The following is a 72,089-nucleotide window of genomic DNA, read 5'->3' as shown; positions in this document are numbered from 1 at the left end:
TTCGTGCATAAGTGACATGGCCTTTGCTTCTCTGCATCATAAAATTTAATTTAACACACAAATCTACTGGGTGTCAACCAGAATTTCTTTGGAGCTACATTGTTTGTTCACGGAATGCGTTCCACCTGAGCTGTTGTATCAACTCGGTGATTCGGTATTCGGGTATGGTTCATTGCTGAACATGAGAGATAATATCATTATAACCACAAAATGAAACCAATTATATGTCAGTTGTATATGGGGTTTCGTGAATACAACCTACATTTTTTCTAAAGGTTATATACCTCAGGTTTACAAAACAAATGCACTCCCATGCTGGAGTTGGTGATTAAGAAATGATGAGGGAACAGACCCAGGATTCAGTTCACGTAAGTTCCCACTTGGTATGAATTGAGCATATAATAACTGTGCATGAAATATGCCAAAAACCAAGCCAGGCATCAACGTCAAAATTTTACCAGCCACAAAAGGATTCAACTAGATCAGATCTGGTGAATTTACCCACATGAATGGAACATCTAAACCTTTACCAGACCACCGTCCGTCAGAAACCTAGCTCGTCTCAGTCGGTAGGGATAACCAGGGATAGTTCACATCAGTCTCCTATCCATGGTTAGTGCTTTTTGCAAATCGACCGCTAGTGTAAGCACGCTCTGACAGGCTGTCTCTTCTCCGTATGGAATAGCGAGGACGCGGTATTGGTCATGTAGCAATCTGTTCTGGGCCAAGTGGAGAGTAGAAAGGTTAAGGGTTCTGGCCAGTCAAGACGATTGTATGGACGGTATGTTGCTATTTGTAAAACCACAGCCGGGTGAGCACATGCTGCAACCACATTTGGCGTCGTTAAGACACAGCTGATTTTAAAATGACGGATGATCTGGTCTGGGGACATAAACACATCTCATCCCCATACTCACGGTGAAAAGAAAAGCCGACTTGTCACCTCAGACTCTCACATTGGTTTCTCGGAAGCGATGAATATACTAAGCTGTATACACATTTATTACTGAGGCTCGGGACAGTGTCATGAGGGGAATCTCATTTACATTTTCCTTCTCGGTAAAGGGGAGGCCTTGGTGGGTTTTCTTCAATAACCCAGTTCCACATGTTGCTGTGACGTTTTGGTGAGGGTATGTGTGAGGCTTGGGGTTAACTTTTTTAGAGTTGCTGTTTAACATACAACGCACTGTATAACAGCTGGGAAGGATAATATATCTAAGGTGCACAAACCTGACCATGGCTGAGCTGAAACTGCAATACACAGGAAAACCATGTCTAAACAGGGACAACGTTAACTATTCTGAACAGTTCAGATAATCATCTTTGTAATATATAGTCAACGGCTTATGGTTGGCAATATATAATGGTATATGCTGGTACGTCTTCACAAACATATGAGGCTTCTATCAGTATGGCGTTCAGTGATAGGGTGCCACGAACCTTACGCACGCCAGAGACACAACGATGTCTATTTATTTTTTTCTGATAGAAACAAGATTTTAGGACTTTAAAGCATCTCCTGTTTGAACAGATCTAAAGATTAATATAGACTGGCTGTATTCCCTTCCAGGTAAGCGAGTGGGTATGGACTTATGATATAACGGCACTGGTGATAGTAGTTGGTCCACGTGGTCAGCTGGGGACAGCAGACTGTCTCTCGTGACTTACCTTGTCTTGGAAGCGAGATCTCCAGGCAGTCATATTTTGTCACGTTGAGGAATAGGTCACTGCTGTCAGTACTCGACTTCTAATGGTCACCTGTCCTCGCTGAGACACATCTTTCTCTGATTACCTGACCGAACTAATTTCAGTATTTGATTAAAATTTCAATAGACCCTCTGTTCTTTTCTTCTCTATGGTATGCTGAACGTCATAAAAGTAACAGAAAACCTCTCTAGCGCTGGAACATCTACCGTCAGCATAACCCGTGGTGCTGAGACTGACTCAACACCTGAACACAGGTGGTATGTGCTGCCCTCGTGGATACAACAACCTGACTGACGTAATTGGCTACTGATAGTTTCATGTAGTGTCCTTTCCCTGCATGGGAGGATCAGTGATGCTCACTAGATGTAACCCTATCAGATGACGCTCTTGACTGACGACTGTGGAAGGATCGGCACCGGAGCGTTGCATAAAATAACAAGAAAGAAGTGTGAGTGAAGTCGTGGTCGTCATGCCAAAAGCTACTGAAGCCTGAGAAAATTAAAACTGAAATATGCAAACAATCAAAGAAACAATATCACCTAAAGTGTAAATCCCTTACGTGTCTTGATTCATGGAAACCTGGGTTGAAATACTATTCGTGACAGAGATATTCAGACAAATATATGTTATCATGTAATTTACTTCCGACTCTTATTGTTCCTTTTACTACATGGTATCCCGGCTTGGCCCAGCTTTTCTTGGCTCGTGTTCACGCTGGTCTGGTAAAAGTTTAGATGTTCCATTCATCTGGGTAAGTTCACCTGAAATGAGGTTTTTATCCGCCAGTCCAACTGTCACGCTCTGTAAAATGCTAATGTAAAACTGTTTGCGTGGACGTGTAGTATGCATCGTTTCACATCATGAATGTTACACAGAGGTTAAAAGACATATTTTTGGATGACTAGCATCGCAGCCTATGCTTGTCGAATAAATGTTTCTATTACAAACATCTCAAATCCAACATCAAAACTGAAACGTATCGTAAGGTTAGAAATGGGAATAAATTTAGGACAGCATTTGCAAGAATGAGATGTTGAATGTCTCATGATCTCTTTGTAGAAACATGAAGGTACACGCATATCTCTAGAGAAAATCGATATTGTAAACTTTGTAATATGAATAACATAGAAGACAAACAGCCTGTACTTCTTATATGTCAATTTTATTCCACAATAAGAGAAAACTGTCTGTCTGTTGTTATAGACACACAAACACTCACAAATGTATTGATGAACTGATCTACAGCTACTAAGGATTATCTAATTCTACGAAATGTATCAGCATTCAATACATTTATATTCAAACTATAGAAATATTGCCATGTTTTAATCGTGTTATATAATATCCACGTCAATGTTTGCTTATATTCTACCGTACGCATATTGTAAATGTACTACAGACGTGTGCAGCGTTCCAAATAGCCGTCGGAGACCCAGCACTGGTTGTTATTGTATCGAGCCGGCAGGTTCAGATATGTACCTGTCCCTATCACCTACAGTAAATTATATGTCAATTATTTCTCAACTGGGATGTATCCCATCTTTTTCTTTAGTAACTTTCGGATCATCTAGTTTACAGTTTCAACAAACAATCCCCCCCTCCCCTCCCCCCACTGTGTGCAATAGGCTTTGCTTGAGTCTGCAGAACCAGTGTGATACTGTGTACAATGTAGTCTGCTTTGTTGTATCGGTTTGACTTTAACCAAATGAACCTGCAGATTGCATCCAAGGCCTGTAGATTTTAAAGCCTGTGTGTCGCAGCAGGCCCTGATGGCCAGACCAGATCAGCTGGTGAGTATTGCAAACACTGGACAAGTGGCCTTCTTAGGGCTGAATACACCGATTAATTTCACTTGCCCTCAAACCATGTGAAATGTTAAACAACCTATGAGCACATACTGTCGTCATGTTGCTTATGAATAACTATAGGAGTTTCAGCGCATGACTTCTTACCTGCCCCACTCAGTGTAGGGCTGATTCCACCTGTCTTGCTCCCTGTATCGTTTAACACAATGACAACACATTCCGTAATCACATTTACCCCACATATCTACTGAACTACAAGCAGAGTGCCCTTGACGCTACATCATCTGTGTTGTGAATACGTTGTGCATGAGTTGCTGTAGAACTTGCTGCACCACGAAACTAGGAGTCACTCCTTTCAGTAATGTCAACCGTGTGCAGTGTCCTATATCCATATCATGGCCGATTATAATCATATCGTTATAATCAGTCATGTGGAATCCAGTAATCGACACAGAACGGCTCATTCAGCTGGTAGAAGAAAATCCCACTTTGTATGAAATAAATAGAAAGCAGCCAGTTGGCATATATTTTGGTACAAATCGTAGGCGTTGGGAAAGCGATTTCGCATGTAGTGTGAATTAACAATCGCCGTTCATAACTCAAAGCAACGCAATACAACGCGACACATGAAAAAAAACGGTCGTAGTGTAAACCCAGCCTAAGACATGGCGATTAAGAAACAGTTGGGAAACAGGCCCAAACTTCAGGGCCCGTAAGGCTACATGAAGGTAAATATGAGGTAGTGTAGCACAACACTTGGAGTGGTCAAATTCCCAACTGCACTCTAGATTCCGTATTGAAACCCTGCTTCAACCAAAGATTGACTCTTTCAGAAGTAGGATGAGAGGGTATGTAATAAACGTCATACTACGAAGAATCCGTAGGAGCAGAGAAACAACTCTCGTTCTTCCAACTCGTTTATCTGCTCGACATTTCTTCGTTCAATACACAACATCCAAATGCTCTAGTATGGCTTTCTATGTATTGTATTGTGTTGTATGTTATTGTATTACGTTGCGCTGAGTTGCGTTGCGCTGCGTTGCGTTGCGTTGCGTTGCGTTGCGTTGCGTTGCATTTTATTGGATTGCGTAGATGTTTGGAAACATCAGTAATTCAGGTTCAGCAGTCTTGGCATTCTAGGGTGAATGCTGATAGAATGTGAATGTTCTCCAAGGTTGTATCCACAGATACGAGAGGTCCCCTATGACTGTGATATGTTAAAACTATCTACAAGTCATCAATCGGATATAAGTAGGTTGATAATACCCCATAATTTGCGAACGCTTTTTTATAATTGTATCAGCAATTCAAATGTTAATGTTCATTATAGGAATAAAAGTCATCCATTGCCGCATGGAAACGCGTAGAAGCATATCACAAGTGTATAAGTATATCAGAAAAATGTCCTGAATGTAAACATGAACAAATTAGGCATGAAATTTCATCCTTAAAAAATGACGGGAAGATGGGAAACAATGAGGGACAGTTGCATTACAAACCTGACAAAAAGCCAGACTTTTGTTTCCCTTGTTGTTCAGTATGATTAGAAATCATTTAACAAATCTAATGCCTCTAACAAGGCAATAATTAAATGTGCAGTGATATTGTTAAAAAGGTCCTTCATACTTCGTGATTTAAAATATGTATCCCTTGTGATGGAATATTTAACACAATGAGGCAGGACATGCTTGACCGCCACTTTTTCATCACAAGGGATACAAAACGGAGGATCGCCGCCTTTCAATAAATATTCCTGAGTATATCTAATATGGCCAATACGACATCGTCGTATCATGACCATGATCTGGACTGACAATCGAAATAGGTATAAACCAATGCAGGTTTTATTGCATGTAATTTACCGGTGCCTACTTCCGTGTCCCACTTCTTCTGCATCAGGTCTCGGATGTAAGCTCTAATGCTCGCTTTGTAATCAATGGGATAAGAAGTGGCGTCACAGATCTGCTCAGTGCTGCATCAGCAGCATGGTCGTCCATTGTATTGTATTGTATTCCCATTGTATTGTAATGCCAACCTGGCTGGGTAACCAACAGAGGATGATGTCGTATTGGCCAGTACCAAGATCAATATACCGTTTAGTACTATTAATTAAGAATTGACACTTATCGGAAAAATGCAATAGCCCAAAGGCATGAAAGAGGATCAGAAATGATTATGCATTGTTTATATTTACGGTGTTTATTAGTATATTTAGGAGTCCTACCTCAGTATTCCCCATAAAGGAAATGCAGTTAAGACAGATGAAACAGGGGAGTACTTTGGTGATTACCAGGACGAACTCTGATTGACACTATATTGGCTTTTGAGTAGTATCGATGGTAAGTTTTGCTGAGAATCACCACTTGCTATTTGAACATGACTTACTAATCAAACCGATCTGATACGTGTTCCACGATGATGACCTGACATGTGCAACAAGGAGAAGACTTGATGGGTGCTACACGAAGAGAACCTGATAGATACTACAAGATACTACTTGATACATGTTGAACGTTGAACGACGAAGACCTGTTCGCAGCTACATGACTCACAAACTCAAACCTGGGACGGTACGTAAGTCCCAGTACATTCAATGTAGTTAAGGTACTGTAAGCCCCCATGATCCCTTGTACGGCCATCTACCTTCATTTGCTGGTGATCTATTCCCCGCTGTTGTATTGTATTGTCCTATATAGTACATGATTTTATGTTCAATGTTAGTTTTAGATCCATATTTGTGATATCGTGCTTGTCCTTTGACAACACATTTTATAGTAAAGCATTATAAATATTTATGAATGAACGGTTTTAGTCAAATATTGATTTTCTCATGTATCGCGTATCAGGTAGTCGCTGTGCAGCACGTATCAAGTAGTTACAGTGGTTCACGTATCAGGTAGTCATAGTGCAGCACGTATCAGACAGTCAGTGTGCAGCACGTATCAAGTAGTTACAGTGGTTCACGTATCAGGTAGTTACTGTGCAGCATGTATGAAGTAGTCGTCTGGCACCGCGTATCCAGTAGCTGTCTTGCAGCACATACCAGATAGTAATCTTACAGTACGTATCAGGTAGTTACTGTGCAGCACGTATGAGGTATAGTTAGTGTGCAGCACGTATGAGGTATAGTTAGTGTGCAGCACGTATGAGGTATAGTTAGTGTGCAGCGAGTATCAGGTAGTTACTGTGCAGCATGTATCAGGTAGTCATCGTACAGTAGCCGTCGTGCAGCACGTATCACGTAGTTCCAGCATGTATCAGGCTGTTTAAATTGCATCAAGCATCACCTATTAGGTTCACTTCGTGCAGCACATATCAAGTCTTCCCCTTGCATCACACGTCAGGTCATCTTCGTTGAACACGTATCAGCTCCTTTTCAGACAGTACGACATGTTCACTTGGCAATAATATCATTATTATGTCGTCTTCGTGCAGAACATATAGGGACATTTTCAATAAATGTGCATTGGGCCCTGTTCGTGCAGAAGATATAGGGGCATTTTCAATAAGTGTGCATTGGACCCTCTTTGTGCAGAACATATAGGGACATTTTCAATAAGTGTGCTTTGGGTCCTCTTTGTGCAGTGCAGAACATATAGGGGCATTTTCAATAAGTGTGCATTGGGCCCTCTTTGTGCAGAACATATAGGGACATTTTCAATAAGTGTGCATTGGGCCCTCTTTGTGCAGAACATATAGGGACATTTTCAATAAGTGTGCTTTGGGTCCTCTTTGTGCAGTGCAGAACATATAGCGGCATTTTCAATAAGTGTGCTTTGGGTCCTCTTTGTGCAGAACATATAGGGACATTTTCAAAAAGTGTGCATTGGGTCCTCTTCGTGCAGAACATACAGGGACATTTTCAATAAGTGTGCATTGGGTCCTCTTCGTGCAGAACATATAGGGACATTTTCAATAAGTGTGCTTTGGGTCCTCTTTGTGCAGTGCAGAACATATAGCGGCATTTTCAATAAGTGTGCTTTGGGTCCTCTTTGTGCAGAACATATAGGGACATTTTCAAAAAGTGTGCATTGGGTCCTCTTCGTGCAGAACATATAGGGACATTTTCAATAAGTGTGCTTTGGGTCCTCTTTGTGCAGTGCAGAACATATAGGGGCATTTTCAATAAGTGTGCATTGGGCCCTCTTTGTGCAGAACATATAGGGACATTTTCAATAAGTGTGCTTTGGGTCCTCTTTGTGCAGTGCAGAACATATAGCGGCATTTTCAATAAGTGTGCTTTGGGTCCTCTTTGTGCAGAACATATAGGGACATTTTCAAAAAGTGTGCATTGGGTCCTCTTCGTGCAGAACATACAGGGACATTTTCAATAAGTGTGCATTGGGTCCTCTTCGTGCAGAACATATAGGGACATTTTCAATAAGTGTGCATTGGGTCCTCTTTGTGCAGAACATATAGAAACATTTTCAATAATTGTGCATTGGGTCATCTTCGTGCAGAACATATAGGGACAGTTTAAATGAGTATGCATTGGGCCCTCTTCGTGAAGAAATGTCGCGAAGACTTCTGCCCGTGTCCCCTGTAAATTTTAACGATGGGGAAACAATTCTTTGGGTTGCAGTTTTAAAATTTTGATATGTCTTTCAATATGTTCAGATACAATTGCAGAAACATGTTAAAACTCATCCTTATGAGATGGGGAATATATATTTAATTGGCGTGGTTGGAAAGAAATGTAAGAGTGCATACGGGCGGATGTGTTTCCGAAATATCATGGCATCATAGTGTAGAAAATGTCATATGATTGCAATACATTCCCCAATGACAAGGAGGTGGATCTGTAAATGGTATCTGCGTAGATGACACTCATGATACAGCAGTTGTGGCAGGTGTCGACTGAGTCACAGTTACATCTGGAGGTGGTGCTGTGAAATACATCTGCGTAGATGACACCGATGATGCAAGAGTTGCGGCAGGTGTCGACTAAGCAGTAGTTACATCTGGAGGTGGTGCTGTAAATGGTATCAGACTAGATGACACTCATGATACAGCAGTTGTGGCAGGTGTCGACTGAGTCACAGTTACATCTGGAGGTGGTGCTGTAAATGGTATCTGACTAGATGACACTCATGATACAGCAGTTGTGGCAGGTGTCGACTGAGTCACAGTTACATCTGGAGGTGGTGCTGTAAATGGTATCTGACTAGATGACACTCATGATACAGCAGTTGTGGCACGTGTCGACTGAGTCACAGTTACATCTGGAGGTGGTGCTGTAAATGGTATCTGACTAGATGACACTCATGATACAGCAGTTGTGGCAGGTGTCGACTGAGTCACAGTTACATCTGGAGGTGGTGCTGTGAAATACATCTGCGTAGATGACACCGATGATGCAAGAGTTGCGGCAGGTGTCGACTAAGCAGTAGTTACATCTGGAGGTGGTGCTGTAAATGGTATCAGACTAGATGACACTCATGATACAGCAGTTGTGGCAGGTGTCGACTGAGTCACAGTTACATCTGGAGGTGGTGCTGTAAATGGTATCTGACTAGATGACACTCATGATACAGCAGTTGTGGCAGGTGTCGACTGAGTCACAGTTACATCTGGAGGTGGTGCTGTAAATGGTATCTGACTAGATGACACTCATGATACAGCAGTTGTGGCAGGTGTCGACTGAGTCACAGTTACATCTGGAGGTGGTGCTGTAAATGGTATCTGACTAGATGACACTCATGATACAGCAGTTGTGGCAGGTGTCGACTGAGTCACAGTTACATCTGGAGGTGGTGCTGTGAAATACATCAGCGTAGATGACACCGATGATGCAAGAGTTGCGGCAGGTGTCGACTGAGTCACAGTTACATCTGGAGGTGGTGCTGTAAATGGTATCTGACTAGATGACACTCATGATACAGCAGTTGTGGCAGGTGTCGACTGAGTCACAGTTACATCTGGAGGTGGTGCTGTAAATGGTATCTGACTAGATGACACTCATGATACAGCAGTTGTGGCAGGTGTCGACTGAGTCACAGTTACATCTGGAGGTGGTGCTGTAAATGGTATCTGACTAGATGACACTCATGATACAGCAGTTGTGGCAGGTGTCGACTGAGTCACAGTTACATCTGGAGGTGGTGCTGTAAATGGTATCTGAGTAGATGACACTCATGATACAGCAGTTGTGGCACGTGTCGACTGAGTCACAGTTACATCTGGAGGTGGTGCTGTAAATGGTATCTGAGTAGATGACACTCATGATACAGCAGTTGTGGCAGGTGTCGACTGAGTCACAGTTACATCTGGAGGTGGTGCTGTAAATGGTATCTGACTAGATGACACTCATGATACAGCAGTTGTGGCAGGTGTCGACTGAGTCACAGTTACATCTGGAGGTGGTGCTGTAAATGGTATCTTAGTAGATGACACTCATGATACAGCAGTTGTGTCAGGTGTCGACTGAGTCACAGTTACATCTGGAGGTGGTGCTGTAAATGGTATCTTAGTAGATGACACTCATGATACAGCAGTTGTGTCAGGTGTCGACTGAGTCACAGTTACATCTGGAGGTGGTGCTGTAAATGGTATCTTGGTAGATGACACTCATGATACAGCAGTTGTGGCAGGTGTCGACTGAGTCACAGTTACATCTGGAGGTGGTGCTGTAAATGGTATCTGACTAGATGACACTCATGATACAGCAGTTGTGGCAGGTGTCGACTGAGTCACAGTTACATCTGGAGGTGGTGCTGTAAATGGTATCTGAGTAGATGACACTCATGACACAGCAGTTGTGGCAGGTGTCGACTGAGTCACAGTTACATCTGGAGGTGGTGCTGTAAATGGTATCTGACTAGATGACATTCATGATACAGCAGTTGTGGCAGGTGTCGACTGAGTCACAGTTACATCTGGACGTGGTGCTGTGAAATACATCTGCGTAGATGACACCGATGATGCAAGAGTTGCGGCAGGTGTCGACTAAGCAGTAGTTACATCTGGAGGTGGTTTTGTAAATGGTATCTGACTAGATGACACTCATGATACAGCAGTTGTGGCAGGTGTCGACTGAGTCACAGTTACATCTGGAGGTGGTGCTGTAAATGGTATCTGACTAGATGACACTCATGATACAGCAGTTGTGGCAGGTGTCGACTGAGTCACAGTTACATCTGGAGGTGGTGCTGTAAATGGTATCTGACTAGATGACACTCATGATACAGCAGTTGTGGCACGTGTCGACTGAGTCACAGTTACATCTGGAGGTGGTGCTGTAAATGGTATCTGACTAGATGACACTCATGATACAGCAGTTGTGTCAGGTGTCGACTGAGTCACAGTTACATCTGGAGGTGGTGCTGTAAATGGTATCTGACTAGATGACACTCATGATACAGCAGTTGTGTCAGGTGTCGACTGAGTCACAGTTACATCTGGAGGTGGTGCTGTAAATGGTATCTGAGTAGATGACACTCATGACACAGCAGTTGTGGCAGGTGTCGACTGAGTCACAGTTACATCTGGAGGTGGTGCTGTAAATGGTATCTGACTAGATGACACTCATGATACAGCAGTTGTGGCAGGTGTCGACTGAGTCACAGTTACATCTGGAGGTGGTGCTGTAAATGGTATCTGACTAGATGACACTGATGATACAGCAGTTGTGGCAGGTGTCGACTGAGTCACAGTTACATCTGGAGGTGGTGCTGTGAAATACATCTGCGTAGATGACACCGATGATGCAAGAGTTGCGGCAGGTGTCGACTGAGTCACAGTTACATCTGGAGGTGGTGCTGTAAATGGTATCTGAGTAGATGACACTCATGATACAGCAGTTGTGGCAGGTGTCGACTGAGTCACAGTTACATCTGGAGGTGGTGCTGTAAATGGTATCTGACTAGATGACACTCATGATACAGCAGTTGTGGCAGGTGTCGACTGAGTCACAGTTACATCTGGAGGTGGTGCTGTGAAATACATCTGCGTAGATGACACCGATGATGCAAGAGTTGCGGCAGGTGTCGACTAAGCAGTAGTTACATCTGGAGGTGGTTTTGTAAATGGTGTCTGACTAGATGACACTCATGATACAGCAGTTGTGGCAGGTGTCGACTGAGTCACAGTTACATCTGGAGGTGGTGCTGTAAATGGTATCTGACTAGATGACACTCATGATACAGCAGTTGTGGCAGGTGTCGACTGAGTCACAGTTACATCTGGAGGTGGTGCTGTAAATGGTGTCTGACTAGATGACACTCATGATACAGCAGTTGTGGCAGGTGTCGACTGAGTCACAGTTACATCTGGAGGTGGTGCTGTAAATGGTATCTGAGTAGATGACACTCATGATACAGCAGTTGTCGCACGTGCCGACTAAGTCACAGTTACATCTGGAGGTGGTGCTGTAAATGGTATCTGCGTAGATGACACTGATGATGCAGCAGTTGTGGCAGGGGCCGACAAAGTCGTAGTTACATCTGGAGGTGGTGCTGTGAAATACATCTGCGTAGATGACACCGATGATGCAACAGTTGTCGCACGTGTCGACTAAGTCACAGTTACATCTGGAGGTGGTGCTGTAAATGGTATCTGCGTAGATGACACTGATGATGCAGCAGTTGTGGCAGGTGTCGACAAAGCAGTAGCTACATATGGAGGTGGTGCTGTAAATGGTATCTGAGTAGATGACACTCATGACACAGCAGTTGTGGCAGGTGTCGACTGAGTCACAGTTACATCTGGAGGTGGTGCTGTAAATGGTATCTGACTAGATGACACTCATGATACAGCAGTTGTGGCAGGTGTCGACTGAGTCACAGTTACATCTGGAGGTGGTGCTGTGAAATACATCTGCGTAGATGACACCGATGATGCAAGAGTTGCGGCAGGTGTCGACTAAGCAGTAGTTACATCTGGAGGTGGTTTTGTAAATGGTATCTGACTAGATGACACTCATGATACAGCAGTTGTGGCAGGTGTCGACTGAGTCACAGTTACATCTGGAGGTGGTGCTATAAATGGTATCTGACTAGATGACACTCATGATACAGCAGCTGTGGCAGGTGTCGACTGAGTCACAGTTTCATCTGGAGGTGGTGCTGTAAATGGTATCTGACTAGATGACACTCATGATACAGCAGTTGTGGCAGGTGTCGACTGAGTCACAGTTACATCTGGAGGTGGTGCTGTAAATGGTATCTGAGTAGATGACACTCATGATACAGCAGTTGTCGCACGTGTCGACTAAGTCACATTTACATCTGGAGGTGGTGCTGTAAATGGTATCTGCGTAGATGACACTGATAATGCAGCAGTTGTGGCAGGGGCCGACTAAGTCGTAGTTACATCTGGAGGTGGTGCTGTGAAATACATCTGCGTAGATGACACCGATGATGCAACAGTTGTCGCACGTGTCGACTAAGTCACAGTTACATCTGGAGGTGGTGCTGTAAATGGTATCTGCGTAGATGACACTGATGATGCAGCAGTTGTGGCAGGTGTCGACAAAGCAGTAGTTACATCTGGGGGTGGTTCTGTAAATGGTATCTGCGTAGATGACGCCGATGATACAGCAGTTGTGGCACGTGTCGACTAAGCAGTAGTTACATCTGGAGGTGGTTCTGTAAATGGTGTCAGAGTAGATGACACTCATGATACAGCAGTTGTGGCACGTGTCGACTGAGTCACAGTTACATCTGGAGGTGGTGCTGTGAAATTCATCTGCGTAGATGACACCGATGATGCAAGAGTTGCGGCAGGTGTCGACTAAGCAGTAGTTACATCTGGGGGTGGTTCTGTAAATGGTATCTGCGTAGATGACGCCGATGATACAGCAGTTGTGGCACGTGTCGACTAAGCAGTAGTTACATCTGGAGGTAGTGCTGTAAATGGTATCTGCGTAGATGACACTCATGATACAGCAGTTGTGGCAGGTGTCGACTGAGTCACAGTTACATCTGGAGGTGGTGCTGTGAAATACATCTGCGTAGATGACACCGATGATGCAAGAGTTGCGGCAGGTGTCGACTAAGCAGTAGTTACATCTGGGGGTGGTTCTGTAAATGGTATCTGACTAGATGACACTCATGATACAGCAGTTGTGGCAGGTGTCGACTGAGTCACAGTTACATCTGGAGGTGGTGGTGTATATGGTATCTGACTAGATGACACTCATGATACAGCAGTTGTGGCAGGTGTCGACTGAGTCACAGTTACATCTGGAGGTGGTGCTGTAAATGGTATCTGAGTAGATGACACTCATGATACAGCAGTTGTGGCAGGTGTCGACTGAGTCACAGTTACATCTGGAGGTGGTGCTGTAAATGGTATCTGACTAGATGACACTCATGATACAGCAGTTGCGGCAGGTGTCGACTGAGTCACAGTTACATCTGGAGGTGGTGCTGTAAATGGTATCTGAGTAGATGACACTCATGATACAGCAGTTGTGGCAGGTGTCGACTGAGTCACAGTTACATCTGGAGGTGGTGCTGTGAAATACATCTGCGTAGATGACACTCATGATACAGCAGTTGTGGCAGGTGTCGACTGAGTCACAGTTACATCTGGAGGTGGTGCTGTGAAATACATCTGCGCAGATGACACTCATGATACAGCAGTTGTGGCAGGTGTCGACTGAGCAGTAGTTACATCTGGAGGTGGTGCTGTAAATGGTATCTGACTAGATGACACTCATGATACAGCAGTTGCGGCAGGTGTCGACTGAGTCACAGTTACATCTGGAGGTGGTTCTGTAAATGGTATGTGACTAGATGACACTCATGATACAGCAGTTGTGGCAGGTGTCGACTGAGTCACAGTTACATCTGGAGGTGGTGGTGTATATGGTATCTGACTAGATGACACTCATGATACAGCAGTTGTGGCAGGTGTCGACTGAGTCACAGTTACATCTGGAGGTGGTGCTGTAAATGGTATCTGAGTAGATGACACTCATGATACAGCAGTTGTGGCAGGTGTCGACTGAGTCACAGTTACATCTGGAGGTGGTGCTGTAAATGGTATCTGACTAGATGACACTCATGATACAGCAGTTGCGGCAGGTGTCGACTGAGTCACAGTTACATCTGGAGGTGGTTCTGTAAATGGTATGTGACTAGATGACACTCATGATACAGCAGTTGTGGCAGGTGTCGACTGAGTCACAGTTACATCTGGAGGTGGTGCTGTAAATGGTGTCAGAGTAGATGACACTCATGATACAGCAGTTGTGGCAGGTGTCGACTGAGTCACAGTTACATCTGGAGGTGGTGCTGTAAATGGTATCTGAGTAGATGACACTCATGATACAGCAGTTGTGGCACGTGTCGACTGAGTCACAGTTACATCTGGAGGTGGTGCTGTGAAATTCATCTGCGTAGATGACACTCATGATACAGCAGTTGCGGCAGGTGTCGACTGAGTCACAGTTACATCTGGAGGTGGTGCTGTAAATGGTATCTGAGTAGATGACACTCATGATACAGCAGTTGTGGCAGGTGTCGACTGAGTCACAGTTACATCTGGAGGTGGTGCTGTAAATGGTATCTGAGTAGATGACACTCATGATACAGCAGTTGTGGCAGGTGTCGACTGAGTCACAGTTACATCTGGAGGTGGTGCTGTAAATGGTGTCTGCGTAGATGACACTCATGATACAGAAGTTGTGGCAGGTGTCGACTGAGTCACAGTTACATCTGGAGGTGGTTCTGTAAATGGTATCTGACTAGATGACAGTCATGATACAGCAGTTGTGGCAGGTGTCGACTGAGTCACAGTTACATCTGGAGGTGGTGCTGTAAATGGTATCTGACTAGATGACAGTCATGATACAGCAGTTGTGGCAGGTGTCGACTGAGTCACAGTTACATCTGGAGGTGGTGCTGTAAATGGTATCTGAGTGGATGACACTCATGATACAGCAGTTGTGGCAGGGGCCGACTAAGTCGTAGTTACATCTGGAGGTGGTGCTGTGAAATACATCTGCGTAGATGACACCGATGATGCAAGAGTTGCGGCAGGTGTCGACTGAGTCACAGTTACATCTGGGGGTGGTGCTGTAAATGGTATCTGCGTAGATGACACTCATGATACAGCAGTTGTGGCAGGTGTCGATTAAGCAGTAGTTACATCTGGAGGTGGTTCTGTAAATGGTATCAGAGTAGATGACACTCATGATACAGCAGTTGTGGCAGGTGTCGACTAAGCAGTAGTTACATCTGGAGGTGGTGCTGTGAAACACATCTGCGTAGATGACACCGATGATGCAAGAGTTGCGGCAGGTGTCGACTGAGTCACAGTTACATCTGGGGGTGGTTCTGTAAATGGTATCTGCGTAGATGACGCCGATGATACAGCAGTTGTGGCACGTGTCGACTAAGCAGTAGTTACATCTGGAGGTGGTGCTGTAAATGGTTTCAGAGTAGATGACACTCATGATACAGAAGTTGTGGCACGTGTCGACTAAGCCGTAGTTACATCTGGAGGTGGTGCTGAGAAATACATCTGCGTAGATGACACCGATGATGCAAGAGTTGCGGCAGGTGTCGACTGAGTCACAGTTACATCTGGAGGTGGTGCTGTAAATGGTATCTGAGTAGATGACACTCATGATACAGCAGTTGTGGCAGGTGTCGACTGAGTCACAGTTACATCTGGAGGTGGTGCTGTAAATGGTATCTGAGTAGATGACACTCATGATACAGCAGTTGTGGCAGGTGTCGACTGAGTCACAGTTACATCTGGAGGTGGTGCTGTAAATGGTGTCTGAGTAGATGACACTCATGATACAGCAGTTGTGGCAGGTGTCGACTGAGTCACAGTTACATCTGGAGGTGGTTCTGTAAATGGTATCTGACTAGATGACAGTCATGATACAGCAGTTGTGGCAGGTGTCGACTGAGTCACAGTTACATCTGGAGGTGGTGCTGTAAATGGTATCTGACTAGATGACACTCATGATACAGCAGTTGTGGCAGGTGTCGACTGAGTCACAGTTACATCTGGAGGTGGTGCTGTAAATGGTATCTGAGTAGATGACACTCATGATACAGCAGTTGTGGCAGGGGCCGACTAAGTCGTAGTTACATCTGGAGGTGGTGCTGTGAAATACATCTGCGTAGATGACACCGATGATGCAAGAGTTGCGGCAGGTGTCGACTGAGTCACAGTTACATCTGGGGGTGGTGCTGTAAATGGTGTCTGCGTAGATGACACTCATGATACAGCAGTTGTGGCAGGTGTCGATTAAGCAGTAGTTACATCTGGAGGTGGTTCTGTAAATGGTATCAGAGTAGATGACACTCATGATACAGCAGTTGTGGCAGGTGTCGACTAAGCAGTAGTTACATCTGGAGGTGGTGCTGTGAAATACATCTGCGTAGATGACACCGATGATGCAAGAGTTGCGGCAGGTGTCGACTGAGTCACAGTTACATCTGGGGGTGGTTCTGTAAATGGTATCTGCGTAGATGACGCCGATGATACAGCAGTTGTGGCACGTGTCGACTAAGCAGTAGTTACATCTGGAGGTGGTGCTGTAAATGGTTTCAGAGTAGATGACACTCATGATACAGAAGTTGTGGCACGTGTCGACTAAGCAGTAGTTACATCTGGAGGTGGTGCTGAGAAATACATCTGCGTAGATGACACCGATGATGCAAGAGTTGCGGCAGGTGTCGACTGAGTCACAGTTACATCTGGGGGTGGTTCAGTAAATGGTGTCTGCGTAGATGACACTGATGATGCAGCAGTTGTGGCAGGTGCCGACTAAGTCGTAGTTACATCTGGAGGTGGTGCTGTAAATGGTTTCTGACTAGATGACACTCATGATACAGCAGTTGTGGCAGGTGTCGACTGAGTCACAGTTACATCTGGAGGTGGTGCTGTAAATGGTATCTGAGTAGATGACACTCATGATACAGCAGTTGTGGCAGGTGTCGACTGAGTCACAGTTACATCTGGAGGTGGTGCTGTAAATGGTATCTGAGTAGATGACACTCATGATACAGCAGTTGTGGCAGGTGTCGACTGAGTCACAGTTACATCTGGAGGTGGTGCTGTAAATGGTATCTGACTAGATGACACTCATGATACAGCAGTTGTGGCAGGTGTCGACTGAGTCACAGTTACATCTGGAGGTGGTGCTGTAAATGGTATCTGACTAGATGACACTCATGATACAGCAGTTGTGGCAGGTGTCGACTGAGTCACAGTTACATCTGGAGGTGGTTCTGTAAATGGTATCTGACTAGATGACACTCATGATACAGCAGTTGTGGCAGGTGTCGACTGAGTCACAGTTACATCTGGAGGTGGTGCTGTGAAATACATCTGCGTAGATGACACTCATGATACAGCAGTTGCGGCAGGTGTCGACTGAGTCACAGTTACATCTGGAGGTGGTGCTGTAAATGGTATCTGACTAGATGACACTCATGATGCAGCAGTTGTGGCAGGTGTCGATTGAGTCACAGTTACATCTGGAGGTGGTGCTGTAAATGGTATCTGAGTAGATGACACTCATGATACAGCAGTTGTGGCACGTGTCGACTGAGTCACAGTTACATCTGGAGGTGGTGCTGTGAAATACATCTGCGTAGATGACACTCATGATACAGCAGTTGCGGCAGGTGTCGACTAAGCAGTAGTTACATCTGGAGGTGGTGCTGTAAATGGTATCTGACTAGATGACACTCATGATACAGCAGTTGTGGCAGGTGTCGACTGAGTCACAGTTACATCTGGAGGTGGTGGTGTATATGGTATCTGACTAGATGACACTCATGATACAACAGTTGTGGCAGGTGTCGACTGAGTCACAGTTACATCTGGAGGTGGTGCTGTAAATGGTATCTGAGTAGATGACACTCATGATACAGCAGTTGTGGCAGGTGTCGACTGAGTCACAGTTACATCTGGAGGTGGTGCTGTAAATGGTATCTGACTAGATGACACTCATGATACAGCAGTTGTGGCAGGTGTCGACTGAGTCACAGTTACATCTGGAGGTGGTGCTGTAAATGGTATCTGACTAGATGACACTCATGATACAGCAGTTGTGGCAGGTGTCGACTGAGTCACAGTTACATCTGGAGGTGGTGCTGTAAATGGTATCTGAGTAGATGACACTCATGATACAGCAGTTGTGGCAGGTGTCGACTGAGTCACAGTTACATCTGGAGGTGGTGCTGTGAAATACATCTGCGTAGATGACACTCATGATACAGCAGTTGCGGCAGGTGTCAACTAAGCAGTAGTTACATCTGGAGGTGGTGCTGTAAATGGTATCTGACTAGATGACACTCATGATACAGCAGTTGTGGCAGGTGTCGACTGAGTCACAGTTACATCTGGAGGTGGTGGTGTAAATGGTATCTGACTAGATGACACTCATGATACAGCAGTTGTGGCAGGTGTCGACTGAGTCACAGTTACATCTGGAGGTGGTGCTGTAAATGGTATCTGAGTAGATGACACTCATGATACAGCAGTTGTGGGAGGTGTCGACTGAGTCACAGTTACATCTGGAGGTGGTGCTGTGAAATACATCTGCGTAGATGACACTCATGATACAGCATTTGCGGCAGGTGTCGACTGAGTCACAGTTACATCTGGAGGTGGTTCTGTAAATGGTATCTGACTAGATGACACTCATAATACAGCAGTTGTGGCAGGTGTCGACTGAGTCACAGTTACATCTGGAGGTGGTGCTGTAAATGGTTTCTTAGTAGATGACACTCATGATACAGCAGTTGTGGCAGGTGTCGACTGAGTCACAGTTACATCTGGAGGTGGTGCTGTGAAATACATCTGCGTAGATGACACTCATGATACAGCAGTTGTGGCAGGTGTCGACTGAGTCACAGTTACATCTGGAGGTGGTGCTGTAAATGGTATCTGAGTAGATGACACTCATGATACAGCAGTTGTGGCAGGTGTCGACTGAGTCACAGTTACATCTGGAGGTGGTGCTGTGAAATACATCTGCGTAGATGACACTCATGATACAGCAGTTGTGGCAGGTGTCGACTGAGTCACAGTTACATCTGGAGGTGGTGCTGTGAAATACATCTGCGTAGATGACACTCATGATACAGCAGTTGCGGCAGGTGTCGACTGAGTCACAGTTACATCTGGAGGTGGTGCTGTAAATGGTATCTGACTAGATGACACTCATGATACAGCAGTTGTGGCAGGTGTCGACTGAGTCACAGTTACATCTGGAGGTGGTGCTGTAAATGGTATCTGACTAGATGACACTCATGATACAGCAGTTGTGGCAGGTGTCGACTGAGTCACAGTTACATCTGGAGGTGGTGCTGTAAATGGTATCTGAGTAGATGACACTCATGATACAGCAGTTGTGGCAGGGGCCGACTAAGTCGTAGTTACATCTGGAGGTGGTGCTGTGAAATACATCTGCGTAGATGACACCGATGATGCAAGAGTTGCGGCAGGTGTCGACTGAGTCACAGTTACATCTGGGGGTGGTGCTGTAAATGGTATCTGACTAGATGACAGTCATGATACAGCAGTTGTGGCAGGTGTCGACTGAGTCACAGTTACATCTGGAGGTGGTGCTGTAAATGGTATCTGACTAGATGACACTCATGATACAGCAGTTGTGGCAGGTGTCGATTAAGCAGTAGTTACATCTGGAGGTGGTTCTGTAAATGGTATCAGAGTAGATGACACTCATGATACAGGAGTTGTGGCAGGTGTCGACTAAGCAGTAGTTACATCTGGAGGTGGTGCTGTGAAATACATCTGCGTAGATGACAGCGATGATGCAAGAGTTGCGGCAGGTGTCGACTGAGTCACAGTTACATCTGGGGGTGGTTCTGTAAATGGTATCTGCGTAGATGACGCCGATGATACAGCAGTTGTGGCACGTGTCGACTAAGCAGTAGTTACATCTGGAGGTGGTGCTGTAAATGGTATCAGAGTAGATGACACTCATGATACAGCAGTTGTGGCAGGTGTCGACTGAGTCACAGTTACATCTGGAGGTGGTGCTGTAAATGGTATCTGACTAGATGACATTCATGATACAGCAGTTGTGGCAGATGTCGACTGAGTCACAGTTACATCTGGAGGTCGTGGTGTAAATGGTATCTGAATAGATGACACTCATGATACAGCAGTTGTGGCAGGTGTCGACTGAGTCACAGTTACATCTGGAGGTGGTGGTGTAAATGGTATCTGACTAGATGACACTCATGATACAGCAGTTGTGGCAGGTGTCGACTGAGTCACAGTTACATCTGGAGGTGGTGCTGTAGATGGTATCTGACTAGATGACACTCATGATACAGCAGTTGTGGCAGGTGTCGACTGAGTCACAGTTACATCTGGAGGTGGTGCTGTAAATGGTATCTGAGTAGATGACACTCATGATACAGCAGTTGTGGCAGGGGCCGACTAAGTCGTAGTTACATCTGGAGGTGGTGCTGTGAAATACATCTGCGTAGATGACACCGATGATGCAAGAGTTGCGGCAGGTGTCGACTGAGTCACAGTTACATCTGGGGGTGGTGCTGTAAATGGTATCTGACTAGATGACACTCATGATACAGCAGTTGTGGCAGGTGTCGATTAAGCAGTAGTTACATCTGGAGGTGGTTCTGTAAATGGTATCAGACTAGATGACACTCATGATACAGGAGTTGTGGCAGGTGTCGACTAAGCAGTAGTTACATCTGGAGGTGGTGCTGTGAAATACATCTGCGTAGATGACAGCGATGATGCAAGAGTTGCGGCAGGTGTCGACTGAGTCACAGTTACATCTGGGGGTGGTTCTGTAAATGGTATCTGACTAGATGACACTCATGATACAGCAGTTGTGGCAGGTGTCGACTGAGTCACAGTTACATCTGGAGGTGGTGCTGTAAATGGTATCTGAGTAGATGACACTCATGATACAGCAGTTGTGGCAGGTGTCGACTGAGTCACAGTTACATCTGGAGGTGGTGCTGTGAAATACATCTGCGTAGATGACACTCATGATACAGCAGTTGTGGCAGGTTTCGACTGAGTCACAGTTACATCTGGAGGTGGTTCTGTAAATGGTATCTGACTAGATGACACTCATGATACAGCAGTTGTGGCAGGTGTCGACTGAGTCACAGTTACATCTGGAGGTGGTGCTGTAAATGGTATCTGACTAGATGACACTCATGATACAGCAGTTGTGGCAGGTGTCGACTGAGTCACAGTTACATCTGGAGGTGGTGCTGTAAATGGTATCTGACTAGATGACACCGATGATACAGCAGTTGTGGCAGGGGCCGACTAAGTCGTAGTTACACCTGGAGGTGGTGCTGTGAAATACATCTGCGTAGATGACACCGATGATGCAAGAGTTGCGGCAGGTGTCGACTAAGCAGTAGTTACATCTGGAGGTGGTGCTGTAAATGGTATCAGAGTAGATGAGACTCATGATACAGCAGTTGTGGCAGGTGTCGACTGAGTCACAGTTACATCTGGAGGTGGTGCTGTAAATGGTATCTGACTAGATGACACTCATGATACAGCAGTTGTGGCAGGTGTCGACTGAGCCACAGTTACATCTGGAGGTGGTGCTGTAAATGGTATCTGACTAGATGACACTCATGATACAGTAGTTGTGGCAGGTTTCGACTGAGTCACAGTTACATCTGGAGGTGGTGCTGTAAATGGTATCTGACTAGATGACACTCATGATACAGCAGTTGTGGCAGGTGTCGACTGAGTCACAGTTACATCTGGAGGTGGTGCTGTAAATGGCATCTGACTAGATGACACTCATGATACAGCAGTTGTGGCAGGTGTCGACTGAGTCACAGTTACATCTGGAGGTGGTGCTGTAAATGGTATCTGACTAGATGACACTCATGATACAGCAGTTGTGGCAGGTGTCGACTGAGTCACAGTTACATCTGGAGGTGGTGCTGTAAATGGTATCAGACTAGATGACACTCATGATACAGCAGTTGTGGCAGGTGTCGACTGAGTCACAGTTACATCTGGAGGTGGTGCTGTGAAATACATCTGCGTAGATGACACTCATGATACAGCAGTTGCGGCAGGTGTCGACTGAGTCACAGTTACATCTGGAGGTGGTTCTGTAAATGGTATCTGACTAGATGACACTCATGATACAGCAGTTGTGGCAGGTGTCGACTGAGTCACAGTTACATCTGGAGGTGGTGCTGTAAATGGTATCTGACTAGATGACACTCATGATACAGCAGTTGTGGCAGGTGTCGACTGAGTCACAGTTACATCTGGAGGTGGTGGTGTAAATGGTATCTGAGTAGATGACACTCATGATACAGCAGTTGTGGCAGGTGTCGACTGAGTCACAGTTACATCTGGAGGTGGTGCTGTAAATGGTATATGACTAGATGACACTCATGATACAGCAGTTGTGGCAGGTGTCGACTGAGTCACAGTTACATCTGGGGGTGTTGCTGTAAATGGTGTCTGCGTAGATGACACTCATGATACAGCAGTTGTGGCAGGTGTCGATTAAGCAGTAGTTACATCTGGAGGTGGTTCTGTAAATGGTATCAGAGTAGATGACACTCATGATACAGCAGTTGTGGCAGGTGTCGACTAAGCAGTAGTTACATCTGGAGGTGGTGCTGTAAATGGTACCTGCGTAGATGACGCCGATGATGCAGCAGTTGTGGCAGGTGTCGGCTGTATAGTTATTGCTTCTTTTTGGGGTCACAGTCGCCGATGAAACTGTGGCTATATACGACTGAACTGTGGATGAGGATGGAATGCTGGTTGTTGATTCTGTAGGAACAGGTGGAGAAGGACAGAATACAGAAGACGATGTTTCGCTTGATGTCGTAAGTACCAAACAACATTCTCTTGTTAAGTCGAGGTTTAAAGTTCTGATTTGTCCATCGCTCCATTGTTCATTGATAAACTGAGCCAATTCCTGTCTCAACACTTCTGCCAGGCCTGATGCTATTTGTTGTACTACTATCTCGTAGATACAGATCAAACTGCCGTTTCTGGAAAGGAAGTGTTGACAAATTCAAGCTCTGTTATTCTCACGATCGCATGACATGACATGACATCACATCAGCATTAAAGTACTGGCCAGTGTTGTACAGTGTTGACATTGACATCCACATCGGCCTTTAAAAGACCACCTGTGTGACTGCAAGGGACGGAACAAACAGTTTAAATTGTTGTTGACATTATCTCATCTCCAGTTCTTTATAGGAAGAATCCTTGTCCTTTAACAGGGTACTGTCAGCGACCAACGTTTGTTCATCTGTAAGAACAATGAGTGAGTGAATGAGTTAACGTAACATCGGCTGTGCTGTCACAAGCGACAGTAAAGTCTGTATATATTTACCTGGTTTCGGTTTGCGCATTATCTGAACGTGGAATTTCACTATAAGCGACAGTTTCTGTCAATCACTTTGAAGGGGGATACCCGTAAGGCCAGGCAGCATCACGCTGAACTCAACAACATGCTGCTCTACTCATATAGGACCACAGTGCATTACCAAAGTGTATATATTCTTTATTTCTTGTATTTTGGCACATTTCATGCAGAAATATTCTCAGCATTGTATTGTTATTACCAGGTATTTTGTCCTACTTCATGCAAATAAAACTCCTACTTTCTGAATTCCAAAACATTTATGGACGTTACTAGTATCTTAATATTTCTTTTCTGAAATTTAAATTCTAATTTGAACGATTTGTGTGGGGATTTTGATGGTATTTACTTAAAACTCTGCATGTACTTTTCACATTAATATGTTGATCAAAGTAGGTTCAAGTAGGGTTAAAGGAACACTATCTTGTTTGATTTAGTGGTACATTATATGTACATATATTAATTATATGGACTCATAGTTCCCTTATTTGTTACAGCTTTTTACCTTACTCCACGCAGTCATTACCTCAGTCCAGATGGTAGGAAGATATAGCCAAGAACTTGCAATTACTACGACTGTAAAGTACGGTGATCCAAATCGCAGTTGCTAATTTGTATCCTCATGCTAACAACATTCATGTGAGTAGGAAGCATATTATTCAAAATGTGTAAAATAGTTCTGTTTCCTTTAAAAATTCAATGATCAAATGATAATTAACTTTATTAAAACGACTCTTTAAAGTTTTGACATTGAAATACTTTTCCCTTATGATGACCAATACAGTCAAGCAGTACATGCTTGAGTGATTCTTTCATCACAAGAGATACAAAACGGAGGATCTTCACCTTTCAATAAATATCCATATGTATAACCCGTATGGCCAGTACGACATCGTCGCATGATGACGTCTTCAAATCTAGACTGACAACCCAAGTAGGTGTAACCAATATAAGATTTTATTTCATGTAATTTATTGATACCTACATGGGTGTCCCACTTCCTCTGAATCAGATCAAGTTCTAATGCTAGCTTTGTAATCACAGTATGGAATAGGACGTGGTGTCGCAGATTTACTAAGTGCTACCTTGGCAGAAAGATTGGCCATTGTGTTCCCAGAAATGCCAACGCTGCTGGTTAACCAACAAAAGCCGATGTCGTATTGGCCAGTAGATCAGTAAGATCATTACATAGTTTAATAATTTCAATTAAAAGTGGATGTTTGCAAGAAATATTCTTAATAGCCTAAAGGCAAGAAAGAGAGTCGGAAAAGATGATATACTACTTGTATTTCGGATGTCTGTGGGTATACTCAAGAGTTGCTAATATTGCTTTTGCTTCTGCAGTGAAAATAGAGCTGATATATCTTGTATTCCAGAGGATATTGGCCTGGATCCAATGACAGGGGCACAAGCCACTGCGCCACCGTCGTTGGACCCATTTGTAAATAAGACTTTGGAAGTATTAGATGTGCCTTTTTATTGATTATATTATTGTTTTTAGTGTACTTCAATTGTTTCTGATTTTAAATGTACGAGTTAATATCAGGTCAACTTATGGCCTGACCGGACTGCCAAGGCGAAGAAGAAAAAAAATCGGAAGGACCTATATTTTCAGAGGCAATAAATGGCCCAAGAGGCGGAACAATAGAAGACGTTTTCTTATATAAATCCTCATAAAGAGGATTGAAGATACAGTTAAATTTTAAGACTAGGATCGGTTATATGAAGGGTTAGATACCTTAGAGTATCTGCCTCGACGTAGAGACTGTAATCAACAGGAGAAGTTCTAAAAGATCCAAGACAATGCCTTAGATCCTGGTGGTGGACAGAATCAAGAATTTTAAGGTTTTTGTTACAGCCTCAACCATACATGGTGGAGCCATAATCAAGTTTAGATCTCAACAGTGATCTACATTAGTGAAGGAGGGTAGCTTGGTCCCTTTCACAATTTGAATTAGAAACAACCTTTAACAGATTGGATGCCTTCGGGCATTTGCCTTTAAGGGATTATGTAAGCAGCAAAAATGTCAAGTGGGAGATCCAGAAACTTGGCCTTCTTTACAACTGTAAAAGGTGTACAATTTAAACGTAGTTCAGGGTCTTTTTGTGGCTTGTATTTAAGGTAAAAATAAATGCAATTAGATATGAACTTTAAAATTTAAAGCCGTTTTCAAGACACCATTTATTTATTTTGTTTAGACACAACTGCAGTTGCCGTTCAACAGTATGCATATTGTCAACGCGACAAGAAATATTAAAATCATCCACAAAATGTGATCCGTCAATTGAGTGGTTCAAAATCTTGGTTAAACTGTTGATCCAAATACTAATCAATATGACAGTTAAAATACTCCCTTGTGGAACACTCCTGATCTTGATAATAGTAGTCAAACAGGGTTGAACCCACTCGGAATTGAAACTGCCGGTCTGATAAAAACTGTGATATGAAATGAGGTAAACGCCCCTCAAACCAAAATCATATAAATCTTTCAAAATGTCATGCTTCCGGGTGGTATCGAACACTTTCTCGAGATCAAAGAATATCGATACGGCACGTTGTTTATTTACTATAGCATTTTTTATTTTTTCTTAACAAAGGATTCTAAACGTACCGAGTGATAAATGTTACAAGGATTTTTCCTGAAACCACACTGAATGTTTGTTATAAGGTTAGTGTTGTAGCTGGATCAGTATCATCCCGGCCAAGTTTTGGAATGGGGACTGCAATGGCATTACACAACGAAGTCGATGAATTCTCTTAAGTCCATATTTGATCCAAAATATTTGGAAATGTTTTCCAAACATGATTCAGGTAAAGGCTTTAAGAGCTGATTGTGAATATTCTCAGCTCCTGTTGTTCTGTAATGAGCTTTCATAAGAGCGGTGTGAAATAGTGAATAATGATCATGTTTAGCGAGAGTTTCGCCAAGTTTATTGGCAATGTCAGACTGATCAGTTAATAAATTGTCATCAATAATTGCCCTTCATTCTTTGGATCATGCTCCAAGCCTTTGAAATCGGTGTCCGTGAAGATATTTTGGAAAATACAGCTTCTCCAAGACTGTCGATTATCATTTACAGTTTTTCAAAATTATGAACTGTAGGTTGACACCGAAAATATTTTTCTTCCTACTTTTCTGGCCTGTATACATTCATTAGTAAGCCATATTTTTCGAATGTGAGGATTTAATAGGACTTAGGAATTGCTTGTTCGGTAATTTCATTCAGTTGAGCGGAAAATGGCTGTATTGCATCTGATACATTATTAAACTTGTCCGGAATTATGTTGTTTTTTTTTCCACATACGTTGTTTCGAATAATGACCTGCCCCTTCGTAATCGAACGTTTTCGCATTACACCACAATGTTACCGACGTTACGATGGATGTCAGCTGCCATCGCCTCGAACAGCCTGTCGCATCCCGTTTCTTGGTTTGCAGTTGCACCACACAGCCAACATCACTGCGGTGATTACGTTCACGTTTTCATTAAAATGTCTCATAGTTAGACTCAAAATCTTACAGAGACACGGTAATGTTGGCAATGTTTACATTCCCACAATGCAATCGTGGAATGTCGCTTGACTTGTCAGCTTCCTCTGAATGTACTGATCTAAACTTTCGTTAGTAGTAGAAATGAGGCGGTCATATTGCCTTGTATGGTTTAGGAGAATCAAGGATGTAATTAAAATGATCTAGAGAAGATACTTAACCCGAACATAAACCATCACCAAACTGTTCATCGTTTGTTTTTCTAGTAACTTTTGTCTTAACATAGGGGGCTGACCCGTCAAAAGAACAGCACGTCAGTTAGCCCTGTGCGAGGATTCTTAATTTAGGTCACAGACACCGTCGTTTGTTTTCTGCCATAAATTAATCGAAATTAGGCTTAGAAGTTATTGAATACGGCATCTTAGAAAAGAAATACAGTTCGTTCTTCCACCATGTATAGAGTAATAGAGCACACTTTCGCCCTGAACACTGCTTTAACGTTATAACAGTTCAGGGCGAAAGTGTGCTTTATTACACTATACATGGTGGTAGAGCGAACTGTATTTCTTAAGTAGGTGAAGCAGCCGACTGAGTGTTTATGAATTTTCTTGCTTCTCCAAATGTGATATTTTTTCGCGCTTTAATTTCAGAATTCTGGTTTCTGTTTGCCAAAGAGGACGGAGTTTAGAGGATGCCATATGTTGGACATCATTTTATGGCCTGTTGGCAGTCAGGATTTTCATGGTTGTCACCACAAAGTTGACAAAGCATAGAGCGGTACAGGTACAGGTACAGGTACAGGTACAGGTATTAGAACCATGGCCAAAGTTTTGGCATTGAAAAACACCGTGGACTGGGGACATACACCTACACTCCGATGTTTACATATCCAGCTCGAGACAACTACCTCAACACTGGACAATTTATGGATTGATAACAGATTTATGGACTGTGGTTTCTTCATCATTCTACGAGAAGGGCACCATAACGAAGTCGTGTGACATATTCAACTTCACCACAACAACCATGAATAGTTTTGGATTTAGTCTAAAAGGAAGATGGCCTTTTGCCTCGAAATCACCAGAAATCGAACCCAGGAATCAACTATTGGAATAGTCTCACCAAATGAGCATGGTTCTAAATGTCTTCTTTTTGAACCAGACTGATTATAAGCCATGGTGAAAATAAGTACATTCATCGACCCTGCTCCCCACCCACTTTACTGTCAACAAGGACAATGTTAGATTAGCCAAGACAATAGTTAGACAATTGTCAGATAGCCAAGATGTAAACACCAGAAACACATGGTTGATATACTCCAGCAAGGATGACATAGATATATTTGTTTACTAAGTTTACTGCCAGTCTGGTTCTGCCCATAACAATACCTTAGTAACATACTGAAATCAGCGGTTACAATCGCCAAATTGGCCCATGACACACCTTTGTCTGGCGTAGGACTCTAGGCAATATGACATGATAATAATTTGAACAAAAATCACCAAGAACAAATAGTGTGTGAACTGTGCAAAAATAACTATTCACAGGGCTTGGCGTGACCAGTCGATTCATAAAACCGGGCCAGTTATGGTGAAGTCAGAGCCAAGTGGTGTGTTAGGTAACAGTAACGTGGTTTCAAACTGTTGCCCTCAATCACAAGGATCCCTTCCTCCTCTGACACAGGGGATTGTCGAGCTCTTGGCTTTACCCAGCACTCATCATGAGGAGGTGTCCTTTTTCCTGGTATGTACAATCATTCTGATTTTCGGAAAAGGTATATTAAATGTAGTTATAGTGTACATCCATCACAGAAAACGTTTACTAAATTGATGGTGTACGTATATGTCAGTATACTGATGTCAGTATAGATATTTATTGAATATTCAGACAAGTGTTTTTATCTTACCCCACGACCCATGAAGGTCCCGGGGTAGAATGGGCCTTCAGCAACCCATGCTTGCCATAAAAGGCGACTACGCTTGTCGTGAGAGGCGACTAACGGGATCGGGTGGTCAGGCTCGCTGGCATGTGTTTGTCACATGCCATCGGTTCCCAATTCCCGATGGAAGGGAGATAACTTTAATGTTACTTGTTTTGTGTGATCTGCGAAACTAGTGATGGCTACGAAACATGTTGCTTCGCATTCCAGTGAGAAAATTTTGACACATTCAGATGTAGTTCCTGTGAATATTAGGAAGGGGAATTACATCGCGGCGATTTTACTGAGACTACACCGGCGGGAAGAGAAGCAAGGTGCGTGATTCGAATCGTCGGATTCACACGGGTTGGCTGAAGTGTACTATCCGATAACCATGCTTCAAAGATATCTATCTAATGTAATGAATGAAGGTCGCATACATAATGACTGGCAGTGGTGAGTTTCCCTGCATGGTATACAAGAGGTCATGCTGAGAAATTTCACCTTAGCAATTAGATGATGACGGCATATATCTAACTACAGGTATATGTTTTCTGAATACACATGTAACAGTGGATAGGTTTACTAAAACGGTTTTCACATGCTTCAATTGAGAACAGACACTTCGTAATAACGGGTCTAATTGCAACTTTGTGAAACGGAAACCTTCCACTGATTTAGTTATGGGCTTACATACACTTTGTCTTCCTCTAAGTTTCATCTGTCTGTCTTTGTTGAGATGTGGTATAAATATCCCGCTCGATGATAATCTGTTTCGGATTTACAAAGTTTAATACGTGATCCGAATGACGTGTGTGTCGCTGATAACATAACGGGTGCACAATCTGTCCCCCAGCGAGGGGTATTATGGAATGTCTGACAAGGGTTGAAGGAAAATGTGTGAACAATCCCTTGGTTTTGTGTCAGCGAAGTGACAGTAAAGGGATATGTGGACGTGATGGACGACCCACCCACTCCTTCGTGCATGCATTCAGCCTTCAAGATAATCGCAGGTTTTACACTGATGTGATAAAGTCTTCATATGTGCATTCACCACTCAAACGAATGGGGCTGACCTTCGTCCTCTAGTGTACTCGGGTATAGTTGTGTGGTGTTCTCATCGTGCTGTTTTATCGCCGACTCTTACGGTGAATGCTGTTTGACTCGATTCTGAGGCTGTAACAAAGCATATCAAGCCAACAGGGCGTTATCTCCGAAGATGTATAACATTGTTAGACTATGAATCAGCGGAAAACAACATCAATACACACGATGTATAAAATACATAGAAGTTGCGCAGCGAGCGAATTTTCAAACTAAACATCAAAACAGGTTTTAATCAAATGACATTTGATAAACATAACCAAAGCACGCTTTGAGTACTGGCTATACGAGCGTGATATTTTGAGTTGGGCTTAGCAGAAACCTATCACTGTACATGTGGGTTCAGTTGTTTTATGTGTCACTGAACGCGACCTGGCTGACACTAGTGAGGGAGGGAAAGAGTTTAGTTTTACTCCCCACTCAGCATTATTTCAGGTATATGGCGGCGGTCTGTAAATAATCGAGTTTGGACCAGACAATTCCGTGATCAGCATCATGAGTATCGATCTTTGCAACTGGGGCATGATGGTATGTGTCAACCAGGTCAGCGTGTCCTACCACCCGATCCCCTTACTACTACTGCTAATATATAGAGAAAAAGGGGGCGAGGAGCATCTTCTTGTGGAAAACATGATTTTGGAAGAGGCTAAAACATATTGCCTCAACCTCTCCGTTGTATGGACAAAAGGACATACGATTCCTCTGGATTCTGGAGTCGCTTCGTTGTATTGACCTCCCTGGGCGACTACTTCATTTACTCAAGTCTTTAAGGAGTTGCCAGTTGACTAAATTTGAGATGTACTCACAAGGGCAGGTGCAGACATGTGAATCTATTCCAGTCAGAAGGGGAATATTTCAGAGGGACACCTTCAGTCCTTAGCTTTTTTGTTTGTCTTTTAATCCTTTGTTTTTTCTGTTCAAAAACGAGAAGGGTTACCATATTGGACCTCCTCAGCACAGATCCCCAACACTGCTTGCATCTCCTTTACATGGATGACGTTGAGCTTTTTGCCAGAAGAGATACCAATTTGAAAACAACAGGCTCTCCTTGTCGAGTCGTATTCTAATGATATTGGCATGACATCTGGAATCGACTGATGTAATACTGTTCATTTGAAACGAAGCAAGGTAACTAACGATGGATCGTTAAAAGAGGGGGGGTGTTGGAAGATATCCAGAGTATTTGCCGCCTGACCCGTGAAGGTCCGGCGTAGAATAGGCCTTCAGCAACCCATCCTAGCCATAGAAGGCGACGTTTGAGGGGCAACTGATGGGATCCAGACTCGATTATTTGCAGACCGCTGCCATAAAGCTGCAATACTGCTGAGTGCGGCGTAGAGCTCACTCACTCACTCACTCACTCACTCACGCACTCACGCACTCACTCACTCACTCACTCACTCGACCGTCTAACCAGAAGGATCATGTCTGATAACAAAGCTCTGAAATTTGAAGTTGACATTGTTGATGGTGATGAACTGCTGGGCGGTACAGCGATGGGAATAAAACAGGTGAAGTCAACAGCCAATTCTGACCAGAGTCAATCGTTTCTGAAGTAACCTTCCCGAAAAGCCATTGCATCGTATGTAGATACAGCGTATGGAACAGAATGAAAATCCAACCGACTTCTTCACCTGGGTAACGTCGGCTAACATATGTGAAACTTAGGGCTTCCTTGTTGCTTGTAGCTCTGATGACGAAGTAGACAACTAGACTGATCCAATTGATACTGATCAATGATTTTCCACGTCCACTGAGTACTGACCATGTCCCTACTCAAACAGAATGTAATCCATAGTCCTGTTACACTTACAAGATTCGTTTACATTCGTTTACAGAAGTACCGACGATCACTTAGTGCGTTTGGAATCATCCTTTAAAATGCTCTATTATCAACAAGTTTACTTCAACTTACAGCCAACGTTTCAAGTGACAGACAATTTCAAGTCCGCGTGGCTTCTACCTTATCTGATCATCTCCATCACGATCAGGGTGTCCCTAAAGGCAGTATTTTTGTCTGTGACTTTATTCAGTATCAAGATTAACAGTTTAACAAAGGTTTTAACCTATTCAATCGATGGATCGTTAATGATTTTAATATTTCTTGTCGTGGGAAAAATATGCATACTATTGAACGGCAACTGCAATTGTGTTTAAACAAAATAAATAAATGGTGTTTTGAAAACACCTTTGAATCAGCTTTAGGTTTCTAAATCAAACCTGAGTATATACATTTTTACCGTGCATACAAACCTCATAAAGACTCAGAACTCTCTTTTAAATGACACTCCCATCACATTTGGAAAGGAGGCCACGTTTTGGTGTCTAATATATGATTCCCTTTTAACATTTTTTGCCACACATTAAATCCCTGAAAGCAAACCGTCAGAAGGAACTTGACTTGTTAAACTTTGCTTGAAATTCAAAATAGGGAGGTGAGCAAACTAAGCTCCTTCTGTTATATAGATCACTGGTGCGACTTGAACTTGATTACAGTTTCATTCTATCTGGTGGAGCCTGTCAAAGCAACCTAAAACTATTAGATTCCGTCCATCACCAACGCTTTTAGAACTTGTATTCTAATTCACAATATTATCAAAAATATTCACAAAATATTATCGTCTAATGAGCCTAGTCATGAAATTCAACCGTATCTTTAATCCTCTTTATGAGGATTGGTATTACAAAAAGTCTTCTCTTGGATTCAGAATTAGGCCATTTGTTACTGCTGCTGGCCTTAGGCTGGAAAATATAGCTCCCACCGATTTCTGTCTTATCCTCCTTGGCAATTGCTTAGGCCACAAGCTGGCCTAACATTAACATCATTAAAAATCAGAAACTAATGAATTTCAATACAAACAAGAATATAATCAAGTAGAAAATATAAATATAGCAATTGCAAAATTCTTATTCATAGATGGACCCAAGGACGGTGGCGTAGTGGCTTGTGCCTCTTTCATTAGATCTAGAACAATTTCTTCAAGATTACCGGGTAGCAGCTTTTTTTCACAGGTAACACAAGAGCCACAATAGCAGCTGCGAATATATTCAAAGACACCCTAAACATAAACAATATATAATCTATTCAGATTCTATTTCTTAGCTTCGGGCCATTAAACATATGGTGTACATATCCGCTTTTAACAGAAAATACTAAAATGATATAATGATCTTGCTACTGGCCAGTACGACAAAGTCGTTTGTTGATTACCCATTTACGAGGGCATTTCTGGGAATACAATGGCCGATGTTGCTGCCAGGACAGCACTCAACAAATCTGTGACACCACTCCTTATTCCAGATACTGATTATAAAGCTATCTTTGGCGCCTACATCCGTGATCAGATGCAGAAGTGTAACACTGTATTATTATGGGAGAAGTACCGTCGATCACTTAGTGCGTTTGGAATCATCCTTTAAAATGCTCTATTATCAACAACATATTGTGTCTATTTGTTTGGATCTGGCAAACGCATATGACACAACGTGTAAATATGGCATTTTAAGACATTGGCGTGGTTTCGGATTTGCGGATTGGGTATTAATAAATTGCTTGAAATAAAACCTTATATCGATTACACTTACTTGGGTTGAGCAAATATGATGAGGCCATCAGACAACGATGTCGTATTGGCCACACCAGATATACACATAAAAGCACCATCAAAACGTGAAGAAATCGTAATATTTGTGTTTGTGTCGCAATTGTGACGTAATTATTGATTTAAGCATAACATAATGTAAGCACAAATATCTACACTAACATACCTTGACAAATGAAACTCGCTGCATTGTTTCAGAGTTATGACATAATTACAAAGCAACATGAAAATTTGTCTTGGGCAAAATGATCAACTTCAAAGGGCGATAACTCCTGAACTGTTCAAGGTATCAACAAGATATCGACCTAAGCAATTTGAGTAGTCCTGAGTGTTATACAACGATATATCATCCACAATTGTAAAAGTTGCTATTTAGGAGAGAAACAAAAGGACGTCTACGTCGGTTTAAAACGAGGTAAATCTATCTCTCCTAGGGTTTAAAAATTTGAGGTATAAAGATTCTAACATTCTATATGCTCTTACCAGAAACCGGAAACCGGAAGACGTTTTTCTTCAACTACGTGTCAATTTCAGCACGGAGGCTATCAACCTTGAAAGTTTCATGAACATCGATCCAGTAGTTAGTTCAGGAGAACTGTCACAAAATGTGTAAAAATAATAAGAAGAGGAAGAATATTCAGATAATAACAGACTTTCACCTGAAGCCCTAATTCTAATCTAATTATCTTGGCATTATATTCAAAAAAGATATTATGGTACTTGCAATAGGATGTGCGGACTGTCTTAGTTTTCAGAATTAGATCTTTGTAGCGGTGGCCTGAAAGGAAGAAGTGTTTTTTTCGAATGTAATGTATTGAGTCCTGGTAGAGATGATTTTGATAGCTGGATTCACGACTTGCCGCTCATATTTTGTTTGATGGTAAGCATTCAAAATTTACTCCGGCGATTTTACGTGCAGTGTTTACATGTTTGTCTACTTTAGATTTAAGACGAACTAAGAGAGGTCCTTACCAACAATTGCCGGAAAATGTTGAAATACTCTGATTGATTCCTGCACAAAAGTATTACCCGAGAAGTGGATTAAGATTTAAAGGTGTGAATTTGCGCAAGAGATGAAGACGTTGCTGACCCTTGTTGTATAGATCTTCAGTGTCAGAGTTCCAGTTCAGCTTAGAATCAATGAAGGTTAACAGATGCATATTCTGTGACACTGTGTCAATACATTCACCACTGATTATCGATGAAAGCATTTCTGTGGATTTACTCGGAAAGTTATCAGTTTCTTTGTCTTTGTGACATACAAGTTGTTTTCCGCACACCAAGTCGTGAAATCATTACTCTCCTCTTTAAACAGTTCGTGTAGTTTGCCGGCAATTGCGGCATCATCTGCGAACTTTACAGTTGGACATTTGCATGTAGATCTTACACAATCATTAAAATGTCGACAGTTTCGGTATTACGATATGCGTCTTGATGGCGCTCAGGGCAGATGAAAAGTCAGAAAGTCCCTGGTATACGACTTGCGTGTCTCTAGATGTTTATAGACATTACTAAGGAGTGACAGCGTGGCATCATTAACTCATCTTCTTAATCTGAAGCGGGTTCTGTGTGTCCGCAGCTTCCTGCAGGAGATGTCCCAGCAAGGGGCATTCCAGCGACGTCATTGCTGCGACTTCATGTGACATCTGGCCTTTAGTCGTTGAGTTCTTTTGGTTGTGTTGTTGGAAACTGGTTCAGCGTGTTCTAGGCCGAAAGAATAACGCATGTATTCAGAGCTGCACTATTTAAACACAATGCCGTCAGATGCTATTGCTTTTCTGATGTTAATTCTGGAGAAACTTCTATATGGAAACGACTTCCACTATCCTGTCACGCTTCGTTGACCTCATCTCTTTCACTGGTCCCCGGCTTTGATCGTCTGTCGTCGGTTGCCCTTGGCAAAATAATCGTGTTTACACATTGCAACGTTGCTTTATTGAAACTGTCTCTCGCCATCCTCTTTGTAGGCTAGTGTACACCCACGACCCTTCATACTGAAGTCTGTCTGTATTTGAGCGTCATTCTGTCTTTTTTTCATGTAAGTTCGTTTCGTTTCGTTCAATAACAATTTGATCTCTTTCGTAATGTTGTTCGGGAACATTGTTGTCTCAAAACTGTACACAATCAGCAACGACGTTCCTTCTAATCCGTACACATTGTTACGAGTGTGTATTTTCTGTATATTTTGTTATTAATTCAGTAATAATTATTACTGGGTCACAATGTTTAGTGTTTTTGAATATTAAATATGATGGTCACATTTCCTTTTAATAGCTGGTCAACACTTTTAGCATTCTCGTTTTCCGGAATTTATCTGCTCCTAGTTTTCTATGTGTCTACTTCCGGGAGACTTATTCTAGGGCATTCTACAGTGTTGACGATGTTCGCTTGTGCCCGAACTTTCGGGAATAACTCAGTTTATGTATATAAAGGCTGGTTGCCGTGTTGAGGGTGACACTCACACTAATTTACATCCCTGCCACGCTTGATCATCAAAACCCGTCAACGCCTGACCTACATTATCTGCTGTCGCACCGATCGCTGTGTTGACATTCTGCCGTAGTTGATTCTCTCTCACACCAAGACTTTGATGAGTTTGCTATATTGCATTTTGTGACCCATTGACTTAGATTTTGTATCTCTTGAATTGTACCCGAAATCTGCATTGTTATAGTGACGTTTGACTTTGTATACCTTGCTCTCGTTGCATAATACAGAATTTGAACGTAAACAACTTGTCTTTGTTCTGTTTTGCTGGTTTACAAGGGGATTTCTTAAATTGTTGGGTCGGTAAATGCTTAACCATAACAACACAGAGCATCATTGTAGGAATTCAAGAGATTCTTTTTTCCCATGACTTGATCGTCTTAATTATAACAATAGTATTCACCCTTACCGTTCATTTGAAGGTGACCTATAATCTGTTTTCACATGTATATTGTATTGTCCTGCATTGTAATATACGTTTTAATGTTCACATGCTAGTTTAATATTTTTATCTGTGATACCGAATATATTTACTCACCTTTGTTGACAGATATGTGATTTAAATGTGTAACGACTGTTTAAAAGTTTAAACTGTAGCCATCTGTACAGTCGCTATTGCACACAGCGATGTCTGAAATAAACTACAACTAATGGCATTCTCAGTAGCTCGGAAGTTCAATGGTCCTGCGAGTGGTGTCGCTCTCAGTGATTGGTTGGTGACTGCACGAGGGAAATCAAGTGTGCCAGTGTTCCCAGGGTTTTGGTGAAGGGTAGACGTGTTACCCTCTGGTGTGCGTGTCAGTGTTCCCAGGGTTTTGGTGAAGGGTAGACGTGTTACCCTCTGGTGTGCGTTTCAGTGTTCCCTGGGTTTTGGTGAAGGGTAGATGTGTTACCCTCTGGTGTGCGTGTCAGTGTTCCCAGGGTTTTGGTGAAGGGTAGATGTGTTACCCTCTGGTGTGCGTGTCAGTGTTCCCAGGGTTTTGGTGAAGGGTAGACGTGTTACCCTCTGGTGTGCGTTTCAGTGTTCCCTGGGTTTTGGTGAAGGGTAGATGTGTTACCCTCTAGTGTGCGTTTCAGTGTTCCCAGTGTTTGGGTGAAGGGAAGACGTGCTACCCTCTGGTGTGCGTTTCACCATGGCTGGGCCTTGGAGCCTATGGGGTGGCGTGGATTCGTCTCACGTGGTAGTTTTAAGGTAGAATGCGGACATTGTTGCTTTATAAAGATGTTTTGTAGAAATTGTTCACTGTAGGTTGATTATTTAGTTGTATGGTAACAATATATCCAGACTTTAAGACTTGTGCTGTAACTTCTTTTGTGTGTCTTTCCATTTGTCTGACACCTAGGTCGGATTTGTAAAACCTCGGAACAGTGGTGCGTGTAATTTTATGTGTGATCACTGATTCCTGCATTGTATAATAAACACTGTTGTTACGGTTAATAATTTGCCGTGACAAAGGGTATAGGGCATCCCCTCAGAACCAGCAAAGCACACACAAGTCTAAAATATTCAATATTATATACTGAGCAGACAAAAGCAAGATACAAAGATTCACAATAGATGTTTCTAGCTCAATGCAACGGAGTCAAATCTAAAGTAATAGGTCACAAATATACTATCAGTTAACGAAGTCTTGCTTTGAGAGTGAGAAACAGTTCTACTAAATCTTTACTCAGTAAGCGGTGTTGGATGTAGGTTGAAAGTGGATGAAGAGGCAGACAGATGGCTGTAGGCAGAACGAAGACAACAATTTTACCAAGACTCTGTACTCTGTGTGTAAGTCTCTCTCTCCCTGCCCTGTGTAATTCTACCTAACGTTCTATCCAGCTTAATGTAACTTAAACTCAAATCAGATCGTTTCCCGTGAGGTCAGGAGCAAGTGGCCTGACCGGACGTGAAAGTAACGCTTCTCGGTGAGACGTGAAGCATGATGCATTTACCCTGTCTTGGCCACTGGTAATGATCGCTCATGCCCTCAAAAGTTGATTACGACTCCATCATAAATGCTTGAGCATTTGTTGATCTTATGGAAAATCCCTTATTGACAGCTTTTAAGTGGAAACAGGCAAGCCTTCACTTAACCAACGCTGTATCAAACTATCCTTGCAGTGCGTTACAAAACGTATCTAAGCAATCTTCACTCATTCTACCTCTAGCAAAACGTATTTATTTCTGCTGCTAACTTTGAGTTGGATATTGTACCTCCTTAAATATATTAAAAAAACACCCAAACTATGAACAATATATGCTATTTTCAGATGCTCTCGTGCCTTCAGGCTATAAAATATCTACCTTGCAAACATTAGCCTTTAGATGAAATAAACTCAGCAAAAATAAAAGCTTGACACTCATTATTTTTTCAAATGTGTTTTGAAACTTTTCTTGAAAAAGTTCTTGTTGTGATGATGGTTAAATGCATTGTCAAGGGCATTACGTCACGCATTCATTTGCCTGGTCGGGCCTACGTAGCAAGGGGGAGATCACTGCACGCTAAAATGACATTTCCACGTGCACAAGTCACTTGACCTATTGATACACATGCAGTTGATCTCACGGTAGCAGAGTGAAAACACGGTTTTATGGTTAATTATTCGTTAATTTGCACTGCCACGACTGTCAAACATGCAGCGTGAACATGCCACTGGCATGCTGAATACGGGAACGTCCGTCACTGAAGTTGCGACGGTTAAATGATGCAGTCGACAGACCATCCAATATCTAGAGGCACTAGTCCATCAAACTGGCACCACAGCTGACCACCCCCATCCTGGTCGACCACATGTGACGTCACACGCAGAAGACCGGCAGATTGTCTTACGTCCTTTGCGTAATCGTAACTGCTTCATCCATTGGGAATGTATTGGAGGTCGTGTGACTACCCAAACCATTCAAAATCGTCTGCGCTCTGCTCGTCTTCATGCACGGCGACAATATCGTGCACCAAATCTAACCCGTTTCCATCGACGCCAGCGCCTTCTCTGGGCACAACGGCACCTGAGATGGACCCAGCGAGATTGGAAGAGGGTTGTGTTTCCTGATGTGTTTACTGATGAACCTTTGCTGATGGAAGGGTTAGAGTTTGGAGAAGACGAGGAGAACGCAATGCCCAGTGTTGCGTACAGGAAGTGCATCGAATTTGGGGCGATAGCGTTATGGTTTGGGGTGTTATCAACGGTTCTGCTCGATCCCGACTCATTGTCATCCAGGGAAACCTTAATGCGGCAGCATACAGGGATCAGGTGCTCGTTCCAAAACTTTTGCCATTCATGGCATCTGATGGCCCAGGTCTGACTTTCCAACAGGATAACGCCAGACCTCATACGGTCAATTTAAGGAACGCTGGCATCAATATCATGGAGAGGCCCTCAAGATCTCCCGACCTCAACCCCACAGAGCATTTGTGGGATGTGCAGGCGGCTCCGTCAAGTAAGGAACCTTCCACCGAATTTGCAGGAGCTTGGTGCCATGTTGGTACAAATATGGCGGCGCATACCCCAAGCTGTGTTCAGACGCATCATCCAATTCATGAGGAGATGTTGTATCGCAGTTGAATGCCCATGGAGGACACACCCGATATTGACATGATTCCATTAAGTTTATGACTCACAGTTTTTTAAAATGGACACTGTAGTTGCTTTTCCGGTGGAACCGATTCCATGACAAGCATGATCTGTATGCTATAGCATATTTAATGACAAGAGAATTGAATACAATCGTTATTTCAAACCCATTTTCCAAAATGTTCTAATTATTGACTTTGAAAAAGTCTTTATTTCTGCTGAGTTTAGTTGAATAACATAATGGCCATGAAACCTTTTTTAACACAATGTCTGATTATGCTGTTTCGGTACCAACTCAACAACAAATCTACGACACAGCATGGATCTCATACTGTGATCACAGAGCTGTCATTAGACCTTTTATCCGTGAACTGATGCATTAGAAGAAGGACATTCGAGTATGTATCAATAAATTACATGCCATTAAATCAACCATCGGTTACGTCTACTTGGGTTGTCAGTCCAGATGTCGACTGGCCATGCAACGATGTCGCATTGGCAACAGTGGACAAACACGTGAATATTTCTTACAAGGTGAGCATACTCCATTTCTGCATCACTTGTGGTGAGAGAATCACGGTCAAGCATGAACACAGTCGTAAACTGTGAATGATATACACATGAGAATTAATTAAGCACCACCAAAAATAATTCTCCATTGTAACAAAAAGGGTTCGAAACGGAGAAGTCAACCAGTTATGTCTAAATACATACGCAGTTAGCATGAAATTCACGTGCTCACTTAATTGCGTTCTTTTCATGCTAAAGTTCTGTCATGATACAAGCGACTGAGGGATATAAAAAGGCGAAATGAGGTATTCTCATTTTTTTTCTTATCGACGCATCAATAAGTGAACAGTATTAAACCTGAACTAAACTTTCACAATTCAACTTACAACTAGCATGTGCAGGGAAAACTAATACAAATATTTGTGTAAAAAGGTGACAGATCGCCAACAACAGAAGGTAGATCACCATGCTAGGGGCCATGGGGACGTACGGTACTTTTACGTCATGCCTTCAGCCACTGCTCAAATACCCTTTTAGGAGGACAACAATTTTACGATACTTTAACCCCTTTTGATGACACAGTCAATAACAATTTCAGTTGCGAATTCAAACTACCAAGAATAAAATATAAATCTAAATTTATATATAGATACACATGAGCATTAACTAAGCACCACCAATTTTCATGCTTCAAGATTGTGTTTAACACTGGTCATTCTTGATATGGAAACCAAACACATGGTAATAATTTCGTCAACTCGCCGTCTTCCGTGAGACACTTTCCCCCATGGAGTTGGCGGCCCCCATGGAGTTGGTTCATCAACGTGCGAAGGAAAGATTCGGTATTTCATGATTACCTGAAAACCAGAAACTGGCAATAGAGAGTGCAGGGACCAATCACCATGATGTGTTTGTAGAAACAAAAACTGGTAGTGGCAAGTTTCCCCGATGCACTCGGACATTACCGAGATCTAGCGAATGATCACTATTGAAACAACGTCTCTGACTGCACAACTAAATCTGAACGCCTCCTTGAAAGGGTCGTATTAGAACAGAGCTTATGTAGGAAGATATGACAGGAGTAACATCTGTGGGAAGAGCGTGGGGTATTGAATATGATCCAGAAAATCGAAGGTAAAGATATCAAGTCAAGCAGGCATCGTCTCAAAACCTGACATCGCAAATAAGCACTTGTGAAATATCCTCCATTGTCTTACTACTGGCATATTCCTTAATTTCAAAAATGCTCAGAAACAACAGGGAAGGAAAAATATAAATATTAATTCAGATAACGGGAAAGATTATTACCAGATGTTTTTGCTGTAGTTCATGAGGGTCATATTACTATTCAATAAGTTTACGATACTGCTAGATAGGGGTGAAAATGTATACCGCGGTATTAGTACAACGCGGTACCTGGCTTTCGGTTTGGTATACCGTAACGTAATCGGTTTTCGTACCGTCCGTTTAACAAGTTGAACCTCTAATAGCTTTTCTAAAATGTTTAGAAATCGCATCATGTTGTCTAAAGCTACGCATTCCTATACCATTTTCCAGGAAGTAAATTCGGAATTACCTTGAATGTCGTGAATTTAGAGCTAGAAATCAGCAAGACAGCAGTACCAGGGTTCCTTTTCAGTTATGTCCAATAAAAAAATATTTGTCCAATCGTGTTCTGTAACAGCGCATATTATATAAACATATCATTAAAGAGGAACTGTTACATGTCGAAAGCATAAAATTCTCACTGGATTTATTCCAGTAAGACTCCAAGTATACTAATATTGGAATATTATACACTTTAGAATAAATGCAAAAACGTATCTGATGCATTAAAAACCTAATGGGAAATCTGTCTTCCACACGCACTAGTACGTTGGGTTTGGGCGTTTGACTCAAACATGGTGCTGAGAGTCTTTCAGCAGCCTTGTTTTTCTCTGTTTTTGACACTGTTTCGTTTCATTTCACTCAAACGCAACAAATATTGAATCACTGCAAGTTCTAACATGTTCAAAGTGCCCATTGCGCACTCACAAATTTCCATATACCTTTAATATAGATGGCGTCACCCACTTTCAGTGGTTATCAAATTTTAGGTGTTCCCATATTTTTTGTTTGTAGCATATGTATGGACAACAGCTGGTGATGTTGCTAGCCACCAAGGGCAAGGTTGTCCAGTGAAGCCATGAACAGACTGCTTTTCTTGAAAACAAACAAACAAAAAAAGACATTAATATCCCTGATGATCTGTTAAACTTGCAGCACCTCTTTACATGTTTGTTTGGATCACTTGCCATTTGCTATCCAGTTCGTACGTGTTGTGTTAATGTATTTAATTTGTTTAGCATAATTTATATAATGAGACTTTTGTTTATTTAAAATAACAAATATTATGATCACAGTTTTCCATGTTATTAAACAACATAAAGTTAAGTCTGACTCTTGTTGTCAATATTTTGCATTATACCGAACCGAAACAGACCGAACCGAAGGCCATGAGAGTGTGCCGTTTCATCCCTGCTGCAAGAGGACCATGCATTATGAACTAATAAGACACTTGCCTGAATCATGTTAGAGACACTGTTAAATATTCTAGAGCCTCTGTGCATGTCATACAGGTCTTTCATGCCGGTGTGATGTCATAAAGTTGTACCCGTCCCCAACCTGAACGTGATCATACCGATCCCTCTAACTGTAGACCTCTTTCATTTTACTAGCTGTGTTCACAAACCATAAACCACATTGCCAGTGACAGAATAATAAGTGTTTAGAATCAAATTATATAATCTCAAATTCTTAATGTGGTTTTCATATATGAGACAGTACTGTTGGATGCATCTGTGCGTGCATGCGTGCGTGCGTGTATCGTGAAGAATCGTAGCGTGGGAGTTTTTCCTTGTTTTTGTTTTTTTGCATCCAAATAGTGACGAGAAATGTAGTACATTCACAATAAATATAAGTAGTTATAGAACCAATCATCGATGGACTGTAAAATAACTAGAGTATTACTAGATTACAGAATCCTATTTTGGACAATAACATGTACAAATAGGCTACTGATCACTCGTGTTTCAGACATGGAAGTGATTGCTTAAAGCTTTTAAACCGCAAGACAAGGTATAGTTTATTCAATGCACATATACATCTATTCAAATTGATATTAATGGTATTTCATTTCTTCGATCTTAACTTATTGATCCCTTTAGAAATTGTAATTGTTTGTTAAATCCAGTCATTGTGTTGAGCACAGATAGACCTCCAATTGACCCAAGTCGCACGGAAACTATAAACCAATCAACCAGCTACCCGGTGTTCATCATCAGACACAATCTCAGAAGTGTCCGTAGTTGAGAAAAGCGATACAATCTTCTTGCTGCAACAGTGGACCCCAACAGCCTGTACGGTTCAATCCATTGGGCTGTATATTACTGCATCAGGCAAATGTGAGACAATCTAACCATACATCGTCCAGTGGAAACAGTAAACCATAAAAACATTTGGTTTTTTCATTGGAATTTTCGTCTCATTTTGTGTTGTGAAGCAATTTAGTTTGTTTGCTTTGAACTGTTTTATTATTATCATGTATAAAATGGTGTTACAGTGTTTATTTTCTACAAGTATGTAGAAATAAAAATATCATATAAGTCAACAACGGTTAACTAAAATATTGAAGGTTGGTAGTTATCTTCAAAAGTTTGTGGTTTTATGCAGATGTCAATCATGCTGACATTTCGTTATGTTTGTCAAGCAATTCAAATGTCAGTTTCACTCATCTCAAACCTTTATGTTTATGATTTTAGAATACTGCTGGATCATGAGTAAGGTCCCATTCTGGATTATTGTTTATCATCTGACCCTAATTCATAGCTCCCATTTGGGTCATGTAAACTTCTCATAGTTCCCATGCACCAATCTGGGTACCCCTCTAAAAACACTTCAGTATAGCACAGCACAGTTAGGAGGGAACAAGGCCCATAAACAGAGAAATAACATTTAACTGGTCCGTCAAATACTCTAACACTAAAATATGTTCAGGTGTATTTCATCTTTTATAACTTCATTAAATTACATGCATTTTAAATGTTTTTTGATAATTTATTATCTTTGGTAAATGTTGTAAGCTATCTGAAGCTGGTAAATTACATTAAAGCCAAAGTTCATATTGAATTGCATTACAACTCGTGTAAAACCAAATAGCATTGCAATTACTGTTCTATTTTCGAATTCCTTAGTTTTCTAAATGTATGTATTGTGTGTGAACGGAGATCGTCAATGATTGTGAATGTCTTGTCACAACGATGAATGACCTTTAAAAGGTCACATATGAACTTATGTAACAGCACAACATGGTCTAAGCATTAACGCTCTATTCCACACATGACTAAGATGTATTTTCACATGTCACTATCTTTCTGCTTTTATGTACACCTTTCGAGTAGCTTTGGAGGGTTACCAGATAGTTTTCTGGTTGTATGTCATGTTAAATGCGAACTTTAAATTTCTGTGGACGTGCGAGTACCTATTGTTTTAATTTCACATTAGTTGCGCAAAATGTGTTATTTGCAATGAACTATCTCCCTTTGTGGCACAACCAGCATTGTGCTTATACATGTTACTTTACCTTACTTCACACATAAATGTCGCTTTCTGATTCCTCTTCAATTATTTACAATATACCCTTCTAATAAGCCAGATGCATTGCAATGCACCTCGTTGCCAATGGCAACTCATGCTATACTTCGCGGTTGTAATTCTTTATCTTGAATAACATTGACTCACGTGTGATGTACGGAAATTACCGATGCTTTGCGAACTCAAGTCGATGGAAGGGAGATAACTCTAAATCTGTTTTTCTTGTGTCGTCTGCAAAATCTTGGAAAAATGGCTACGAAAGCATTTGCCTCGCATTCCAAATTCTAAATATTGGGTACACATTCAAATTTAGTCCATGCGAATACTAAGAAGAGAAATTACACTGCGGCAACTTTAGTGAGACAATACCTACTGGAAACACAGCAACGGCACTAAATCGTTTCATTCACACAGGTTCGCTGAAGTGTACGATCCGATACCCGTGTTTAAAACAGTTCAAAATTAACATGGAGGTGTTCGGGAGGATAAATACCTTGTTTGCTGGTCAAGAGGGCCCAAAGGGTTGATGTACCCTCCATGTACCTCAACCCATGGTCTCCTCGTGACCAGTGAACAACTTATATTATCCCATGACACTAAATTATTTATTGTGTTGTATAATTTACATATGTAATAGACTGATCCAGTCAATCAAAACCAGCGCATACGTCAACTTTGGCCAATCAGCAGGCTTGGTGTGTTTCGTGGATTAGTCGCTTCGTCAGACTTGTTTGTGGGGTCAAACGATGCCTCTGAAGCGATGTGCTTTGAAATATGCCATTCATATTTGTTTATGATGTTGTTGGGTTTTTGGGGGTGTGTTTTGTTTGTTTTACAAAACAAAAAATAGTAGTTTGATATTTCATTACATATCATTAAACAAAATATTTAAATAGTGAATACATTTACGTTGGATGGTAAATGTAAATATTTGCCGCAGTTACTCCTGGTGCAAGTCGCCCTGAAACTATATCACCACCACCTTGTGTTCGGGCAGTACAACGAAGAAAGGCACGCGTAGTTTGTGTTTTGGGGAGCATGACCAAGAAAGAGAATGTATTCCCATGAAACTCAAAATCAAAGAGCACAGCAACAGATAGGATCGCCTCCCCAATCTTCAAGCTTGTACTTGTCACTGTTCCGTGACCAGTATCTCCGTAAATACTTCCCCAGACCATTTCACGTGACTTACTCTGACTTTGTCTTCGCATTTTGTGTTGGGGTTTAATTAAATACTGTGAGAGTTTAACTTCCTTTCTTTTTATCATCCACACTAGTAGGAGACTGTCCTAAGGAACGATGTTTAGAATGTAGCATATGTTATCTTCGGGATGACACATTCTTAGTAAAGTACTAAATAGTAGAATACTAAATGACCTATGGCTTACTTGTCTCAAACCACCCAGATTGTATCACCTATTGCAGCACGGCTCCCTTGGGAGCTGCATTCGCCGCCTTACACGCGCATCCTGCACGTCATTGGATAGCAGGACCCTTGCGCGTCACGCAGAATTTTTCCGTTTCTTTTTTGGCAAATTTATAGCCCAGCAATTAAGGTTTCCGTGATTTTAGGCCTTCTGAATTTCTTCCACAGGAGTCTCGGTGGAAGACTTTACTTCCACCCAGCCTCCGGTGGAAGTCGCTCGCGCCATTGTATTTTGGAAGCCTTTTACTTTGTGATATCTATGCATGTTATACATGGTTGGAAACCCGATCCAACGGTCTCTCCAAAAATGCAAACGTGATTCTAATGGCGCCCCTGGTAACCAGTCCAGATTGAATCTCCGACATGATGGTTTGTGTAATTTTGTTGAACTTCAATTCTTCTATATCACAGTAGTCATCATGCCACCATAGTCCGGTCATGATGTAATGGCAACCACTCTTACGATTCACCTTAGAAAATGCATTTCTATACTGCGTTTGAAAGCCAGTTAAAGCGTGTGTCAGACAGTGTATAAAACGCACACGTTGCGCATTTAGTTGAGGAGCTACATGGGTATTAATGTGCGAAATGCAACAAATACCGCAGGTGATATAGATTGGCGGAATTTACATGAATCTGTTCACCGGCTATACCGGCGTCGTTAAAATTTACAACTACAAAGCATTTGCAAGGGGATTCATGTGGGATTCTGGAAATGTGCAACATGCTGGTGTGCAACATTAGACATTCGCTGTACACAGGAATCAATATACGTGACAGAGCTAAAGTTGCAACGAACTGGAATAAAGCCATAAAAGCAACGCCTGTGGTCTTAATATATAAACGTTTACGGTGGTGGAAAGCCCTTGAAAGTGCGGTTCTGCCAAGGTGTAATGTGCATTCGAGTCGCGTCTGAGGGTCAAGCAATGCGCGCCATTATGTAAATGCATTTGCGCCAATGGCGTGTAAAGTAGTCGGGGATCCGGCGCTCGTCTCCCGTCAGTGTTACGACAGCTATAATTTCACGATCCACCATCCAAAATTTAATGTTTAACATGCATCTGAAAGCCCTTGAAAGTGCGGCTCTGCCAAATTATAACGGGCGTTCGAGGAACATGAGATAATCAGGCAATGCGCGTCATTACGTAACTGTTCTTGTGCGACTGGTAGGTAAAAACGGAGATCTGGCGCGTACCTTCCGCCAGCTATTATTTCATTATCCTTCATCCAAAATGAAAGATGTAAAATGCATCTGGAAGCCCTTGAAAGTGCGGTTGTGCCAAGGTGTGACGTATATTCGTGTCACCTCAGACAGTCAAGCCATGCGCGTCATTATGCAACTGCTGATGGCGGGTAAAGTCGGGGGTCTGGCGCACGTCTCCCGTCAGTGTTACGGCACCTATAATTTCACGATCAATCATCCAACATTTAATGTTTCAAACGCACCTGAAAGCCCTTGAAAGTGCGTCTATGCCAGGTTATAATATGCATTCAAGGAACGTCTTTTAATCAAGGAATGCGCGGCATTATGTAACTGTACTTGTGCGTGTGGCTGGTAGAATTGGGGATCTGGCGCGCATCTTTCCTCAGCTGTTACTTCAGCATCAGAAACCAATGGTGTAAAAGGGGTCGGTAATACCTTGACAATGTGGATGTGCCAAGGTATACTGTACATTCGAATAAACGTTCCATTATGTAACGACGCGCATCAAACAGACAAGATGGCGCCATGCTCTGACAACTGTAACTTATCACAAAGGCCGCCTCTGTCTGGCCACTTAGTTACTGAGTTGCGTTCGCAACTCCTTATCATCATTATTTTCATAACTACTTTCAGATCTGTCCGCATGGACTGATTGTATATACTACGAGTACACGTTCTTCTCTACCTTCCTGTAAACTTAATTACTACCTGATTAGCTGCATATCACTCATCTGTGTTCACATCTTCGTACCCTGGAGATGCTTTTTATCAGCAATTGTAATTTCGTCACCTGCCTTGCTCTCTTATGGTTATAATCACTCAGCTTGGGTCACTTCCTTTTGACATGCCGCTACTTTGTGATTTTAAACCTCGTCGCCCCACTGACTTCAACTTTGCGTATAAAATTCCTTTGGCATGGGCAATTCGCACCTTTTGGCATGCTCTTGCCCCTCCAAATGGACATCACGCATGGAATGGAGATGGACAATTTCCAGTTTCCTCCTCCCCCGTAGAAACATCCGGCTTGGCCACGTGAACTTCATCAAAACCATCCCATTGGTTGTCTGACTGCGACATGGTAATATAAGGGAATGCATTTCACTGCAATTTCAAGTGTCTTAGTGGATCACTACCAGTCAGCGCTGGCAATCACCATTGGCAAGTGAACTTTACTTTTATTTCTTCTCGTTAGTTCTTAATTTCTGCATTTTTCAGTCATTTACGTTGCTCACTTTATCAAACTGATACTCAACATTACTAGGTTTATTCCCTAAATAGACATATCGTATAAGCAGTTTATTTCTTAATTTGTCCAAGACTGTGACATCCAGACCAATCATTCCCAGAAAGTAAGTGTCCCAGCACTATCATCAAGTATGCCTTCCACAAACATTTCGGTCGTTTGTCAAAAGTGTAAAACATATTACAAAGGCATCGCGCATTTAAAGCAATGTTATCCTGGTAGTTCTACTCCTGGTCTACACGCCATACACGCCCAAAATCGCCGCCGTAGCGAGTCCTATACTGCTACACAGCTGGTGTCAATGTCGGCTCTATTGGCATTTTGTGGCACATGCAGTGTCAACAAAAATCAAATCCCTGATTACATCAGGGTACTTAAACACTTTGGCCACACAATTCAAGGAGAGGACGCATCTGCAGCCTCTCCTTCAACTAGTAATCCAATGCCGAGTACCAGTGCTGGTTTAACTGGGTCTACCAGAAGTGGTACTCGGTATAATTACAAACAAAACACAGTCAGGGCTAATCTTACAAACACTGGCTTATACGATAGGTTCCCTGAAAGTGAGCCGACACTTTCAGGGTTTTATCAATATTTAACCAATATTCTTTAAAAAGCAGGGCGTAATGCTGGTGACACGTGTCGCCGCGTTTCTAAGTTTTTCTATTATATCCAAAAACATGTTTTCCCAAATAGTAATATGGCTTGTATCAACTTTGATATATTTGAGCATGTAGATGAAATTCATTATTTTAACACGGTCCTTTCACAAAATGGGGTATCTGCAGGTGGCATTAAAAATTACATGTCAGCTGTCAAATCCTTTCTCGGCTACTGCCAAACGTACGTTCAAATGTCCCCAAGGGTTTTCGATAATTTGCGTAGGTTTACAAGTGCTACGCATTGTTCATATACAGGTGTCTCTAGCCAGTATAAACGCGAAGAGGTCCGTAAATCTGTTACAGAATTCAGAGATGAAACCAAACAACCGCCGCCCATTTCCGTTGTTCAAAAGGGGTACACCGATCCTGCAACCAGACAACAGGTGAGGGACATCCTGGACCGGGCCAAGGCAGATCAACTTCCATCTGAGGACGATCAGCGCCTGGCGATGCGGTACTTGTCTTGTGGGATAATTCAACTTGGACATGCCCAAAGACCTTCAGTGCCGTCGTGTATGAAGTTGGCAGATTTCAATAAGGCACGGTGTGTTGCCGGGAGGTACCAACTTTCTTTCATGGACCACAAGACGTCCATGAGCTTCCTGGTCACCCTAAGCTTGTCCAAAGAGGATTACGACATGTTCAGGGATTACCGTCAATATGTACGTGGTGACATGCCTGAAGATGCTCTACCGGACAAATCGCCTTTCTTCAGGAGAGTGGACGGCACTGAAGTGGGGAATATGTGTCTCGAGTTGGCCCGCTATCAGAGGACAAGAGGTTTCCTTAAAACCAACTTCGAAAACGAACGGAGGACATTTACGGCCACGGATGTTCGGAAAGCTTTGGAGACTGAAGTGGCAAGGCAGCATCCCGATGATGCTGCAAAAAGTAAGATGGCCAGTGACTATCTTGCACATGGCCAAAAGACTGTCAGTAGGTACTACGCTAAGAAGACTCCCTTACAGGCTGCTAGTGAGTGTGCTTTTGTGCAAGATGTTATCCAACAAGCAGCGGGTACATCAAACGCTGAGGAATCTGCATCGGCGTCAGTTCCAACAGATTCCTCCAGCCAGCTCCAGCCCCAGCCCCAACACCTTGAAGGTAGGGGGAAGGGAAAAGGGAAAAGCAAAGGAAAAGGCAAGCTCATAAAGCCCAAAAGGTGAGAAACAAGTAGATGAAAGTGAAAGTAGACCGGAAAGTTGATAAAGCCAAAACCGTAGGATAGAAGTAGTTGGTTATAGCCTGTAATTCCATAACCTTATGTCAGTTTCGACCCATTAGGTTTATACAGCAGTAGTAAAGTGGTTCGCTGTTCGAACTTGCTGTTGTGGGAATGGTGCAGGAAAAGCCACATGACACTAGACCAGAGAGTAGATCAAACCAAAACCGTAAGATAGAAGTAGTAGGTTATAGCCTGTAATTCCATAACCTAATGTCAGTTTCGACCCATTAGGTTTATACAGCAGTAGTTAAGGGGTTCGCTGTTCGAACTTGCTGTTGTGGGAATGGTGCAGGAGAAGAAAAATGGCACTCTTAAATGAGCAACCTCCACGTGGTGAGTGCTGGTTAACACAAATAGCTCATAATGTATTTGGTTCAGTTATACAATTCTTTATGTATCTAATGTGTTATGTCTTTTTCAGCTATATTTTTCTATATCCGTTCTGCGCTATATAAGTCATTTCAAATGCAATTTCATGATATATTTGGTTCAAACATACAATTCGTTATATATCTAACATAGTATATCTTTTTCAGCTATATTTTCTTTCTAGCAAAGATGCTAGGCATGTCCATAGGTAATGCCGCTTGTCCGTTCCGTCGCAACGGCGCCGGTAGTGGAAGTAGACTTTCGTTCTAATTTCGTTATCCCTCATTGGATTTCTTATATCTATGATTCATTTGAAAGGTCTTTCCATGGGGTTTCTAGTGATGTATAACATGCACATCTGCAATGTTGTGCATAGCAGTCCGCATGTAATGCCGCATGATAGTTCCGTCGCAACGGCGCCGTTAGCGGAAGTAGATTTTAGTCCTCATGTCGTTATCCCTCATTGGATTTCTAATATCTGTGATTCATCTGAAAGGTCTTTTCATGGGGTTTCTGGCAATGCATATCATGCACGTCTGCAATGCTGTGCACAGCTGCAACCGTCTGCCTATAGTACCGCTTTTCTATCCGGCTTGACTTCCGCCGACGACTCATGTCGACCCCGCCAATAACCCCTTATAACATCTCTCTCCTTTCGAAGATCCCTAACATCTATAGTGCATGTAAATGGGCTTCAAGACGATGTACGACATGCCCATGTGCACTGGCATGTCAAGCTACATACGTCTGCGTGTCATGCCGCGTGTCCCGTGCGTCGCCAACACCATCGGTGCGTTATTTCTTGGTTAATCATGTGTACATGTCTGATGCGACTTTCAGTATCTTACATTCATTAGAAAGAGCATTTCAATTCGCTTCTGGTGGTGTATGGCATGTGCATGTGCGACGTTGAGCAAAGATGCTAGGCATGTCCGTAGGTAATGCCGCTTGTTCGTTCCGTCGCAGCGGCGCCGGTAGCGGAAGTAGACTTTCGTTCTAATTTCGTTATCCCTCATTGGATTTCTAATATCTATGGTTCATTTGAAAGGTCTCTTCATGGGGTTTCTGGCGATGTATGACATGCACGTCTGCAATGCTGTGCACAGCTGCAACCGTCTGCCTATAGTGCCGCTTTTCTATCCGGCTTGACTTCCGCCGCCGACTCATGTCGACCCCGCCAATAACCCCTTATAACATCTCTCTCCTTTCCAAGATCCCTAACATCTATAGTGCATGTGAAAGCCCTTTCAAATGGGCTTCAAGACGATGTACGACAAGCCCATGTGCACTGGCATGGCAAGCTACATACGTCTGCGTGTCATGCCGCGTGTCCCGTGCGTCGAGATCGCCATCAGTGCGTTATTTCTTGGTTAATCATGTGTACATGTCTGATGCGACTTTCAGTATCTTACATTCATTAGAAAGAGCATTTCAATTCGCTTCTGGTGGTGTATGGCATGTGCATGTGCGACGTTGAGCAAAGATGCTAGGCATGTCCGTAGGTAATGCCGCTTGTCGGTTCCGTCGCAGCGGCGCCAGTAGCGGAAGTAGACTTTCGTTTTAATTTCGTTATCCCTCATTAGATTTCTAATATCTATGATTCATTTGAAAGGTCTCTTCATGGGGTTTCTGGCAATGCATAACATGCACGTCTGCAATGCTGTGCACAGCTGCAACCGTCTGCCTATAGTGCCGCTTTTCTATCCGGCTTGACTTCCGCCACCGACTCATGTCGACCCCGCCAATAGCCCCTTATGGTATCTCTCTCCTTTCGAAGATCCCTAACATCAATAGTGCATGCAAGTGGGCTTCAAGACGATGTACGACAAGCCCATGTGCACTGGCATGGCAAGCTACATACGTCCGCGTGTCATGCCGCGTGTCCCGTGCGTCGAGATCGCCATCAGTGCGTTATGTCTTGGTTAATCATGTGTACATGTCTGATGCGACTTTCAGTATCTTACATTCATTAGAAAGAGCATTTCAATTCGCTTCTGGTGGTGTATGGCATGTGCATGTGCGACGTTGAGCAAAAATGCTAGGCATGTCCGTAGGTGATGCCGCTTATCCGTTCCGTCGCAACGGCGCCGGTAGCGGAAGTAGACTTTCGTTCTAATTTCGTTATCCCTCATTGGATTTCTAATATCTATGATTCATTTGAAAGGCCTATTCATGGGGTTTCTGGCGATACATAACATGCACGTCTGCAATGCTGTGCACAGCTGCAACCGTCTGCCTATAGTGCCGCTTTTCTATCCGGCTTGACTTCCGCCTCCGACTCATGTCGACCCCGCCAATAACCCCTTATAATATCTCTCTCCTTTCGAAGATCCCTAACATCTATAGTGCATGTAAATGGGCTTCAAGACGATGTACGACAAGCCCATGTGCACTGGCATGGCAAGCTGGTTTGGCTTGGACTCCGTTGGGTACAGACGTGTTTTCGAGAGCTCACGGGTGAGAACCCAAGCGGAGCTTAATGAATGAATGTAAATAAGAAAAGGAAAAGAAACAGAAGTAAAAAAAATCAAGAAAGTCCACCCCAAGATGAAAAATGTGTGAAAAAGCAACACACTAAAAGAGTGTTAGATATAGAGGAAATCAGAAGAATGGCCATGCTACAGGGATCTCAAAGTACACCAAACAATGTTATGTATGGACAATACCAGACGTCCCCAGTGTTCACGTATGGACCACCACCAGGGCCTCCGGGTCCCGCAGCTGTCCCCGTACCCTCGCCCCCAAGCTACAGCAAGCCACCGTGGGTGGATGAACTCTTCACAAAGCTTGCTAACATGGAGAGTAAACTTACAAAACTGGACAGCATGGAGACTACATTGAATAAACTAAGTCTACGTACTGAACACATGGAGACAGAGCTTAAAGAACCGAGAGAGACTGTCCGGATTGTCGAGGAGTGCACCAAGTTTCATGACCACCAGTACACGGAGATAGAAATGAAGGTCAGTAAGAACTGTCAGCAAATCTCTGACATATCTGCACTCATCAGTAAAACGAGTAATGACAAATTACTCACAGAGATATCAGCACTTCGTGACAAAGTAGTTGATGTCCAAGCAAGGTCAATGAGGGACAACCTTGTTTTCAGCGGGATAGCCGAGAAACCAGAGGAGGATACTAGCAAAGCTTTGGATGAATTTATCAAAACTGAACTAAAACTAGAACGGAATATAGAGTTTGATAGGGTACACCGAATTGGAGGACCAGGAGCTAGGAAGCCAAGACCAATAGTAGCCAAGTTCTCTCAATATAAGGACAGAGATGTAATCAGACAGGCTGGGTTTGCACACTTGAAGGGATCAAACTTCTATATCAACGAACAGTTCCCGAAAGAAATACAGGACAAAAGGAAACAGTTATATCCCGTGCGCCGTGCTGCATACCGTGCTGGAGACAAGGTAAAACTAACAGTCGATAGACTGTATATCAACGACAGACTCTACGAGCCCGGAAAGCCTGTCCATGGGTCAAGATGTAATGTCCTCACCCGGCCGCACACACTAGAGGACTGCATGCAGGCCAGAAGTAATACAGAGATGGAAACCGCATAGGGAGACGCCGAACATACAGTGCCTAAACAGGTATCAAGTAACTATCTTTCCGTTCTTTCCCTAAATGTATGTGGTATTAAATCCAAACTCCTCAACCCCGACTTTATTACCACCATCAACGATCATGATATTCTGTGTCTAACCGAGTCTAAACTGTGTGACATCGATGTCATAGATATTCCCGGATACTGTGTCTACTCAAACACTCGACCTCAACCTTTGTCAAATCATGGATCGGGAGGAATCATATTAGCTGTGAAAAGACATCTGAGAGACTATATATCTGTGATTCCAAGGACAAATGGTATATCCTTATGGTGTAAAATTTCCAAGACTTATCTCAAACTCCCATCTGATTTAATCATAGGATGTGTTTACATGCCGCCTGAAAACAGTAAATATGCAGATAAAGAACACTTTACGCAACTCGAATTTGATATTGTTAGTATGTCTACACTTACCAACTATGTGTGCGTAACTGGTGATTTTAATGCTCGCACAAAGGACTTACCTGATTATACAGTTATTGATGACTTTTTAGGGATAATGACCAAATTGACGAATCCCTATTGTACTCTAAAGTTGAAATACTAAGTGCAAATAATATCAACATTGAGAGACATAGCATGGACAAAATTGTAAACTCATATGGTTATAAGCTCTTGGATGTGTGTAAAAACAATGGTGTGTATATTGTTAATGGGAGAGTCGGCAGAGACAAGGATATCGGAAAACATACTTGCAAGAATGCCAGTGTTGTTGACTACTGTGTTGCCACGGCCGAAATCTTTCCTCATATAGAGGATTTTGAAATATGTGATTTTGATGGAATATTGTCAGATGTTCACTGTGCTCTTTCAATCAAGTTAAGATGTGAGGTGAAGGTATGTAATCCTACACAAGTAAGTGAAAAGGGTACTACACGTATAAAAATGAATCCATGGGAATCCTGTAAATGTGACGTTTATGTAAACCAGCTTGATAGTAATGTATTGCATGAAATCGATAAGCTAATTGACTCTATCGATTCTAGTAATGTATCAGATTGTATAAATGGAATTACGAATGTCATGTCACAGGCACTTGTTGACGCAGCCAAGAATACATTTGGGTGTAAAAGTACCCAAAAAGGACGTAAATCAAATCAAAAACCATGGTTTGATAAAACATGTAAACTGGCCCGAAAGAATTACCATAAGCGCAAAAGATTATATGGGTTACATAAAGGCAATGTTGAAAGAAAGCTATTCGTTTCGGCCAGTAAATTCTACAGAAAAACTATAAGAAAGTCTTACAAATTATTCAAAAACAAATGTACACAGCGGTTGCGTGAGACAAAAAGCAGTGACCCTAAAACATTTTGGGGTATCCTGAAATCATTTGGTAAAAGCGCAGATCAGCCATGTCAAATTAAAATCGACACATTATTTAACCATTTTAAAAACCTGAATACCGATGTCCATAACGATAATATAGAAATGAGTGATGCGTTTTCAGTTGAGATAGCTGTGTTAGACAGCCGGATCACTGAAGCTGAGATTACGGCATGTATTAAAGATTTAAGAAACAACAAAGCCTGTGGTTTAGACAATGTACGTAATGAATATATCAAAGCCTCTGCTGATGTAATGCTACCAGCCTATGTTAAATTGTTTAACCTGGTGCTAGATCATGGGGTTTTTCCCCAAGCTTGGTCAGACGGTTACATAAAGCCCATTTATAAAAGCAAGGGAAACTGAATGTTAATATATCAAAAACTAAGGCTGTAATATTTTCCAAAGGAAGTTGTAAAAAATGTCACCTCTTCAAACTTGATGATGAAAATATTGAGGTTGTAAAAGAATACATTTATCTTGGTATTTTGTTTAACAATAATGGACGTTTTTGTAAAGGTATTAAACGACTTCATGCTCAAGCTTCCAGAGCCATGTATGCAGTATTGCGAAAAATAAGAATGTTAGATATGCCACTAGACTGCCAGTTAAAAATGTTTGACCAAATTGTACAACCCATATTACTGTATGCCTCAGAAGTATGGGGATACGAAAATACACAGCTCATAGAACGTCTCCATCTAAAGTTTTGTAAATACATTCTTAAGGTTAAAATGACAACTCCTGATTACATGGTATACGGCGAGCTGGGCCGATACCCGCTAGATATCTCTATAAAAATCCGAATGCTTTCTCATTGGTGTAAAATGCTAGTACTGCCACACAAACTGTCACCCAAAATATATTCTCTCATGTATAACCTGAAGTCAGCCTGTCCTAATTATACGTTTAACTTACTTTCGGCAATAGAAAATATCTTACGGGATACTGGCTTTTACCATGTATGGATGTCACAGTCTATTGTTTCTCCAAATGTTTTAAAAACTAATGTTAAACGGGTTCTCATTGATCAGTTTTATCAGTCATGGAATGCAACAGCAAATGCTTCCTCAAAAGGCAAATATTACATTCTTTATACAGAAGTACCTAATCTAAATCCCAATCTTCTGGAACTGCCTCCAAATCTTAGAATATGGTATACACGCTTCAGGACAGCTAACCACAGATTACCTATAGAAACTGGAAGATGGACAAGTATCGCTGTTTCTGATAGGAAATGCACACTATGTAATGATGCAGTGGGCGACGAATACCACTTCCTTCTAATATGCTCAGGTCTAGCAACGCTAAGAAATAAATATCTGCCTAGGTATTTCTGTAATAATCCTTCATTAGATTAATTCATCTCAATAATGAAATCACATTATAAACCACTCACTTTGAAATTAGCTAAATGTATCAAGGAAGGTTTATGTCTGTACAAATGAGACTGCCATGTGCAAAATTGTAATTCTCTTTTTAGTGTTGACTTGCACAAACCATACTGTACATATTGTAAATCATCTGTATGTTCTCTGTGTCACTTCGGTGATTTATGAGAATAAACTTCTTCTTCTTCTTCTTCTTCTTCTTCAGCTACATACGTCTGCGTGTCATGCCGCGTGTCCCGTGCGTCGAGAACGCCATCAGTGCGTTATTTCTTGGTTAATCATGTGTACATGTCTGATGCGACTTTCAGTATCTTACATTCATTAGAAAGAGCATTTCAAATCGCTTCTGGTGGTGTATGGCATGTGCATGTGCGACGTTGAGCAAAAATGCTAGGCATGTCCGTAGGTAATGCCGCTTGTCCGTTCCGTCGCAACGGCGCCGGTAGCGGAAGTAGACTTTCGTTCTAATTTCGTTATCCCTCATTGGATTTCTAATATCTATGATTCATTTGAAAGGTCTTTGCATGGGGTTTCTGGCGATGCATAACATGCACGTCTGCAATGCTGTGCACAGCTGCAACCGTCTGCCTATAGTGCCGCTTTTCTATCCGGCTTGACTTCCGCCGCCGACTCATGTCGACCCCGCCAATAACCCCTTATAATATCTCTCTCCTTTCGAAGATCCCCAACATCTACAGTGCATGTGAAAGCCCATGCAAATGGGCTTCAAGACGATGTACGACAAGCCCATGTGCACTGGCATGTCAAGCTACATACGTCTGCGTGTCATGCCGCGTGTCCCGTGCGTCGCCAACACCATCAGTGCGTTATTTCTTGGTTAATCATGTGTACATGTCTGATGCGACTTTCAGTATCTTTACATTCATTAGAAAGAGCATTTCAATTCGCTTCTGGTGGTGTATGGCATGTGCATGTACGACGTTGAGCAAAGATGCTAGGCATGTCCGTAGGTAATGCCGCTTGTCGGTTCCGTCGCAGCGGCGCCAGTAGCGGAAGTAGACTTTCGTTTTAATTTCGTTATCCCTCATTAGATTTCTAATATCTATGATTCATTTGAAAGGTCTCTTCATGGGGTTTCTGGCAATGCATAACATGCACGTCTGCAATGCTGTGCACAGCTGCAACCGTCTGCCTATAGTGCCGCTTTTCTATCCGGCTTGACTTCCGCCGCCGACTCATGTCGACCCCGCCAATAGCCCCTTATGGTATCTCTCTCCTTTCGAAGATCCCCAACATCAATAGTGCATGCAAGTGGGCTTCAAGACGATGTACGACAAGCCCATGTGCACTGGCATGTCAAGCTACATACGTCCGCGTGTCATGCCGCGTGTCCCGTGCGTCGAGATCGCCATCAGTGCGTTATGTCTTGGTTAATCATGTGTACATGTCTGATGCGACTTTCAGTATCTTACATTCATTAGAAAGAGCATTTCAATTCGCTTCTGGTGGTGTATGGCATGTGCATGTGCGACGTTGAGCAAAAATGCTAGGCATGTCCGTAGGTAATGCCGCTTGTCCGTTCCGTCGCAACGGCGCCGGTAGCGGAAGTAGACTTTCGTTCTAATTTCGTTATCCCTCATTGGATTTCTAATATCTATGGTTCATTTGAAAGGTCTCTTCATGGGGTTTCTGGTGATGTATGACATGCACGTCTGCAATGCTGTGCACAGCTGCAACCGTCTGCATATAGTGCCGCTTTTCTATCCGGCTTGACTTCCGCCGCCGACTCATGTCGACCCCGCCAATAACCCCTTATAATATCTCTCTCCTTTCGAAGATCCCTAACATCTATAGTGCATGTAAATGGGCTTCAAGACGATGTACGACAAGCCCATGTGCACTGGCATGGCAAGCTGGTTTGGCTTGGACTCCGTTGGGTACAGACGTGTTTTCGAGAGCTCACGGGTGAGAACCCAAGCGGAGCTTAATGAATGAATGTCAATAAGAAAAGGAAAAGAAACAGAAGTAAAAAAAATCAAGAAAGTCCACCCCAAGATGAAAAATGTGTGAAAAAGCAACACACTAAAAGAGTGTTAGATATAGAGGAAATCAGAAGAATGGCCATGCTACAGGGATCTCAAAGTACACCAAACAATGTTATGTATGGACAATACCAGACGTCCCCAGTGTTCACGTATGGACCACCACCAGGGCCTCCGGGTCCCGCAGCTGTCCCCGTACCCTCGCCCCCAAGCTACAGCAAGCCACCGTGGGTGGATGAACTCTTCACAAAGCTTGCTAACATGGAGAGTAAACTTACAAAACTGGACAGCATGGAGACTACATTGAATAAACTAAGTCTACGTACTGAACACATGGAGACAGAGCTTAAAGAACCGAGAGAGACTGTCCGGATTGTCGAGGAGTGCACCAAGTTTCATGACCACCAGTACACGGAGATAGAAATGAAGGTCAGTAAGAACTGTCAGCAAATCTCTGACATATCTGCACTCATCAGTAAAACGAGTAATGACAAATTACTCACAGAGATATCAGCACTTCGTGACAAAGTAGTTGATGTCCAAGCAAGGTCAATGAGGGACAACCTTGTTTTCAGCGGGATAGCCGAGAAACCAGAGGAGGATACTAGCAAAGCTTTGGATGAATTTATCAAAACTGAACTAAAACTAGAACGGAATATAGAGTTTGATAGGGTACACCGAATTGGAGGACCAGGAGCTAGGAAGCCAAGACCAATAGTAGCCAAGTTCTCTCAATATAAGGACAGAGATGTAATCAGACAGGCTGGGTTTGCACACTTGAAGGGATCAAACTTCTATATCAACGAACAGTTCCCGAAAGAAATACAGGACAAAAGGAAACAGTTATATCCCGTGCGCCGTGCTGCATACCGTGCTGGAGACAAGGTAAAACTAACAGTCGATAGACTGTATATCAACGACAGACTCTACGAGCCCGGAAAGCCTGTCCATGGGTCAAGATGTAATGTCCTCACCCGGCCGCACACACTAGAGGACTGCATGCAGGCCAGAAGTAATACAGAGATGGAAACCGCATAGGGAGACGCCGAACATACAGTGCCTAAACAGGTATCAAGTAACTATCTTTCCGTTCTTTCCCTAAATGTATGTGGTATTAAATCCAAACTCCTCAACCCCGACTTTATTACCACCATCAACGATCATGATATTCTGTGTCTAACCGAGTCTAAACTGTGTGACATCGATGTCATAGATATTCCCGGATACTGTGTCTACTCAAACACTCGACCTCAACCTTTGTCAAATCGTGGATCGGGAGGAATCATATTAGCTGTGAAAAGACATCTGAGAGACTATATATCTGTGATTCCAAGGACAAATGGTATATCCTTATGGTGTAAAATTTCCAAGACTTATCTCAAACTCCCATCTGATTTAATCATAGGATGTGTTTACATGCCGCCTGAAAACAGTAAATATGCAGATAAAGAACACTTTACGCAACTCGAATTTGATATTGTTAGTATGTCTACACTTACCAACTATGTGTGCGTAACTGGTGATTTTAATGCTCGCACAAAGGACTTACCTGATTATACAGTTATTGATGACTTTTTAGGGATAATGACCAAATTGACGAATCCCTATTGTACTCTAAAGTTGAAATACTAAGTGCAAATAATATCAACATTGAGAGACATAGCATGGACAAAATTGTAAACTCATATGGTTATAAGCTCTTGGATGTGTGTAAAAACAATGGTGTGTATATTGTTAATGGGAGAGTCGGCAGAGACAAGGATATCGGAAAACATACTTGCAAGAATGCCAGTGTTGTTGACTACTGTGTTGCCACGGCCGAAATCTTTCCTCATATAGAGGATTTTGAAATATGTGATTTTGATGGAATATTGTCAGATGTTCACTGTGCTCTTTCAATCAAGTTAAGATGTGAGGTGAAGGTATGTAATCCTACACAAGTAAGTGAAAAGGGTACTACACGTATAAAAATGAATCCATGGGAATCCTGTAAATGTGACGTTTATGTAAACCAGCTTGATAGTAATGTATTGCATGAAATCGATAAGCTAATTGACTCTATCGATTCTAGTAATGTATCAGATTGTATAAATGGAATTACGAATGTCATGTCACAGGCACTTGTTGACGCAGCCAAGAATACATTTGGGTGTAAAAGTACCCAAAAAGGACGTAAATCAAATCAAAAACCATGGTTTGATAAAACATGTAAACTGGCCCGAAAGAATTACCATAAGCGCAAAAGATTATATGGGTTACATAAAGGCAATGTTGAAAGAAAGCTATTCGTTTCGGCCAGTAAATTCTACAGAAAAACTATAAGAAAGTCTTACAAATTATTCAAAAACAAATGTACACAGCGGTTGCGTGAGACAAAAAGCAGTGACCCTAAAACATTTTGGGGTATCCTGAAATCATTTGGTAAAAGCGCAGATCAGCCATGTCAAATTAAAATCGACACATTATTTAACCATTTTAAAAACCTGAATACCGATGTCCATAACGATAATATAGAAATGAGTGATGCGTTTTCAGTTGAGATAGCTGTGTTAGACAGCCGGATCACTGAAGCTGAGATTACGGCATGTATTAAAGATTTAAGAAACAACAAAGCCTGTGGTTTAGACAATGTACGTAATGAATATATCAAAGCCTCTGCTGATGTAATGCTACCAGCCTATGTTAAATTGTTTAACCTGGTGCTAGATCATGGGGTTTTTCCCCAAGCTTGGTCAGACGGTTACATAAAGCCCATTTATAAAAGCAAGGGAAACTGAATGTTAATATATCAAAAACTAAGGCTGTAATATTTTCCAAAGGAAGTTGTAAAAAATGTCACCTCTTCAAACTTGATGATGAAAATATTGAGGTTGTAAAAGAATACATTTATCTTGGTATTTTGTTTAACAATAATGGACGTTTTTGTAAAGGTATTAAACGACTTCATGCTCAAGCTTCCAGAGCCATGTATGCAGTATTGCGAAAAATAAGAATGTTAGATATGCCACTAGACTGCCAGTTAAAAATGTTTGACCAAATTGTACAACCCATATTACTGTATGCCTCAGAAGTATGGGGATACGAAAATACACAGCTCATAGAACGTCTCCATCTAAAGTTTTGTAAATACATTCTTAAGGTTAAAATGACAACTCCTGATTACATGGTATACGGCGAGCTGGGCCGATACCCGCTAGATATCTCTATAAAAATCCGAATGCTTTCTCATTGGTGTAAAATGCTAGTACTGCCACACAAACTGTCACCCAAAATATATTCTCTCATGTATAACCTGAAGTCAGCCTGTCCTAATTATACGTTTAACTTACTTTCGGCAATAGAAAATATCTTACGGGATACTGGCTTTTACCATGTATGGATGTCACAGTCTATTGTTTCTCCAAATGTTTTAAAAACTAATGTTAAACGGGTTCTCATTGATCAGTTTTATCAGTCATGGAATGCAACAGCAAATGCTTCCTCAAAAGGCAAATATTACATTCTTTATACAGAAGTACCTAATCTAAATCCCAATCTTCTGGAACTGCCTCCAAATCTTAGAATATGGTATACACGCTTCAGGACAGCTAACCACAGATTACCTATAGAAACTGGAAGATGGACAAGTATCGCTGTTTCTGATAGGAAATGCACACTATGTAATGATGCAGTGGGCGACGAATACCACTTCCTTCTAATATGCTCAGGTCTAGCAACGCTAAGAAATAAATATCTGCCTAGGTATTTCTGTAATAATCCTTCATTAGATTAATTCATCTCAATAATGAAATCACATTATAAACCACTCACTTTGAAATTAGCTAAATATATCAAGGAAGGTTTATGTCTGTACAAATGAGACTGCCATGTGCAAAATTGTAATTCTCTTTTTAGTGTTGACTTGCACAAACCATACTGTACATATTGTAAATCATCTGTATGTTCTCTGTGTCACTTCGGTGATTTATGAGAATAAACTTCTTCTTCTTCTTCTTCTTCTTCTTCAGCTACATACGTCTGCGTGTCATGCCGCGTGTCCCGTGCGTCGAGAACGCCATCAGTGCGTTATTTCTTGGTTAATCATGTGTACATGTCTGATGCGACTTTCAGTATCTTATATTCATTAGAAAGAGCATTTCAATTCGCTTCTGGTGGTGTATGGCATGTGCATGTGCGACGTTGAGCAAAGATGCTAGGCATGTCCGTAGGTAATGCCGCTTGTCGGTTCCGTCGCAACGGCGCCGGTAGCGGAAGTAGACTTTCGTTCTAATTTCGTTATCCCTCATTGGATTTCTAATATCTATGATTCATTTGAAAGGTCTCTTCATGGGGTTTCTGGCGATGTATGACATGCACGTCTGCAATGTTGTGTATAGCTGTCCATATTTGATTTCGCATGTTAGTTCCGTCGCAACGGCGCCGTTAGCGGAAGTAGGTTTTAGTCCTAATTTCGTTATCCCTCATTGGATTTCTTATATCTATGATTCATTTGAAAGGTCTTTCCATGGGGTTTCTAGCGATGTATAACATGCACGTCTGCAATGTTGTGTATAGCTGTCCATATTTAATGCCGCATGATAGTTCCGTCGCAACGTATAAAAATGAATCCATGGGAATCCTGTAAATGTGACGTTTATGTAAACCAGCTTGATAGTAATGTATTGCATGAAATCGATAAGCTAATTGACTCTATCGATTCTAGTAATGTATCAGATTGTATAAATGGAATTACGAATGTCATGTCACAGGCACTTGTTGACGCAGCCAAGAATACATTTGGGTGTAAAAGTACCCAAAAAGGACGTAAATCAAATCAAAAACCATGGTTTGATAAAACATGTAAACTGGCCCGAAAGAATTACCATAAGCGCAAAAGATTATATGGGTTACATAAAGGCAATGTTGAAAGAAAGCTATTCGTTTCGGCCAGTAAATTCTACAGAAAAACTATAAGAAAGTCTTACAAATTATTCAAAAACAAATGTACACAGCGGTTGCGTGAGACAAAAAGCAGTGACCCTAAAACATTTTGGGGTATCCTGAAATCATTTGGTAAAAGCGCAGATCAGCCATGTCAAATTAAAATCGACACATTATTTAACCATTTTAAAAACCTGAATACCGATGTCCATAACGATAATATAGAAATGAGTGATGCGTTTTCAGTTGAGATAGCTGTGTTAGACAGCCGGATCACTGAAGCTGAGATTACGGCATGTATTAAAGATTTAAGAAACAACAAAGCCTGTGGTTTAGACAATGTACGTAATGAATATATCAAAGCCTCTGCTGATGTAATGCTACCAGCCTATGTTAAATTGTTTAACCTGGTGCTAGATCATGGGGTTTTTCCCCAAGCTTGGTCAGACGGTTACATAAAGCCCATTTATAAAAGCAAGGGAAACTGAATGTTAATATATCAAAAACTAAGGCTGTAATATTTTCCAAAGGAAGTTGTAAAAAATGTCACCTCTTCAAACTTGATGATGAAAATATTGAGGTTGTAAAAGAATACATTTATCTTGGTATTTTGTTTAACAATAATGGACGTTTTTGTAAAGGTATTAAACGACTTCATGCTCAAGCTTCCAGAGCCATGTATGCAGTATTGCGAAAAATAAGAATGTTAGATATGCCACTAGACTGCCAGTTAAAAATGTTTGACCAAATTGTACAACCCATATTACTGTATGCCTCAGAAGTATGGGGATACGAAAATACACAGCTCATAGAACGTCTCCATCTAAAGTTTTGTAAATACATTCTTAAGGTTAAAATGACAACTCCTGATTACATGGTATACGGCGAGCTGGGCCGATACCCGCTAGATATCTCTATAAAAATCCGAATGCTTTCTCATTGGTGTAAAATGCTAGTACTGCCACACAAACTGTCACCCAAAATATATTCTCTCATGTATAACCTGAAGTCAGCCTGTCCTAATTATACGTTTAACTTACTTTCGGCAATAGAAAATATCTTACGGGATACTGGCTTTTACCATGTATGGATGTCACAGTCTATTGTTTCTCCAAATGTTTTAAAAACTAATGTTAAACGGGTTCTCATTGATCAGTTTTATCAGTCATGGAATGCAACAGCAAATGCTTCCTCAAAAGGCAAATATTACATTCTTTATACAGAAGTACCTAATCTAAATCCCAATCTTCTGGAACTGCCTCCAAATCTTAGAATATGGTATACACGCTTCAGGACAGCTAACCACAGATTACCTATAGAAACTGGAAGATGGACAAGTATCGCTGTTTCTGATAGGAAATGCACACTATGTAATGATGCAGTGGGCGACGAATACCACTTCCTTCTAATATGCTCAGGTCTAGCAACGCTAAGAAATAAATATCTGCCTAGGTATTTCTGTAATAATCCTTCATTAGATTAATTCATCTCAATAATGAAATCACATTATAAACCACTCACTTTGAAATTAGCTAAATATATCAAGGAAGGTTTATGTCTGTACAAATGAGACTGCCATGTGCAAAATTGTAATTCTCTTTTTAGTGTTGACTTGCACAAACCATACTGTACATATTGTAAATCATCTGTATGTTCTCTGTGTCACTTCGGTGATTTATGAGAATAAACTTCTTCTTCTTCTTCTTCTTCTTCTTCAGCTACATACGTCTGCGTGTCATGCCGCGTGTCCCGTGCGTCGAGAACGCCATCAGTGCGTTATTTCTTGGTTAATCATGTGTACATGTCTGATGCGACTTTCAGTATCTTATATTCATTAGAAAGAGCATTTCAATTCGCTTCTGGTGGTGTATGGCATGTGCATGTGCGACGTTGAGCAAAGATGCTAGGCATGTCCGTAGGTAATGCCGCTTGTCCGTTCCGTCGCAACGGCGCCGGTAGCGGAAGTAGACTTTCGTTCTAATTTCGTTATCCCTCATTGGATTTCTAATATCTATGATTCATTTGAAAGGTCTCTTCATGGGGTTTCTGGCGATGTATGACATGCACGTCTGCAATGTTGTGTATAGCTGTCCATATTTGATTCCGCATGTTAGTTCCGTCGCAACGGCGCCGTTAGCGGAAGTAGGTTTTAGTCCTAATTTCGTTATCCCTCATTGGATTTCTTATATCTATGATTCATTTGAAAGGTCTTTCCATGGGGTTTCTAGCGATGTATAACATGCACGTCTGCAATGTTGTGTATAGCTGTCCATATTTAATGCCGCATGATAGTTCCGTCGCAACGTATAAAAATGAATCCATGGGAATCCTGTAAATGTGACGTTTATGTAAACCAGCTTGATAGTAATGTATTGCATGAAATCGATAAGCTAATTGACTCTATCGATTCTAGTAATGTATCAGATTGTATAAATGGAATTACGAATGTCATGTCACAGGCACTTGTTGACGCAGCCAAGAATACATTTGGGTGTAAAAGTACCCAAAAAGGACGTAAATCAAATCAAAAACCATGGTTTGATAAAACATGTAAACTGGCCCGAAAGAATTACCATAAGCGCAAAAGATTATATGGGTTACATAAAGGCAATGTTGAAAGAAAGCTATTCGTTTCGGCCAGTAAATTCTACAGAAAAACTATAAGAAAGTCTTACAAATTATTCAAAAACAAATGTACACAGCGGTTGCGTGAGACAAAAAGCAGTGACCCTAAAACATTTTGGGGTATCCTGAAATCATTTGGTAAAAGCGCAGATCAGCCATGTCAAATTAAAATCGACACATTATTTAACCATTTTAAAAACCTGAATACCGATGTCCATAACGATAATATAGAAATGAGTGATGCGTTTTCAGTTGAGATAGCTGTGTTAGACAGCCGGATCACTGAAGCTGAGATTACGGCATGTATTAAAGATTTAAGAAACAACAAAGCCTGTGGTTTAGACAATGTACGTAATGAATATATCAAAGCCTCTGCTGATGTAATGCTACCAGCCTATGTTAAATTGTTTAACCTGGTGCTAGATCATGGGGTTTTTCCCCAAGCTTGGTCAGACGGTTACATAAAGCCCATTTATAAAAGCAAGGGAAACTGAATGTTAATATATCAAAAACTAAGGCTGTAATATTTTCCAAAGGAAGTTGTAAAAAATGTCACCTCTTCAAACTTGATGATGAAAATATTGAGGTTGTAAAAGAATACATTTATCTTGGTATTTTGTTTAACAATAATGGACGTTTTTGTAAAGGTATTAAACGACTTCATGCTCAAGCTTCCAGAGCCATGTATGCAGTATTGCGAAAAATAAGAATGTTAGATATGCCACTAGACTGCCAGTTAAAAATGTTTGACCAAATTGTACAACCCATATTACTGTATGCCTCAGAAGTATGGGGATACGAAAATACACAGCTCATAGAACGTCTCCATCTAAAGTTTTGTAAATACATTCTTAAGGTTAAAATGACAACTCCTGATTACATGGTATACGGCGAGCTGGGCCGATACCCGCTAGATATCTCTATAAAAATCCGAATGCTTTCTCATTGGTGTAAAATGCTAGTACTGCCACACAAACTGTCACCCAAAATATATTCTCTCATGTATAACCTGAAGTCAGCCTGTCCTAATTATACGTTTAACTTACTTTCGGCAATAGAAAATATCTTACGGGATACTGGCTTTTACCATGTATGGATGTCACAGTCTATTGTTTCTCCAAATGTTTTAAAAACTAATGTTAAACGGGTTCTCATTGATCAGTTTTATCAGTCATGGAATGCAACAGCAAATGCTTCCTCAAAAGGCAAATATTACATTCTTTATAAAGAAGTACCTAATCTAAATCCCAATCTTCTGGAACTGCCTCCAAATCTTAGAATATGGTATACACGCTTCAGGACAGCTAACCACAGATTACCTATAGAAACTGGAAGATGGACAAGTATCGCTGTTTCTGATAGGAAATGCACACTATGTAATGATGCAGTGGGCGACGAATACCACTTCCTTCTAATATGCTCAGGTCTAGCAACGCTAAGAAATAAATATCTGCCTAGGTATTTCTGTAATAATCCTTCATTAGATTAATTCATCTCAATAATGAAATCACATTATAAACCACTCACTTTGAAATTAGCTAAATATATCAAGGAAGGTTTATGTCTGTACAAATGAGACTGCCATGTGCAAAATTGTAATTCTCTTTTTAGTGTTGTCTTGCACAAACCATACTGTACATATTGTAAATCATCTGTATGTTCTCTGTGTCACTTCGGTGATTTATGAGAATAAACTTCTTCTTCTTCTTCTTCTTCTTCAGCTACATACGTCTGCGTGTCATGCCGCGTGTCCCGTGCATCGAGAACGCCATCAGTGCGTTATTTCTTGGTTAATCATGTGTACATGTCTGATGCGACTTTCAGTATCTTATATTCATTCGAAAGAGCATTTCAATTCGCTTCTGGTGGTGTATGGCATGTGCATGTGCGACGTTGAGCAAAGATGCTAGGCATGTCCGTAGGTAATGCCGCTTGTCCGTTCCGTCGCAACGGCGCCGGTAGCGGAAGTAGACTTTCGTTCTAATTTCGTTATCCCTCATTGGATTTCTAATATCTATGATTCATTTGAAAGGTCTCTTCATGGGGTTTCTGGCGATGTATGACATGCACGTCTGCAATGTTGTGTATAGCTGTCCATATTTGATTCCGCATGTTAGTTCCGTCGCAACGGCGCCGTTAGCGGAAGTAGGTTTTAGTCCTAATTTCGTTATCCCTCATTGGATTTCTTATATCTATGATTCATTTGAAAGGTCTTTCCATGGGGTTTCTAGCGATGTATAACATGCACGTCTGCAATGTTGTGTATAGCTGTCCATATTTAATGCCGCATGATTGTTCCGTCGCAACGGCGCCGTTAGCGGAAGTAGACTTTCGTTCTAATTTCGTTATCCCTCATTGGATTTCTTATATCTATGATTCATTTGAAAGGTCTTTCCATGGGGTTTCTAGCGATGTATAACATGCACGTATGCAATGTTGTGTATAGCTGTCCGCATGTAGTGCCGCATGCTATTTCCGTTTCAACGGATCGGTAATCGGAAGTTAATTTCGTTGATAATTTTTATGTCGTTTTCTCGTTCCTATATGTCCATAATGCGTATGAATGCCCTTTCAAATCTGCTTCTAACGACGTATCACATGTACATATACAATGGTTTTTGGAGAGGCTACACACGTCCGTATATACCGCCGCTTTTCGCGTCTACGGCCTTTCAATGGCGCATTTGCTCTCGTGTTGCCTTATTGCGTCTTGTTTGCTTCTAACTGCAGCACTCTAGTCTGTAGCATACATTTTTGGTATCATTAGAAAGCTCGTCTGGTGACGGCAACAATGGTGTAAACAGATTTCATCTATTCTGAAAATTGTACAGTATATTGCACAATTTGTTCGAAAAAATAGTCGTTTTTTACTGTATTTTTTTAAAAAATACTATGTAACTTCTTTTCTAAAAGTCAGATGTCAAATTGGATGGTATTGCCAGAAAGCCCATTTAATGGCGGAGGTACATGCAAAATTTCGTTGCTCTGTCTTTTCAAATAAAGTAAATCTAAACTTTTTAAAATGTGTACTATCGTCAGGTGAAAGTTTAACTATCCAACGTATTTACGTACTTTTCTACACAAGGGGAACCCGAGCCAGCTTGGTCACTGCTCGGAAAATGCCTACGTTCCCCGGGCACGAACGTAGACGGGACGGGAACGGAACGGCGATGCGGAAGTTGCGACGCTGCCCTCTACGTCTGCCCACGGAGGTTGGAAAGTATCAAGGTTGTGCATAGGGGGATAATTCCGACCTCCACCATGATCAAGCACTTGGTTGACGTGGTGGTTAGCGTGAGTAACGGCGCGCGACGTTGTTCATAGTATTACTATTCATCATTCGTTCTGCCGAAGACGCTCGAAGACGCGAGGGGACGATCCCGAGAGGAGAGTCGATGGTGGTGAAACGGTAGCTGGCGCAGGCAAACCCGTTCGAGTCTTGATTTGCCCGTGAGCAAGTGTAGACTCTGCTGACTTTTGCCTAGAGATGGGTGATAGTGTCGGAAGCAGATTGACATGCTGGTGTTGCATAGCAGGCGAGGGGACGATCCCGAGAGGAGAGGCGATGATGGTGAGACGGTAGCTGGCGCAGGCAAACCCGTTCGAGTCTTGATTTGCCCGTGAGCAAGTGTAGACTCTGCTGACTTTTGCCTAGAGATGGGTGATAGTGTCGGAGGCAGAGCGACATGCTGGTGTTGCATAGCAGGCGAGGGGACGATCCCGAGAGGAGAGTCGATGATGGTGACAGGGTAGCTGGCGCAGCGAACCGGTTCGAGTCTTGATTCGCCCTCGAGCAAGTGCATACGCCGGTGATTTTACCTAGAAGCAGGCGATGTCTCAGCCACGAAGCAGGCAAAACACTGGTGTTGCACAGAGGTTGAGGGGGCGACCTCGAGACGAGAGGCGATGATGGTGAAACGGTAGCTGGCGCAGGCAAACCCGTTCGAGTCTTGATTTGCCCGTGAGCAAGTGTAGACTCTGCTGACTTTTGCCTAGAGATGGGTGATAGTGTCGGAGGCAGAGCGACATGCTGGTGTTGCATAGCAGGCGAGGGGACGATCCCGAGAGGAGAGTCGATGATGGTGACAGGGTAGCTGGCGCAGCGAACCGGTTCGAGTCTTGATTCGCCCTCGAGCAAGTGCATACGCCGGTGATTTTACCTAGAAGCAGGCGATGTCTCAGCCACGAAGCAGGCAAAACACTGGTGTTGCACAGAGGTTGAGGGGGCGACCTCGAGACGAGAGGCGATGATGGTGAAACGGTAGCTGGCGCAGGCAAACCCGTTCGAGTCTTGATTTGCCCGTGAGCAAGTGCATACTCTGCTGACTTTTGAATAGAGATGGGTGATAGTGTCGGAAGCAGATCGACATGCTGGTGTTGCATAGCAGGCGAGGGGACGATCCCGAGAGGAGAGTCGATGATGGTGAAACGGTAGCTGGCGCAGGCAAACCCGTTCGAGTCTTGATTTGCCCGTGAGCAAGTGTAGACTCTGCTGACTTTTGCCTAGAGATGGGTGATAGTGTCGGAAGCAGAGCGACATGCTGGTGTTGCATAGCAGGCGAGGGGACGATCCCGAGAGGAGAGTCGATGATGGTGACAGGGTAGCTGGCGGAGGCACACCCGTTCGAGTCTTGACAGGAGACTCTAGGTCGATTTGGTGGTAATTGTTCATGATGTGCCGTGTCAAATCTTTGCGATTCCCTAAGGTGTGGCATATGGGAAATGAGCGGTCTATTGCTGTAGTGTCTACAGCTACGTGAGACATCTACTTGATGGGTAGATGCGACGGCATGACATGCCAGACGGACATTGACGTTTTGTTATGCATGTTGATGTAAAGCGTAGTGTGTGTTGTTCACGTGCAGCAGCTCAACTGCCAACAGTACTTGAAGAACCACGACCTCCTTCCTACG

General features: G+C 42.3%; 3 protein-coding genes across 3 annotated transcripts; 2 read left to right on the top strand and 1 right to left on the bottom strand.

The window, feature by feature from the left end:
• Window positions 1–9,198: 9,198 nt before the first annotated feature.
• LOC137282226 (protein psiR-like) lies at window positions 9,199–23,380 on the bottom strand. Its single transcript, XM_067813961.1, has 6 exons — window positions 23,227–23,380; window positions 16,476–17,156; window positions 15,432–16,067; window positions 12,735–13,415; window positions 11,865–12,197; window positions 9,199–9,326 (listed from the first exon to the last, which is right to left on the bottom strand). The coding sequence occupies exons 1-6, from the start codon at window positions 23,378–23,380 to the stop codon at window positions 9,199–9,201; spliced, it is 2,613 nt and encodes an 870-aa protein (XP_067670062.1).
• Window positions 23,381–64,971: 41,591 nt separating this feature from the next.
• LOC137282225 (uncharacterized) lies at window positions 64,972–66,034 on the top strand. Its single transcript, XM_067813960.1, has 2 exons — window positions 64,972–64,993; window positions 65,082–66,034. The coding sequence occupies exons 1-2, from the start codon at window positions 64,972–64,974 to the stop codon at window positions 66,032–66,034; spliced, it is 975 nt and encodes a 324-aa protein (XP_067670061.1).
• Window positions 66,035–67,602: 1,568 nt separating this feature from the next.
• Window positions 67,603–68,665, top strand: LOC137282224 (uncharacterized). The gene is made up of 2 exons (XM_067813959.1): window positions 67,603–67,624; window positions 67,713–68,665. Exons 1-2 carry the CDS (start codon window positions 67,603–67,605, stop codon window positions 68,663–68,665), a joined length of 975 nt encoding a protein of 324 aa, XP_067670060.1.
• The last annotated feature ends 3,424 nt before the right edge of the window (window positions 68,666–72,089 follow it).

Source organism: Haliotis asinina, chromosome 4 (genome assembly GCF_037392515.1).
Source record: "Haliotis asinina isolate JCU_RB_2024 chromosome 4, JCU_Hal_asi_v2, whole genome shotgun sequence".
In the NCBI taxonomy this organism is placed as follows: domain Eukaryota; kingdom Metazoa; phylum Mollusca; class Gastropoda; order Lepetellida; family Haliotidae; genus Haliotis; species Haliotis asinina.
The sequence above is the reverse complement of the archived record's forward strand: the minus strand, read 5'-3'. Positions and strand labels throughout refer to the sequence as shown.

What these genes read in the sequence shown, in the direction of transcription:
- LOC137282226 (XM_067813961.1), bottom strand. Translation starts at nt 23,380, where the DNA reads ATGGAGCGATGGACAAATCAGAACTTTAAACCTCGACTTAACAAGAGA. An exon ending in TTACAGCACCACCTCCAGAT is followed by an intron (nt 16,068 to 16,475) that starts GTAACTGTGACT and finishes TCATCTACTCAG; the next exon opens with ATACCATTTACAGCACCACC. An exon ending in TTACAGCACCACCTCCAGAT is followed by an intron (nt 12,198 to 12,734) that starts GTAAATGTGACT and finishes ACTGTGACTCAG; the next exon opens with TCGACACCTGCCACAACTGC.
- LOC137282225 (XM_067813960.1), top strand. Translation starts at nt 64,972, where the DNA reads ATGGGGTTTTTCCCCAAGCTTG. An exon ending in GGGGTTTTTCCCCAAGCTTG is followed by an intron (nt 64,994 to 65,081) that starts GTCAGACGGTTA and finishes TATTTTCCAAAG; the next exon opens with GAAGTTGTAAAAAATGTCAC.
- LOC137282224 (XM_067813959.1), top strand. Translation starts at nt 67,603, where the DNA reads ATGGGGTTTTTCCCCAAGCTTG. An exon ending in GGGGTTTTTCCCCAAGCTTG is followed by an intron (nt 67,625 to 67,712) that starts GTCAGACGGTTA and finishes TATTTTCCAAAG; the next exon opens with GAAGTTGTAAAAAATGTCAC.